The 72,089-nt window shown below is 35.5% G+C and overlaps 6 protein-coding genes and 1 pseudogene across 6 annotated transcripts in view; 3 read left to right on the forward strand and 4 right to left on the reverse strand.

Annotated features, from left to right (window-relative positions):
- Window positions 1-52, reverse strand: part of LOC109814695 (RING-H2 finger protein ATL67) — a 471-nt gene extending 419 nt beyond the window's left edge. Inside the window, exon 1 of the mRNA XM_020379186.1 lies at window positions 1-52. This exon is cut by the window's left edge and continues 419 nt beyond it. Within this exon, the coding sequence (XP_020234775.1) occupies window positions 1-52 (52 nt within the window).
- Window positions 53-13,296: 13,244 nt separating this feature from the next.
- On the forward strand, window positions 13,297-15,757 carry LOC109814715 (subtilisin-like protease SBT3). The gene has a single exon (XM_020379213.2). It carries the CDS (start codon window positions 13,362-13,364, stop codon window positions 15,654-15,656), a length of 2,295 nt encoding a protein of 764 aa, XP_020234802.2. The 5' UTR covers window positions 13,297-13,361; the 3' UTR covers window positions 15,657-15,757.
- Window positions 15,758-20,554: 4,797 nt separating this feature from the next.
- On the forward strand, window positions 20,555-24,179 carry LOC145957505 (uncharacterized). Its single transcript, XM_083073771.1, has 4 exons — window positions 20,555-20,693; window positions 20,842-21,177; window positions 21,358-23,175; window positions 23,305-24,179. The coding sequence occupies exons 1-4, from the start codon at window positions 20,555-20,557 to the stop codon at window positions 24,177-24,179; spliced, it is 3,168 nt and encodes a 1,055-aa protein (XP_082929897.1).
- An 8,766-nt stretch (window positions 24,180-32,945) lies between these two features.
- LOC109814690 (wall-associated receptor kinase-like 1) lies at window positions 32,946-36,141 on the forward strand. Its single transcript, XM_020379180.3, has 2 exons — window positions 32,946-34,126; window positions 34,797-36,141. The coding sequence occupies exons 1-2, from the start codon at window positions 33,268-33,270 to the stop codon at window positions 35,948-35,950; spliced, it is 2,013 nt and encodes a 670-aa protein (XP_020234769.1). The 5' UTR covers window positions 32,946-33,267; the 3' UTR covers window positions 35,951-36,141.
- A 2,232-nt stretch (window positions 36,142-38,373) lies between these two features.
- LOC109799909 (uncharacterized) lies at window positions 38,374-48,836 on the reverse strand (annotated as a pseudogene).
- Window positions 48,837-66,176: 17,340 nt separating this feature from the next.
- Window positions 66,177-66,626, reverse strand: LOC145957506 (uncharacterized). Its single transcript, XM_083073772.1, has one exon. It carries the CDS (start codon window positions 66,624-66,626, stop codon window positions 66,177-66,179), a length of 450 nt encoding a protein of 149 aa, XP_082929898.1.
- A 4,504-nt stretch (window positions 66,627-71,130) lies between these two features.
- Window positions 71,131-71,661, reverse strand: LOC109814697 (ethylene-responsive transcription factor ERF023). Its single transcript, XM_020379189.2, has one exon. The coding sequence runs from the start codon at window positions 71,659-71,661 to the stop codon at window positions 71,131-71,133; it is 531 nt and encodes a 176-aa protein (XP_020234778.2).
- Window positions 71,662-72,089: the final 428 nt, after the last annotated feature.

The following is a 72,089-nucleotide window of genomic DNA, read 5'->3' on the forward strand; positions in this document are numbered from 1 at the left end:
TGGCCAGGCTTGAGGGTGGCACGGTGGAAACGGAGGGAGAGAGATTGGGCATGGGGTTATGCATGTTCTTTTCTTCTTGTGATCAAAATTTATGTCACGAGAGAGAAAGTTGGTGGTGATGGTGATGTTGTTGTATAGGGTACGTGCTAGGGTTGGTGTAGGGAAGTTTTTTGGAGTTATTTTTCCAAGAGGGATTAGTTATGAGTGTGTTGGGTTTGAGCAAATTAAGTTATATACCAACGGAATTCTAAAAATTAATCTAAAGGCTGGTTCTTAATTAGCTGTTGTAGTTGTGCAAATTAACCTTCAAATGTTTATTACTCAATTGGTGGTGTATTTGCTTTATTTTACTTTTTTGGTTGCGTGTCATCAGCTTCTACAAGCTTTGTGTTGTGCTAATTAATTAATTAATTAATTTTATCTATTTACTTATTTTGTTTGTTAATAAATAGAACTAGCTGTCAATCAACCCTTTCCTAGTGCATGCAAATTTAGAAGTATTAGAATTCGAGCTGGTGTTGATAAATAAAACCAAAATATAAAATATGTAAACTTTAATTAAATTTTGTGAAATTTACTGTAACTAATTAATAAATTATTATAAAAAGTTTAAAGTGTAGTGTCTTTATATTAATATAATAAAGTTATAACAGAACATAATTGGATATGCAACAATTGCACAAATCTTACGTATATGTAGAACATTTTTCTTCTCATGTAGAGTGGCTTATTTACTATGGAAGGAATGTTACAATCGGATAAATGCATTCACTGTCCTATCAACACCAACATTTCAACCAAATACCTTACAAGATTTCATCAAAAATTGAGCTGCAATGGTAGAAAGCAACGACGAATCCAAGTTAAAGACTAAGGGGCAAGAGCCCCACTAACATTTTACAATCTTTCAGATAACATACATACTATATATTATAGATAGAAATAATATAATATTTTAAAATTTAAAAATCAATTTTTTTCTATGAAGATAAACTTGTAAATACTTAAACCATATACTTAACTTTTTAAAGTGTTTTATAATATAATATAATATAATGATCTTATATATAATGTAATATATTTTTAAAAATAAAAGTCATGTATTTTTTAATTTAATTAGAAGGTATAATTTCTTCTTATTAGACTAGCTCTAGTAAAACTAAAGTGATAGCTCCAATTGCAATTCCATATCTAAGCCGATGATTGAATCTTGGTCCTTAATTAAGAAATGAGTGATGAACTATTTCATATTAAGTTCAAAAAGACGATTTTGGATCTCATAAACTTTAGAATTTTAATATTAACAAATGAAACATTTTCTATGAGAGAAAAGGTTTTCAAAAATGTCTTTGAAAATATCTTTAAAAAAATGCTCATCAAACGAAGTGTAAGATGTAAATTGTTCATAAGATAATGTAAATCAGATTAAACATACAATTTTTCTTATACACATTACATGTTTAATTATTATTTATTGAGACTAACGACAAAACTTGTATTGAATGCTTCATTCCTTAACAGATTGAATCAAAAAGTCATCTTAGAACTCATTAATTTCTTAAAAAGAAAAATCATGCTTTCCATCAAAATTAAGATACCTAAAATCATAGAGAAAAATATATAAAGTCACTGTTATAGCTGCTTCGCACTAACATTGCTTTTACAAGCTCCGTTTAGTATGAAAAGTTGATAAGTAGTCTCCTTGATTAGATAAAAGATATTATTTAGTGAAATACATTTTGTGCTCAAAGTAAACTTGTGAGTTAAACTCAAAGTATTGCAACAATCATCTTCTCCAAGTTACTATATAAGAAGGTTTGAGGCTCAGAAAGAAGAATATATGAAATATATTAAAAAGATAAGAGGCATATTCAAAAGAGATACACTATAAATCATACGTGTATATGTACTTTATTCTCTCTCGTAAAAATCTTATTGCACTATATTGATTGTATAACGTCTAAGTGAGATAAAACAATATGTCTTAATAGATTGAGTCTGAAGAAGTTCTTCTATAAAAGAATACTTGTTTTGAGCCATAAGAGGTTTGACCGTAAAAAAAATATTTGGTTGTTAAGCTTAGAGAGACTTATTGTGGAAAAAAAATACTTGGGTTGTTGCTTGAAGAGACTAGTTAAAGAATACTTAGTATTGAACCATAACTGACTTGTTGAATGAGTACTTCATTTCAATAAGTCACTACTTGTTTGAAAATAGTGAAACTCAATTTGTTTGGATTAAGAACTGAACGTAATTTTAGTTATTGAAATGAAATAGTATAAAAATACTTAGTGTTTCATCTAACTATTCCTTACATCTCATCTAATTGTTCCTTACATCTCATTTGACTAGCGTTACTACTATACTACGGAAAACTTATGAGTTTTTTATATACATTATTCAAACCTCCTCTAGTATTTATCTTTTTTCCACACTTGACATAATGACTTTTAATATAAAATTTAAATTTTGATAAAAATGAAATTTTCAGCATATACATTTACCTTTTTTGTTTTCAATTTATTGTATACATTGATATAAAAAAAATCTAAACAGTAAAGGGTATTAAATTTATGTTTAATTTAGAGATATTATTATAAAATATGTTTTTAAATTAGTTATTATCATAAATTTTATATTAGACATTAAAATTAAGTTTATGTTGTATAAATAAATTGGACTCAATTATGTAAAATCTAGTATAAATTATTATATTTCTTAATACTAAATTATTACAAAGTAAGATTTTAAATATGTTTTTAAGTCAGACCAGATTTTCATATAAGTTAGACTTTACCTTTAGAAAAACATATGATAGATAAAGAAGTTATAATCAAACCATATATATTTTCAATGAAAGTTAAGATTAAGCCTATTTTCACTACTACCTCCTAATTGTAGTAGATATGGAAAACCAAAGAAAATAATTATGAAGCATATTTATATTTTTAAAAGATATATGTAATATTTTTAATGTTACAATTATATGTATGAGTCCCTATTATTACCTGTGGAGAGTGGTGTAATGTGCAATCATTTAAAATATTTAAAGATACAAAAATAATCAATGTATTTGACTTCTAAAAGCTTAAACAAGATGTTACATTTCACTACATGATCATGGATCAAAAGAGCTTAAATATGTTTTTAGTTCATCAAATTTAAGATAAATTTATTTTTTATTTTTCAAATTTAAAATTTATTTTTTAATCTTATAATTTTAAAAAATCTTATTTTAATTCTTATATTTAAACTTTGTTAAAATGTTAAATAGTATCATATAAAATCTACTTGAGAAATTAAAAATAAATATATTCTAAATTAAAAAAATTTAAAACATATTTAAATCTTAAAAAATTCAAGTTTTGGATACAGCTTTGAGTAATGAAACGCCAATCATGAGATGTGCACTTATGACCTTATAATGATTTTTATTTTGTGGTGACAACAACTGTTCACATGCTAGTGTATATGTGCTAATTGGGTATATTAATCCAGGTTTGCATAAATGTATATAATGGTACCACAAACATCTGGCTACAGGGCTCAGCTCTGATGAATTAAAAAAATAATAATATAAGATTAATTTATATATATATATATATATATATATATATATATATATATATATATATATATATATATATAAGATAATTTTATTGTTATCAATTGAATTAACTATTTTTCATTTTAATTTTAATATTTGAGTTTATACAAGAATATATAATATTTTCAAAAGAAATCAACTAGTTGGAAAGGCATCATAATAAGCCCAATACATCAACCATTAACTTGCTTAATTGAAATTTTAAGGGCATGTAATGTACACGTTTAAGAAAAAGAAAACTCTTATGACCCATTTTTTAATTTGATTTGTTTTGTTTTTTAAGTTATCCTGAATCAGCGACTCAATTAATTCTTTAATCAACTGATAGAGAGAGATTTAAAAAGTAAGAAAATTAGAATTAGTTTAGGGAATAGCATAAACCGTGGAATGTGGTGAGGAAACTTGAGAAACAAGAAACGCGAAAATAAAAGAAGACCGAACTGCAACATATCAAATATAAATGAGAAATCAGAGGGTAGAGGTGTCACAAATTAGAACAAAACAATGCTTCTAAGAGAAAGTATCCAACAGTGATAGAAGAAGAGGTTGGCAGCACAACATGGACCCAAAACTCACTGATTTTGGCCACATTATATATATGTCAAAGCCAAAACCGATGAAAGTAGATCGTATTGAGGTTAACTTTTCAACATTTCATTGCTTTATCTTCTGAACTTGTAGTCAAATACATTTTTAATCTTTATATTTTAGTCCTTTAATTTATACATATATATTATTTAACTCATTTTATTCCTTACACATATCTTAATTTATTTTATTTTATATAATTTTGAACTACATGAGTTATATCGAAGCATTTAAAACTATTTAAAACTTAAGATCTTATTCATGAATCAAAGCCTCAAGAGTTATTAGAAAAATGTGGCATAATATATGGTGATAAAGATTTGTTTGGATAAAATTCTCAAAAATCACTTACAGGAGAGAAAAATTAATTTTTTTTGTAAATATAATTAAAAAATAAGATTTTAGAGAAGTTAATAAAAGAAAACTTCTACAAATTAACTTATATTTATACTAACTTTAACTTATAAAAAACTTTCTTTCATTTTTTTATTTTTAATTTTCTCTTTTAAAAGTGTTTTTTTAGAAATTTATGCAAATAGATGTTAAATCAATTAAATACCGTATATTTAAGACATGATTAACATATGATTGGGTCCAAAATTGAGAGAGTACACCATCTTTCAGCCTCGAACTAAAACGACAAACCAGGCTTGAAAAAGAGAATGTAATTGACATGTTGCTCGACTAAAATCCAAGAGGGCACAAGAACTAAAGCGGATTAAAGAAATGCATATGTTGGGTCTAAAACGAATAGTTTTCAGAAGTCGAGAATGAACTTAAAAACCTGATGAATATTTAAACCTTTTTCATTTTATGAGCTTACTATGGACCATGGGCCAAAGGTTCAATCACTCGAACTATGACTATGAGCATACAAGAAGGAATGACTAACTTGGAGGTTAGTGAGCTCTCTAAGTCCAAACTATTCTTCACATGGACCACCATATCTTGAAGAAAAGGCCTAGCTCATTTGTACATAGTAATTCTTGTATAGGTTCATTTCTATCACTTACTACAATGAATTTTTGTCCGTTAAACTGAGCTAATGCTTTTATTTATAGGTACTTGGGGCTACATGGCAAGGGAGTAGGACATCACGGACGGTACCATCACAGATATATGTGATGTTTTCTCATTTGGTGTGGTTCTAGTAGAAGTTGTATATGTGGAGGGTTCAAGCAAGGAATCCATTTGGGGTGACCCACCCTCGTGGAGGAGGAAATTGATCCGAATATCAAAGGAAAGATTGCACCAGAATGTTGGCAAGTTTTTATAGATATCACTAAAAGATGTGTGAAGTACGAACCAAACGAGCGACCAACAATAGGTGAAGTAGAGGTGCAACTTGAGCATGCTTTGTCCTTGCAGGAACAAGCAGATATTACAAACACCAATGCTGATTATATCTTATTGTCCAAAACCATTATTAAACAGGGACCCAAATCGTAATTTCAGCATGCTTTGTCATTACAGTTACAAGAAACTCATATAGAAGACAATGGAATAGGATATGTTCTGCTTCAATTTTCTCTGACCAATCTAAAAAAAGTAACTGAAGTTTAATCATGACAGATCCATAGAATATGGAAGTTTGGCAAATTGTATGGTACTTTTGAACTTAAAAGGGGTACCACCGTACCAATACCTTTCTGTTGTGATCGGATGAATAATTAATATACGTTCTAATATAATCAAATTATTTTTTACTTGAAAGTGACAGTATAATTTTTTGTTTAGAATGTCCTTTGTTTTTAATTTTTAAGTGATCCTGTGTGAATTATACACACATAATTTTTAAAAACATCATATTTTTCTAAGTTCTAACTCTATTGTTTTCATCTTTTCACCACATTGACATTACGACTATCGTTGATTTTCTGTCTTTTGCAACAGAGATAATACATCATTAACCTTTGAATGTCAATATTCACCTACAAAGACTGGTTTTGATTATGACATGATAAGGATTAAAAGTTGAAACCTACAACTATAAGGGTGAGCAAATTAACCTTAAAATGTTTATTAGACAATCTTTGTATTTGCAATTTATTTTACTTTTTTTTTGGTTGCATATAGCGATTACAATTCGTTGATTTTGACTTCTGAGTCTGGCCTCGTTGCATTGGTTATCAACTTCTCCAAGCTACGGAAACTACCTACAACCCATGGCTTCTACACTAACATAAAAGTAACTGTTAACTAATAACTAATAACTTGTCTTCCCGCATAACTCTTAATTTTCAAGTTTTGAAATTCATGCCTTGCTTGTACCACACTTTTGCTTCCATCTGAAGTCTTTCTGCTTCCAAATGATATCAAAAGTTGGTTAGTATTCCTGATATTGGTTCATATATCAAGACATAAATTAAACTAATATAATTAGATCCACTGACTCATTTTTTTTTACAAGATCCACTGTATATATCAAGTTAACTGTAATTAAAATGATTGGTTGGTTTTTCTACTCTTCTATTACATGACATCTCAATTTGCTAACTCGGGGTATTTTATTTTAGCAAATTTTGTAGTTCTTGTAAAGCAAAGAGAATTAGATTGGTTAAGATGCTACAAGATTATAGTTGGCATTCGCTCAAGGATTTATTTTTTATTTTTTTTTATTTTTCTTATTTACATGAAGATTCCCAACTTAGAATTATAAATCATAATCTAAAAGTTAGCTATGTTCTATTAGATAAAAATATGAATCCAAAGATTTCATATCTTGATATAGCAAAAGTGTTTTAGGCAGATTAGCCTTGAAATTTATTTAGATACAAGTTAGAAGTATTTTTTAGAATTTTTTTACCAAAAATAAAAAATATTTTTTAGTAGAAAAATTTTCAAAAACACTTTTAAGGTTGTATTTAAACATGCTCTTGCATGAAGGATAATTAAGCCTTAAGTTTGATACCTTTATGCCATCTCCTATCACATATACGAGTAATTTACAGCATATAATTAGTGAAGTTCTATATATAGAAAAAGTGTATGCTCTTCGGTTCTTCTTTCCAAAAATATTATTGTTCTTTTGTTACTTTTTCCTCCCTCCCATCTCTATGATGATAGAAGATGGAGGGATTGCTTCCCTTTAATTGTTGTAGTAACGAGTTTTTAGCTGTAGAAATTAAGATTGCTCCCTGAAATTCATGTATGTGTTTCCCCAACTAATAGAATTTATTTATAGCACTGCAAACAACATTAAGATTGAAAGCCCGTGCCTGTTGGTGAAACCAATCTTAATATATGAATTTCAAAGGGATCTGCATCATTTGCATGAAAAAAAGATGCATTAATATGGAAAATTATATCCTTCCTTAGAAAAAGGTATGAGTTCATGTGAAATGACATTGAATTCTTGAATAACACCTACCTTGATACCTCGTTTTGATCATGAATTCATGATTTGTTGGATCTGGGTTCTCCTTTTTGTTACTTTCAAGTATATGTTAGGAGCAGAGTTTCGTCTTCCTAGTATAAACTGTTGAATATGGTGTGGCAAATTTAGTCCCACATCGAATAAGTTTTTTTTGATGTGGCCAAATTAGTCCCACATTGGATAGGTTTGGGAATGTGTAGTGCCTTAGGTTCTATATATAGAAACCCTTCCCTTCACTTTGAAATCATCCCAACTACAAGTTCATTTGTAACTTCTAAGGCTTGTAGTTTTCTCTTCTCTCTCTATTGTAATATTTCTTAGTGAAATATATTTGGTAGTGTCCGAGGAAGTAGGCATAATTGGCTGAACCTCGTTAAATTCTTGGTGTTCTTTCTTTCTTGTTTTGCTTTTGGTTTAAAATTTGCTAGACGTTTCCGCAACAATTGGTATCAAGAGCCAGGTTATTTTAAGGAAAAAACACTATGCTCTGTGCGCTGTAGGTATTCTATAGTCGGCACATCAGAAAATTTTTCCTTAATCCTGGATTTTTTTATTATTTGACATTTAGCAAATTTTAAACCTCTGTTCAAATTGAGCTGAGATGGCAAACGAAGAAAATCCACTTAGAATTACATCATCAACTTTGAATGCTTCTTCAAGCATTTTGCAAAGAGCTGTTGGTGGGAATCCAAGGTTGATGGTAGAGATTTTCGATGGCAGCGGTCATTTCGGCATGTGGCAAAGTGAGGTTCTAGATGCTCTTTTTCAGCAAGGTCTAGACATTACAATTGAAGGAAAGAAACCAGAAAGTATGGGAGAGGAAGATTGGAAGACCCTCAATCGATTGGCATGTGGTACAATAAGGTCATGCTTATCAAGAGAGCAGAAGTATGCATTCTGCAAAGAGACCTCTGCTAGTAAGTTGATGACGGAGTTGGAGGAAAAGTTCTTGAAGAAAAGCAGTCAGAATAAACTTCACATGAAGAAAAGGCTATTTCGGTTCACTTACATTCCTGGTGCCACAATGAATGATCACATCACTAGTTTTAATCAGCTTGTTGCTGATTTGTTAAACCTGGACGTGACTTTTGAAGATGAGGATCTTGCCCTAATGTTGTTGGGATCACTTCCTGAAGAGTTTGAGTTTCTGGAAACAACTCTACTCCATGGGAAGGTTGCTGTGTCTCTAAATGAAGTTTGTGGAGCCCTATACAGCTATGAACTGAGGAGAAAAGACAAAAAAGATAGCTCAGAGAAGGCTAATGAAGCTTTGGTTGCAAGAGGACGTCCGGTGATCCAGGCGAAAGGAAAGAAGAAGCGATCGAAGTCGAAGGCTAAAGTTGGGAAAGATGAGTGTGCCTTTTGTCGAGAAAAGGGGCATTGGAAGAAAGATTGTCCTAAACTAAAAAACAAAGGTCAATCTAAGACTGTTGCAGATTCAAATGTAGCTGAGTATGTTGATGACTCAGATTATTCACTTGCTGTTTCTGGTTCAACCAGCTCTTCTAGTGCTTGGATTCTTGATTCGGGATGCAGCAATCATATGTGTCCTAATCGAGAATGGTTCTATGATTTCAGAGAACTAGAAGAAGGAGTTGTTTATACAGCAAATGATGTTCCTCTTACCACACATGGGATTGGTTCTATTCGATTGAAGAATCGTGATGGAGCAATCAGAACTTTGAAGGATGTTCGTTTTGTCCCGAGTTTATCAAGAAATCTCATTTCTGTGGGAGCCTTAGAAGAGAAGGGTTTCATGGTGCACGCAGAAGGTGGAGTAATGAAGATAATCTCTGGAGCTCTGGTGGTAATGAAAGGAGTTCGGAAAAATAATAGGTTGTACTATTACCAAGGTACTACTATTATTGGAACTGCAGCAGTGGCATCCAGTGACGAGAAGGAGTTGGAGTCGGCCAAGTTATGGCATATGCGGCTGGGACACGCTGGTGAAAGATCCTTGAATTTACTCATGAAACAAGGATTGTTGAAAAATATTCAGGCTTGCAAATTGGACTTTTGTGAGCATTGTGTCAAAGGGAAGAAGACAAGGGTGAAATTTGGAACAGCTATCCATGATACTAAAGGTATTTTGGATTATGTTCATTCTGATGTGTGGGGACCTTCAAAAACAGCATCATTGGCAGGAAACCACTACTATGTCACCTTTGTTGATGATTTTTCCCGGAGAATTTGGGTGTATGCAATAAAGACTAAGGATGAGGTGCTTGGAATTTTCCTTAAATGGAAAAAGAGGATGGAAACCCAAACTGGGCGAAAGATCAAGCATTTTCGAACAGACAATGGTGGGGAGTACACGAGTGATCCATTTAAGAAGGCTTGCGAAGAAAGCGGCATTGTCAGACACTTCACAGTCAAGCACACACCACAACAAAATGGAGTGGCAGAACGCATGAATCGAACATTGCTGGAGAAAGTTCGGTGTATGTTGTCCAATGCTGGATTGGGCAAACAGTTTTGGGCTGAAGCTGTTGTATATGCGAGTCATCTTATCAATCGCCTACCATCAAGTGCAATTGGTGGCAAAACACCACTAGAGAAATGGTTCGGAAAACCTGCTACAGATTATGATTCCTTACATGTATTTGGCTGCACTGCTTATTATCATGTTAAGGAGTCAAAATTGGATCCTCGTGCAAAGAAAGCAATTTTCATGGGGATTGCATCTGGTGTAAAAGGATATCGTCTTTGGTGCCTAGAGACCAAGAAGACAATCATTAGCAGGGATGTCACCTTTGATGAATCTACCATGTTGGGAAAGGTGACAACAGAACAAAAGAAGAATGGTACTCCAAAACAGGTGGAGTTTGAAAGGAAGATTGTTTTTCCAGCAAATGATGAAGAAAAAACTCCTATGGTAGATGAGGAGTCAGATGAAGAAGAGGTTCATATCCAAGAACCTCCACAGCAACTTGAATCAATTGCATTAAGAAAGCCAAAGAGGACAACCATAATGCCTGCTCGTTATGTTGATATGGTGTCCTATGCATCTCCAGTTGCAAGTGATGATATTCCTACCACTTATATTGAAGCAGTCAAAGGTTCAGAAGAAGATAAGTGGAGAAGTGCCATGTCTGAAGAAATGGAGTCCCTTAGAAGGAACCAAACTTGGAAGTTAGCAAATCTTCCAAAGGGAAAGAAAGCAATTGGGTGCAAATGGGTATATGCAAAGAAAGATGGATTTTCTGACAAGTCAGAAGTGCGCTACAAAGCAAGGTTAGTAGCCAAAGGTTATGCTCAGAAGGAAGGAATTGACTACAATGAGGTGTTTTCTCCAGTTGTAAAACACTCTTCCATCCGTGTTCTGTTGGCTTTGGTGGCACAATTGGATATGGAACTGGTTCAAATGGATGTAAAGACGGCATTTTTACATGGAGACTTGGAGGAGGAAATCTATATGACTCAGCCTGAAGGGTTCAAGGTTGCTGGAAAAGAAAATATGTTTTGTAAACTTGAAAAATCGTTGTACGGATTGAAGCAATCACCAAGACAATGGTACAAACGATTTGACAAGTTTATGTTGAGGCAAAAGTACACAAGGAGCAAGTACGATCACTGTGTGTATTTGCGCAAGCTGCATGATGGATCTTTTATATATCTTCTTCTTTATGTTGATGATATGTTGATTGCTTCCAAGAACAAAGAGGAAATTGAGAAGTTAAAAACTCAATTAAATGGTGAATTTGAAATGAAGGATCTTGGTGAAGCAAAGAAGATTCTTGGCATGGAGATAAGTAGAGACAGAAAATTGGGAAGACTTTGTTTAACTCAGAAAGAGTATTTGAAAAGGGTACTAAAACGTTTTGGCATATCTGATGAATCCAAACCTGTTAGTACACCACTTGCTTCTCATTTTAAACTCAGTGCAAATTTATCTCCAAGAGATGCAGCAGAGAAAGCCTACATGTCTAAAGTTCCATATGCTAGCGCTGTTGGAAGCTTAATGTATGCTATGGTGTGTACAAGGCCTGACATTTCTTATGCAGTAGGGGTTGTGAGCAGGTACATGCATAATCCAGGAAAAGAGCATTGGCAAGCTGTGAAATGGATTCTACGGTACATTCTGAACACTGTAGATGTTGGTTTGGTATTTCAGCAGGAACAAGATGGTCAAAATGTGGTTGGATATTGTGATTCCAACTATGCTGGAGATCTGGATAATCGTCGATCAACTACTGGCTATGTTTTTACTTTGGCAAAAGCACCGGTATGTTGGAGGTCTACTTTACAGTCAACTGTAGCTTTGTCTACAACAGAGGCAGAGTATATGGCTTTGACAGAGGCTGTGAAGGAAGCAATTTGGCTTCAAGGGTTGCTTGGTGAATTAGGAATTCTACAAAAGCATGTGAAGGTGCATTGTGATAGTCAAAGTGCAATCATGTTGGCAAAGAATCAAACTTACCATGCAAGGACGAAGCATATTGATGTTCGTTACCACTTCATAAGAGAGATTATCGAAGAAGGTGGAGTGGCTATCCAGAAGATAAGGACCACAGAGAATCCAGCTGATATATTGACAAAGGTAGTAGATTCAATCAAGTTCCAACACTGTTTGGACTTGATTAATATTATCAAAATTTGAAGACTGCATTGGTAGACATTATCAAAGATGAGAGATTTGAAAATATGAAATTTGCCAAGGTGGAGATTTGTTGAATATGGTGTGGCAAATTTAGTCCCACATCGAATAAGTTTTTTTTGATGTGGCCAAATTAGTCCCACATTGGATAGGTTTGGGAATGTGTAGTGCCTTAGGTTCTATATATAGAAACCCTTCCCTTCACTTTGAAATCATCCCAACTACAAGTTCATTTGTAACTTCTAAGGCTTGTAGTTTTCTCTTCTCTCTCTATTGTAATATTTCTTAGTGAAATATATTTGGTAGTGTCCGAGGAAGTAGGCATAATTGGCTGAACCTCGTTAAATTCTTGGTGTTCTTTCTTTCTTGTTTTGCTTTTGGTTTAAAATTTGCTAGACGTTTCCGCAACATAAACTGAGGAAGCAACTCGTGGAGTAAAGATCTAACATGAAAGAAGATAATAATATAATCAAATTCGTTGCCAGTTACGTTCAAATCAATACTGGAAATAACATTTTTCATCGTTTATGCACACGGCATAATATCATACGGTTGATTTTATTATTAAGGAGTTTCACATAAGTATTAGTAAATATTGGGTAGGTTAAACTACTTAACACGACTCCGAAAAAATTCATTCAATAATAAGAAATATGCATTAAAAAAATGTTACAAGTATCTTATCAGTGGTTTTATATATTTAATATTTTCCTTTGTTAGTTTCGTACCCACGTGAATCTTTATCATTACTCTTGTTCCTTTCGATAATACTTCTATATGTAACCACCAGTCACCACACAACAATATTGTATTGTTGCCCAAATAAAATTATGCGTGTACAATGGAATCTTGTTGACCTGTCCATGCATTTACGGTAAGCTAGCATCAGTATCTGATTGGTGCAACACAGAAATATCTTACTTGAGATTTATTGCGTTACATCAAAAAGAAAAATAAGTGTCTACAGCTCTACATTTTTCTCATTAAAAGGCACCTTCTATGAAAGGAAATTTTCTCTCCAATTATTTTGCAATGATATTATCTTCAATTTCGTAATAATTACATGTTTTAACATCATTGATGTTATCCTATATATATATATATATATATATATATATATATATATATATATATTTTGCATCTGATCAACATCTTCAAACCAAGAAATTTTCATTTAAGTTGCATAAACATTGATGGAGCCTAAGCCTAACTTTCTGTTTCCATTTCCATTCATGTTCTTCATTACTCACTGGTTTCTATTGGCTCTTCATGGAAGGGCTGAGAGTTCCACATATATAGTCCACATGGATGAATCCCTCTTTCCTCGTGTCTTCAAAACCCATCATGATTGGTTTGAGTCTACCATTGATTCCATAAAATCCGCAACACTTGGTGACTCATCCAAGCAATCACCAAAACTATTGTACACCTATAACCATGCCATGTATGGCTTTAGTGCAGTCTTATCTTCAAAAGAGTTGGAGGCTGTTAAGAATTATCATGGCTTTGTTGCAGCATATGCAGACAGAAGTGCCACCATAGACACCACTCACACTTTTGAATTTCTCTCCCTAGACTCTTCCAGTGGTCTATGGCATGCATCAAATTTTGGGGAGGATGTCATTGTGGGTGTTATTGACTCAGGTGTGTGGCCTGAGAGTGAGAGCTTTAAAGATGATGGCATGACCAAAACAACTCCAAACAAATGGAAAGGGACATGTGAAGAAGGTCAAGATTTCAACACTTCCATGTGCAACTTCAAGCTGATTGGAGCTAGATATTTCAACAAGGGAGTGATTGCTGCAAATCCCAATGTTACACTCAGCATGAACTCAGCTAGAGACACTGAGGGTCATGGAACTCACACATCATCAACAGTTGCTGGCAACTATGTTAGTGGAGCCTCTTTCTTTGGGTATGCTAAAGGGGTGGCTAGAGGCATTGCACCAAAAGCTAGGCTTGCCATGTACAAGGTTGTTTGGGAAGAGGGTCGTGTAGCCGCTGATGTTTTGGCTGGCATGGACCAAGCCATTGCTGATGGGGTTGATGTGATTTCCATCTCTATGGGGTTTGATGATGTTCCTCTTTATGAGGACCCTATAGCAATTGCTTCTTTTGCAGCAATGGAAAAAGGGGTGTTGGTTTCATCTTCTGCAGGTAACTATGGTCCTGATTTTGGTTCCTTGCACAATGGAATCCCCTGGCTTCTCACTGTGGCTGCAGGCACCATAGACCGCACATTTGGTGCTCTAGTTCTTGGAAATGGCCAAACCATCGCTGGTTGGACCTTGTTTCCAGCAAATGCCATAGTGGAAAATCTTCCACTTATCTACAACAAGAATATATCAGCATGTAACTCAGTCAAGGTGTTATCCAAAGTGGCCACACATGGGATCATTCTCTGTGACACTAAGTTAGACACAGTGTTCATGTCTAAGCAAATGTGGTTTGCTGATAAAGCCAGTTTGTTAGGGGCAGTGTTTATCTCCGATTCCCCTTTATTAGATGACACAGGTATTGGCAGATCTCCAAGCATTGTAATCAGTGCACAGGATGCACAATCCGTGATCAAGTATGCAAAAAGCCAAAAGAAGCCAACAGCCAGCATCAAATTTCAACAAACATTTGTTGGAATAAAGCCAGCACCAGCTGCTGCCTCTTACTCTTCAAGAGGTCCTTCACCTAGCTATCCTGGGGTCTTAAAGCCAGACATAATGGCACCAGGCTCAAATGTTCTTGCTGCTTTCAATCCTCATTTGGAAACAGCCACCATTAGCACCAATGTGATCTTACCTAGTGACTACAATTTGTTGTCTGGAACATCCATGGCCTGCCCTCATGCTTCCGGTGTTGTTGCTCTTTTGAAAGCTGCACACCCTCAATGGAGTGCTGCTGCTATAAGGTCTGCACTAGTAACCACAGCTAGTCCTCTAGATAATACTCAAAATCCAATTAGAGACTATGGTTACCCTTCTCAATATGCTTCCCCTCTTGCCATTGGAGCTGGTCAAATTGATCCTAACAAAGCACTTGATCCAGGTTTGATATATGATGCCACCCCACAGGACTATGTTAATCTCCTTTGTGCTTTGAACTACACAAAAAAACAAATCTTAACCATCACAAGATCAACCTCCTACAACTGTTTCAAACCATCCTTTGATCTTAACTACCCTTCCTTCATAGCTTTCTACAACAACAAAACAAGGTCAGTTTTCCACCAGTTTAGGAGGACAGTGACCAATGTTGGAAATGGTCCTGCCACATACAGAGCCAAGGTGACACAACCTAAGAGCTTTGTGGTGACAGTATCACCTGAGACATTATCATTCAGATATAAAAATGAGAAGCTGAGCTACAATGTTATAATAAAGTATAAGAAGTACAAGAAGGAAAATATCTCATTTGGGGATCTTGTTTGGATTGAAGATAGTGGTGCACACAGTGTTAGGAGCCCCATTGTAGTGGCACCAAGTGGACTTGTGTGAGGACTTAGTTCTAGTTTGAGTTTTTCTTGTTATGGACATAAAATTCTGATTCCTTCATCGGATCATGAAAATAATAAATTTGATTGAAAGTACTATTTCCATTTTGAGCGTCCTCTCAGTATCTATCTAGTATTCTAGTCTCATAGGATACTTTTGTGGAAGTGTGATTCAGAAGGATTTGGACTACTTGTTTAATAATGAATGGTGCCAGAAATGCATCATCAGAATAAAAACATTGCAATGAATTATCTTCACTTTAATTAAGTGATAGTTCACGGGATTAATAAAACAGCTGGAGGCACGTAGAAAAGACTAGCATGCAGGGTTAACTCACTCATGCACTGCAATAATCAATTGGGAAGGTTTCTTGCAAGTTTTTGCAACAAAGTTTGATGTAACGTTTATACATTGTACCGATTATAATTATAACGAATTTAATATATTTTTTTTTGAAGAAATAATGATTTTAATATTTGAATTTATTTGCTTATAAAAAAATAACGAACATGATATTACTTTTGCTTGCTAAATGATATTCCATGGGATAAAAAATAAAAGTAAAATCAGCTAGAAGCCTAGAATAGAATAACCATTCACAGTTGAATAGCTTTCGTAATAGAATTACTTTCTCATCTATTTAATATTTGGAACAAGAAAATAATATAAATGAAATTAAAGTTGATCAGGGTCGGCCCAACTTGGACACTAAGCAAATATTAAAATATATATATATATATATATATATATATATATATATATATATATATATATATATATATAACATGAGTTATTGAATATAATAATTTTAGATAAATTTATTTTTGAAATAAAATATGTATATATATATTGAATGAAAAGGTTATATATGTTTTTTTTATTGGTAGACTTAAAATATTGAGTTTTAGAGTAACTTTATCTTTGAAATGTTCCTGAAATTGTGAAACTTATTTTTCAAAAAAAGAAATAATAATAATAATATTTTACTATTAATAGAAGGATATCATATCGCAAACATGCACTGCACACACTAAATAATCATAAATACTCCAATTCGTACCCTTTTTTTTAATGATGTAAAAATCTAACTGTATACCCTAGCAATCACATATACCCGTTATATTAATACTAGTCCATTCTAGGACTAATATGTCCCGTACACTTGAAAACTAATATAATCAACATATATATTTTTTATGAACTTAATTTATTTTCTCGACCTAGAATTTTTAATGACAAATTTGGAATCTCAAATAAAGCAGAAGTTGATAAATACGATTTACCATGAAAAAAGAAAAAATTCTTTTTATATGCTAACGCTAACAATAGAAAAGAAATTAACATGTATGGAATGATTTAAAAAAAAAAATTATGAGTAGGAATAAATTTAATACTAAAGAGTTATATATAACAACTCGTGTATCCTGCTTAGCCAATCGAATTAAACTCTCTTATTTTATAGAATGAAATTAAATCTACCAACTAATATTCATCGAATAGAATTATGATTATATAATAGATTAATAGAGAAAAAATTACACTAACTTCTAACTAGTTTTTATCAAATTCCTTCGAAAACTTTTTTTTTCTTTATCTCTATATTAACTATTTAAATTGTTTAAAAAAATATGACATTGACAATTTTTATATATTATATTAATCTTTTAAAAATATTTCATTTTGTACTCATTAAAAGAAGTTTGTAAACATTAAAAAGACATAATAATGTGCCATCTCAATAAACCCTAGATATTAATATTTTGCTCACGCTGATCTCTATGCACATGCTAGTGGGGCAATGATGATCTAGTTCATAAAAAAATTTTAATTGAGTTAACTAAGTAGATTTTATAATTATTCTAAGATTTTCATGAATAAAACAATTTAATCCAGTTCAATCTTCATTTCATAGTTTAGTAATTAGCAACGAAAAACATAAATCTAACTACTTAGGGTTAACATATAAATTGTACTTATAAATACATGTAATAATATATACGTGTAAAAATTGTCAACAACTAAAATAATATAATAAATTCCTCAGTGGAACTACAACTGTAACTACACACGCACACTCACACACATATATAATAATCCAGTACTAGAAGTATACACATAGGTTGTCGATCAAATAATACTACAAAATAAATGCTACACCAAGGATAACTCAAGACAACACTACCATCCACCAACATGACTCTCAAAAAACTCCTTCTCTAACCTATTCCTGCCTTCTCTCATATCAAGTATGATCATCATAGTCTAATAACAAGAAAGTGTGCAAGGGTAAGCTTTCATGAAAACAACATATCAAGTATAGGAGAAAACTACAACTATACAATTTTTACAACACAACACCACCACCACCACTTAGTATATGAATACTATCATTTATCAACACAATCAACTTAAGAGTCTACAACCATTATTTCACAACACATTAACTTCACTAATATCATAACATGTTCAACTTTCAACACAACTAGGCAATCCAACAACATGTCAACATAGCTTGTGAACAACACCACGCATCACATGTACAACACAACAACTATATGTATCATCAGACATTCAACTAAGAGATCTCTTACAACACAGGTGAACATTATAAGTGGTTTGATCCTATTGAACCAATTAACAACATGATCTTTTTAATTTAGCTAGATTAACAACTAATTTGGTTAGCATTCTTGTTAAGGTACAACAATTTGGACGTGAGTCTACCACATGCTTAGTTTGCATAACTAAGTCTCCTATGAGATTAGTTTTTTGTCTACCCTTCAAATACTATGCCTCTTCCAAAACGTAGTTAGAGATTTTGTCATTGATCTTATATCTTACTCGATTTAGTCACTTTGTACACATATGGATCAAACTTGCTCCATACAAATTTATATTGGTCACTTCATGATCAATATAGCTTGACCTAGCCCCTTTGTTATAATCACTTATAGATAATATGACTCAACCTAACCCTCATATCACATCAACTAAGGTCCTAGAGGAGACTCTACACTTCACTTCAAGATTCAACTTCTCAAGAAGAGTTTTTAACAACTCGACTCATAAAGCACCACAACACTATATCCTTATAATGGGGTATTCAACTTTTCAACACAACCTCTCCTTTAGTCCTATGTCAATTAACACAACTCAACGTCATGTCTTAAACATTCTTAACATAGTTACTCAACGCTACATTGTATACAACTCTCTCTACATTTCAACTTACAACTTTAAACAACTTAAGAAACCATATATATCATTCTAACTCTATATACAAGGAATTAAAATCATATAGCAACATACAACATGTGAGGAATCTAACTATCACACACATACTTATTACTAAGTCAATAAAATAAGAAGTCTTTCATTGGGAATTTCACGCTTTGTATTATTCTTCTTGTGCTTAGTATCATTGAGGTAGAAAGTTTCTAGCTCACCCACTCTCAGCGTCAAACTACTCGTGTCTAATATGAATGAGGTCGAGAGCCCATGTGTTAATCACGCCTGGTGTAGCAAAACTTATGTCCAATCCCATTTCAAGCAAAGAGCCTTAGCTTGACTCACACTTAGCATCAGAACACTGGCTCCCAACGTTGTCTAAGTTAAGAGTTTTTGTCTTGATCAAGCCTAACGCCACTCAATTGGAGTATGATGTCACCAAGTCAGAAAGCTCCAAAGGGTATTCATGCTCAATGTCATTCAATCCACATTTGGCGTGACCAGGTGAGAGAACTCTCCTCTAACTCATGTTCAACGCTATCAATCTCGTGCCTAGCAATGAGGAAGAGAGTCTTTGGCCAGCATTACGCTTGGCACCTTGAAGTTGTGTTTGGCACTATAATGAATTTTACACTTGACATATTTGTGAATTTGGCTTATCCAACCTGAAAAATAATCTAAAGCGACACATAACACCAAAAAAATGCAACTATATAACATAATCAACTCATAAGCAACATAAATTCCAATGTACAACTTGTCAATATCTCAAATCATTCACTTATTCGCAACTTCTCCAAAAATCATCTAAAAACTCAAAGTAAGCATATTTCAATCTCAAAATCAATTGACACAACCACGATATTTCATTATTCAAGCAATGAATTCAATAGGTAATTCAACAAAGAAAAATCCAAGAATTTCCCTTACATCTAGATCAACTAAAATAAAGGAAGAAGCAGAAAGTTGAGACCCTTCAAAGAACTCTGCACTAATCCTCCAAGGTCTTTGATTTTTGGCTATAGAGCTTTTAATCACCTATACAACTACTTAAATACGATCAGAGAAGACTCTCAACACTCTCAAGAAGGCTAAGAAGAAGAAAGACAAATTTCAGTTTTCAGGGCTCATCTCTCTAACTTTTTTCTAAATTTTCTAAAAAAAATAAATTTATGAGATTCACTTTTTTAAAAAGACCTTATATATCCTTTTTTATTGGTCAATTTTTCAAAATAACTCTTCTAACAACATAATTTATTAAGATTCATAAATCTTTAAAATTCTATGACAATTAATCAACTAAGCACAACAATATATATATATATATATATTAATAAAATCAACAATAATTCAAAAAACTACGAAGTTTGAAGTCCATTTATAATTGATTGGTGGCAGGTTGAGCTAACAAAGACGGGATGCAAGTAAGTTTGGAAAAACCAAATCCACTCTCACTAATCCATTGTTTTGGATGTTGTGAATTAGGCATAGGCAAGATAAGTAAAATATTTTCATTGTTTGAATGCGTTCACAAGAAGAAGGAATAAATTTTTTAATTAGTGGGTCCACCGCCAGCTCGTGTGCCAACACATAATGGAAAAAAACACTTCCGTTTGGAGGTGCAACACCCGTCGGGCAGCCCACAACCCCTCCCCGATGAGATCCCTAAGACTATGCCTGACCCTACACAGGTTGCCACTGAATCAGCTAGCTTACGAGACATGGGTGAGGGTGGACTCTTGATTCATAACCTCCACCATGTACAGGGTATTCGCTACACCATGCTAAATGACGACGAGTCCTTCGAACCAGGCATGGATAATTATGTGAGAAAGGAAAATAATTTGGAGGGGGTGGCACATCCTCCAACAACCACCATGGAGGAATAATCAGTCTGAATCTTTGTCGTGCCAGATCCACGTTTTTGTTATCATGTTATTTAAAGATATGAATATCCTAGCTTGGAACATTCGTGGTGCGGTCAACGCCAAAGGCAAACGACGTACTAGGGAACTTGTATCCTGCTACAAACCTAGTATTATTTTTCTCTTGGAAACACACTGTCCCTTTCAAGTTGTTGCTCCATTCTGGCATAATCTTGGCTACGACATTCATGGCCTCTCTGAGGCACGAGGGCATGCAGGAGGTATCTGGGTTCTTATTCGGAAGGATCGCAACTTCCGTACTGATATTTTTGATATTTCCAATCAAGCGGTCACCATTAAACTGAGCAAAGGAAACACTGTGTGGTTTTGTTCTGCCATATATGCTAGCCCGCATGCAAAACAACGAGATGGTCTCTAGCAATATCTAAAAGAGCTGCGCCGGAGAATTCCCTAACCTTGGCTCCTTTTAGGTGACTTTAATGAAATTTTATCTCCCACTGAGGTAAGAGGGGGACTCTTCTCCCTTGGTCGGACCTCTAAATTCCTTGACATGATTAATGCTTGTGACTTAATTGACCTGGGAACTTCAGGTTATAAGTACACGTGGTATCGAGGCAGCGAACATGGTCGTGTGGCAAAGAAGCTAGATAGAGGGTTGGGTGATCACTCTTGGCGCCGAAATTTCCCAGAAGCGTATGTGGAAGTCTTAAGTCGTGTGTACTCTGATCATTGCCCATTACTGTTACGATGTGGTGGTTTACAGGAACGTCAAGGGGTTAGGCCGTTTCGTTTCCTTGCCTCTTGGGCAACACACAAAGACTTCCCTCAGGTGGTGTCAACAGCGTGGAACAAAGGGGCCCCTAGAATATGTGAGGGACTGGAATTCGTCCAAGAGGATGCTCTACATTTTAACAAACAGGTATTTGGTAATATCAAGGCCAGAATGCACCAAACCGAGGCTCGTCTGCAAGGCATCCAGAAGTATTTGGAATTCCTCCCGTCTGAAAGCTTATTAAGGCTGGAAGAGAAGCTACAATCAGAATATGACAATATTCTTATTCAAGAGGAATTTCTTTGGTTCCAGAAATCGCGTGAGAAATGGGTAAAGTTTGGTGATCGGAACACACGTTTCTTCCATACCCAGACATTGATTCGTAGGAAGAGAAACAAAATTCACGGACTCTTCATAGAGGATGGCTCTTGGTGCTCTAATCCGGATGTGCTACGCGAAACAACGCAAAGGTATTATATGAACCTTTTCTCCTCAGATATTCCCACTCAACCTAACCCTTTTCAGGTCGAGGCGTTCCCGTGTCTGAACAAAGAAGGTATCCAGAGTCTTCTTGCCCCAGTGTCCATGGAGGAAGTGAGGAAAGTTGTCATGGGTATGAAAACCTTCACAGCACCTGACCCTGATGGCTTCCCGCCGTTCTTATTCAAGCAATACTGGCACTTGATTGGCAACGATCTTTGGGGCATGGTGCGAGATGCATTCAGCAATGGTAGAGCTGATCCAAGGCTATTAGACACTCTGATCACTTTAATCCCTAAAGTTGACAACCCAACCACGTTGAAGGAGTTTCGCCCCATCAGCTTATGCAATGTTGCTTATAAAGTGATTTCGAAAGTCCTCGTGAATAGAATGAGACCGCTTCTACAAGATATCATCAGCCCATTCCAAGGTAGCTTCCTACCTGGCCGAGGTACGAGAGGCAACTCCATTCTGGCTCAGGAAGTACTTCATCATGTCAACCGCAACACCAGTAAGGCGGGGTTGGTCGCAATTAAAGTGGACCTAGAAAAAGCATACGATCGTGTCAATTGGGAATTCCTACGTCAAACCCTGCTAGATTTTGGATTTCCTGTAAGAATCATCAATCTGATTATGTGGGGAGTCCGTGAGACTTCTCTAACTATCCTTTGGAATGGTTCAAAGCTCGACCACTTTCACCCATCTCGAGGTCTTCGTCAAGGCGATCCTCTGTCACCATATTTGTTTGTGCTATGCATGGAAAAGCTGAGTTTACAAATTAGCCATAGGGTCACAAAGGAGGAGTGGCTCCCGATCACTCTTTCACGCGGTGGTCCTCCCCTCTCTCATCTACTATTTGCTGACGATGTCCTTTTATTTGGAAGAGCATCCACTGACCAAATGCAATTAATAGCAGCTACTCTACAGGCGTTTTGCATGGAATCGGGCCTCAAGATCAATTTGGGTAAGTCTAGGTTCCTTTGCTTGAAGGGAGTCAGCCATGCACGAAAGGAGGATCTAAAGGCGAGCTTAGGTATATGCCACACCAACAACCTTGGCTTGTACCTAGGGTTTCGAACACCGCGGGGGAGAGTGACATTCACGGAATTCAACCACTTGGTGACACAAATACAGGGTAGGCTAGCATCTTGGAAAGGTAAGCTTCTAAACAAAGCTGGTCGCCTCTGCTTAGCGAAATCCGTATTAGTTGCTATCCCGACGTACACAATGCAACTCTTCTAGTTGCCACAAAATATATGTGATACCATTGATAGATTGTGTAAAGCCTTGCTTTGGTCAACGTCGGGATCTACCAGGGTGTGGAACATCGTTAGTTGGAAGGATATTGTAAAACCAAAATCCGAGGGTGGCCTAGGCATGAGAGATACTAGAGTTGCGAATATAGACTTACTGGGAAGCCTTGTTTGGGATCTTTTACAGACTACTGATAAGCCTTGGGTGCAGGTTCTTACACATAAATATCTCCAACAAGGCTCCATCTTGAATCACTCCCCTCCTCTTGGAGCCTCCTATGTGTGGCGCAGCATTAACAAAGCTGCTTTGGCATTACAGGCAGTTTTTGGGCCTCGCCTAGGCACGGGAAAATCACATTTTTGGTACACAAATTGGCTTGGGACCGGCCCTCTATGCCAACAGGTGTCTTTTGTGGATATTCACGATTCCCAGCTACGGTTATTCGAGCTTTGGGACACAGATGGTTGGCAACTACACCGTCTACACACATGCCTGCCTCAACAACTGGTGGAGCGAATTCAACAAGTGACAATCCCTCAGAATCAGGTGGGCGACGATAGAATTGCTTGGTTTGGAAGAAACAATGGAGTGTTTTCTGCATCGTCAGGTTACCATTATATCCTAGGCCATGGAAGTCCTACAGATAGGATTTGGAGGAAGCTTTGGAAGTTACCAATCCCTGAAAAACTAAAGCTTTTTCTCTGGCAAGTTTTGCATGATGCTCTTCCCACGAACTACAAAAGATTTACGTGCCATCTGGCTCCGTCTCCAGCTTGCACGCATTGCTCTGCGATTGAGGAGACCACCCTTCATGTGCTCCGCGATTGCCCATATTCGAGGGAACTATGGTATAGGATGGGCATTGCTTCTACGACGATGATGTCGACTCCCAACCTACATCATTGACTTTGGCATATTTTCAATCATGAAAAGCGAACTTTGATCCTATCTACACTTTGGTGTAACTGGAAATGGCGAAATACCCATGTAATCGCAAACACCTCCTGGAGTGTCACGTATGTTTGTCAACTAGTTCGACGACAGAAGCTTGAGTGTCATCTTTATTGCTCAAAAGCACCTCAGGAGCAAGATGGTCACTGGGCCCCTCCTGACCAGGGAGACGTGAAACTGAATGTAGATGGCTCTTGCTCTAGCCAAAAGTCGATGGGTGGCGGAGGTGTTCTCCGGGGTGGCCGTGGAGATTGGCAATTTGGATTCTCCACATGCTATGGCCAAGGCAGTCCTCTTCTCGCATAAATTTGGCAATAACGGATGGACTGATGCATGCTTGGAGGTTGGGGTATAGAAATATAACCTGTGAAACTAACTGTATGGAAGCAGTAGATGCAATCAATATCTCTGATATGAGGGAGCTGTCACTGCATGTGCATAAGGATAAGCTTTTGCAAATACATAATATTTTAAGGAAGAACTGGAGAGTGAAGATCGTGCATATCCCTCGAGAGTGGAACACAGTGGCGGATTGCTTGGCTCATGAGGGAGCCAATGGTTTGATTAAAGAGTTCATTACCCCTCCACCCCTAGCCCTTGAAGCTTTCCTTCAAGATCTAGTGAATGTAGGCTAGTTAGTTTCATACTGTTCTTGTTTTCTTTCTCTTATTTTCCTTTCTCTACAAAAAAAAAAAACTATTATTTTTCTAGAGGCATGCAACTAGGTGAAAATGATTGTGGTGTTTTTTTATATATATTTTTGTTTCAAGTTTTTAAAAATCAAGTAATTATTTTATAACAAAAAAAATTAAAAAGTATTTTGTTAAAACAAATAAGGAGATAAAAAGTTCAGAATTTTTATACCGGGGGTACATCTTTTTTTTTTTTTTACGATTTATTTCTTTCCCTTAATTTTTTTCACCCTCATTTCTACCCATCTAAATACGTGGAAATAAATTCTTCAACTTTTTTCCTGTTTCTATCCATTCTAACATGTATTTTTCATTTATTTTTAATATCTCTATTTTTTCCTTTTAATTTAATTCCTAATCCAAATAGAGGGCAAGTTCTTAATATTTGCATAAAAATAAAGTAGAAGTACAAAGGATGAAGATAAGATAAAAATATTAAGTTTTATTATTTGTTTGAGAGAATATATAAAATGGGAGAAAATGATTCACGTCCTTCATTTTCTTTAATTTCTCAAAAGTTTAAATAATTTTCAAATGACGCATTTTTTTAAATAATAAATAATTTATGTAAATTAAAATTAAAATTTTAATTAGTATGAAAATATTTTATTATTATTTTCTTTTTCACTCATCCAAAAAATAATAATTTTTTTAAAAAACTTCTTTTTATTCATCCAAACAACACATTAATTCTTTTTCTCACTATATTTATCTTTTATTTCTATCTTTTCTTATTTTTTCCTATTTTATTCTTAATCTAAACAAAACAAAAAATATTCAACGAGCTTTGATCCTTTAATGAGTTCATCAAATTTGAATCAAATTATATTATGAATAGAGAAAAAATATCCATACCTTTAACTAAAAAATATCACGGAACACATGTGATTAATTTAAATGAATATATTTATACTCATTAATATCAACGATTCAAGAGTGGATATAAGATATTATTCATTAAAGTAAATTTAATTAAAATTTAAGTTAACGTATTTTGATTAGTATAATTGTGTAAAAATTTAAATAATTTTAGTTTTTGGCCTTTAAATTATTTTATTTATAAATTGTTAGGATAATTACAAATTATGATTAATTAAAGTATTTTTAATATATTTTTTTAGTTAATATCTACAAATATTAAAAAAAAAATCCACGAGGTGTCTCCATGAGTATAGATATTTTGGCTTATATGATACCTGCAGATAAATCAAAATCAAGATATAAAGTCTGTTTAAATAAGTTAGAAGCTCTCAAAATGCTATCTAAACTTATATTAAAACAGATTTATAATCTAGCACTGAATTATTTCATTAAAATTCTTCATCTCAAATTCTTGAATCCATTGTATGAATCATCTAGTGTGGCTACATACAATATATCAAGCAACAATCACAATAAACTTTCTTGCAACAAGTTGGGTTCGAGATGAATATTACTCGGTCTGATATTTTTCATTCATCCACTTTATCTATGCAAGATCATGAAGATTGAGACAAAAAATTCACAAATGAATTTTATTGAAAACTTATATACATAATTTTATCCCGTTCCAAACAGACCAAACATGTCACCAATTCAATAGTACCATGTTTCTACATATATATATATAACTTCCTATTTAGTCAGAGACATGCATTTATTATTTATTACGACGAAGGTATTTAACTTTTGTTTTAACTTCATCATGACATTTGGTTTGTTGTGAAGAACAAGGCAGCAAGAGGACGTAACTTGATTTGAGACCTTAATTTGCCCGTGAACATTGAATTGATCAACCAAACCATTATTATTTCTTCAATAATAGGCAGTAAAGTCCTGCATCATGCATTTATTTTTTGTCCAACATACATATTTGCCTCGTTGCAAATGACATAAAACAATTACTATGAATGCATCTGATTATGCAAATTGCTGTCTTATTCGACACTGAAGATTCATATCATATTTGATAGTGATGTTCTACTTTCTTAATTATACCACTTTTATGGTATTAAATATAATTTATATATACCCTTTTAATATAAAAATAACTAATTAGATATACACAATCACCCAATCATGATTTATTATATAAATAACTAATTATTTAAAATTTATACGAAGTATATTTTTATTGTTGGTTTTGTTATATCACCGTTAAACTCAATTGATAAACAGATAAAAATTTCATATATATGGTTGTTTTCAATGGCCAACTCAACTTAAGTTGATTAAAAAAAAAAATTACATCATGTCGATGCTAGATTGTACCAAAATGATACTTTAAATTTTTTCTTAAAATAGTAAAGTGACGAATACGTTATTTGTTTTACATTTTTTAGACTCTGCCACGTCAGAGTGAAAGGCCTTAGAGAAATATTACAAGAAGTATTTTTTTTTATTGGTATATATAAGCCTGTAAGTTGTACTTCTTCATTTACTGTATAGAATTTCGTCCATTTACATTTAAAATTGGGAAAGCATATATATAACAAACATTAAAATTTCTATTAATTTTCCAATTTATAGTTGAGATAACATGATGCGTTGCACTTCATATTTACATAACAATATTTGTAGTTAACATTTAATTATTATATTTAACACTTATATTTTACATAGCCTAATAGCAATATACATAATGATGAAAATGATACATCAAAAGTAGAATTCGAAATGAACTGAACTAACCTGAGTCTAATTGAGAAAAATTATTATGAGTCTCTCAATTATTATTAGCTAGAAAATCATTATATAAGCATCTTCCCATCTTTGTAATCATCATCATTTTTAATTTTAATTTATGACTTTAAATACTCACAAATCTATTTATTTCATGATGATTTTAATCATTCCACTTCCTTTTTAAAACAAAAACTAATGATTAGAAATATAATTAAAAATATTTATTATTATTAAGATATCATTTACTAAATTTGTAAGTATTTTTATGAAAAACAATCTTATTTTTAAGTTATAAACATTTAGATTATAAAATGAGATTATTTTTCTCAATTATTTTTTCGCTGGCAAAATTCAAATTCAAAAGTAACAATCATATATGGACACATCAAATGTATAAATACATACTAACACTTCTCTTATATATATATATATATATATATATTTTTTTTTTTTTCTTTTTTTTTTTCTTTTCTAATCACTTCTTCCTTTCTTTAATATCGTTATCTCTCATGGTGTAGATCAACTTTTAGTGTTTTTTTATATTCGTATAAATCAAACTCAATATTAAAGGAGTTATATATTTACATATATAAAAATATGTATTATATACTATACATATAAGGAAAAAATAATTACATAAATATGTGTAATATAAATACAATAATTTTGTAAATATAAACTATATAATCCAAGTTGTCAATCAAACAACAAATATTATTTATACAACAAATATTATCTATATAAGAACCATCCTAAAAGGTAGTCATCAAAAAGAACATTCAGCTTTAGTACTATTGAATGACCTCCACTAGATAACTCTATATCTATCTCTAGTTACTCTCACATTATGTATGATCATCACAGCATGAAAATATGCAAGGGTAAGTTAATGTTTTAATGAAATAACATATATGCAACATGCAACATAAAACATCAACAACTTTAATGCATCAACACATCTTAATCTCATCTCCATCACTATCAACATGCATCATCCCCATACAATTAACATATATCAACATAAACAATATAGTTTACTACAATACAATATCAACTCAAACATCATATATTAATAAGTCAATTTGTTTATTATAACAACACAATATTTACAACATAGAAACTATATGTGTTGTCATGTATTTTAATTAGAAGATCTCTTATAACACAAAGTGAGCAGTTTAAGTAGCCTGACCTACCGAATCAACAACACAAGGTGATCTTTTTGGATTTGTTAGATCAACAACAAATTGAATATAAATTCACAACACAACAACTTGGTTTCTTGGATGTTATCACTTAAATAAGGAAGTCTAGGCCTATTGTCAGGGTAAAACAATTAGGTATGAGCCTACACGACATTAGCTAGCTTAACTAAGTTTCCTATGAAATTAGTCCATGGACTACCCTCTAAATACTACGCCCTTTGATACTCGATTAGAATTTAAGTTCTTGATTTTGTATTCTATTCGATTGGTCACTTATAATTAGTATAACTCGACTTGCTCTATATACTGTAATCGCTTTATACATGTGTGTCTCAACATTATCCACACATAGTACCAACTAAGTCCTAGAGAAGATTCAACACCAGTCTTAGAGGAGATTCAACATAATTATCCCCTTCAAGAGTTAATTTCTCAAGAAAGATTTTCAACAAATTTGGACTCTTAGAACACCACAACACAATATCCACACAATGAGATATGCAACTTTTTAAAAACCTCCCCTCTAGTTCTAAGTTGGTCATCAGAGCTCAACAACATAGTAACTCCTTACATATTTAAACCAATTACATAACCAGCGCACAACTCTACAACTCACAACACACATATCAACTTACATTCAACTTCTCAATCATCATTCATCTCCAAAACATCATCATATATAGAATAACAACACCTAATTATAGCTTTAAAGAAAGCAACATATACTCACATTTATCTTATGTTCAACAATTCATCAAATAAATCAACACTTTCTCTTCAACATCCAATGCTTGGTACTACTCACATAACGCCTAACATCATTTAGGCAGGGAGCTCTTTGTCTCATCAATGCTCGATGTTATACAACCCATGTCTAGTGTGGCCAAGTCAGAAGGCCCTAAGACCTTGTGCCTAGCGTGACAAGGTACCACACCCAATCTTATTTCAAGTAGAGAGTCCCTACTTAACTCACGCTCAGCTTCACCATACTAGCACTCAAAATCATCGAAGCAAAGAGCTTTGGCTTGGTCACATTGGGCGCCACTCAACCTTGGGCTCGACATCACCAAGCCAGAGACCTTTCAAGGTTCTCACGTCCGACACCACTAAACTATGCTCAGTGCCATGCAATCTAAGATGAGTCTTTTTTCTCACGTGCAATGCCACTGATCTTGCTATGGGCGTGTTCGAGACATATCCTCAAGTTAGAACAATACTCGATGCCTCGAAGGCTCACTTAGCACATATGTAAAACCCGATCTTGAGCTAAAACTTGAAACCCAACAAAGATCTAACACATGCAACATCAAAAACACAATTATACACATCACAATTAACACATGTATGCACTTAGAATCAACATGCAACCACAAATCATAACAAATCATCACATTTCTCATCATGAACCCAAAACCCCAACTCTCACCACAAAACCATTGCGATTATATCAACACAACTCTAAATTTCATAAGAATTCATGCAACATACAACTCATACATCATTTAACAACTTAATAACTCCATTAAGAGCAAGAATCTAGCTTCAATTACCTCAGGATTGGAGAGAACCAGGGAAGGAGAATAAGAAAACTAAAAAATCCACAACTCACCCAACTGATTTTAGCAACTTTTAGACATGAATCCAACAATAACACAACACTAATAATGATCAAGAAAGAAAGAGAAAAGGATTCAAAGTTAAAAGGAACTCACGGACCAGAGCATCTATCTCTAGAATTCTCTCTCTAGAACTTTAAGGAAAAGAGTTTATGAAGTTCTATTTAAAACATAAAAATCTTATATACCGTTCCTTTTAAGGTCTACCCAACGAAATCCTAACACAACTGAAACTCTTAAGGGATTCTTCTAGCCCTGAAACCTCTCAATATTGAATAATAACTCAATTTAACAATATAAAATAAATAAAAGAATTATAACACTCTACAGCTTATAATATTACAATTACAATAACTCACTTTCTTCAACCAATTGAGTTAAATTTCATTGCTTAACTTTTGCAGTTCAAAAAAATATATTCAACTTTTTATTTTTCTCCAAATAGTGAAAAATGAGAAATAATGTGTTTTAAAAACAAAAACTAATCGATTAAAAAAATTGTGTTATCAATTGTTTCTCAGTTTTTCCGCGAGAAACAAATGTACTGTTAGTTAAAATCATTTAAATAAAATTTTAATTAATTGTTTAATTTAATTTTTTTCTCACACTTCTCCCTTTCTTTTTGTTTTTCACCAAACACCGTTATTTTTAAGTTCTTGCTAAAGATATTTTCAAGTGTTAACAAAACTTATGATTGTCATTATTAGTAATAGTATTAAATATTTATTATATGTAACTAAAACTTATATAATATATATATATATATATATATATAATATATATAAGTTATATTTAAAATTTATATAAATAGATATTTTAAAAATATATATTATATTTTAAATTTATAAAAATAATCTATATAGTATAATATTAATTTTATTAATCGATAATTTATTTAAAATATTAAAATTTAAGTTATAAATAATTATAATAAATTAAATTAAATTATTAAAAAATTGAAAAAACTTCTAAAATTCTTGTGTTAAAAAAATCTATCAAAACACTCTTATGTAATATAGAGATTTCTATTTAATATATAGAAATCGAGTAAAAATTAGTTCATATCTTCATTAAAAGTAAAATAAGTAGATAGTTAATAATAATGAAGTGAACAATTAATCCATTTTTATACACAATATTTTTATTTTATTCTTAAAAAATATATTAATTGCAAATATTAAAATAATAAAAACATAAATATCTTAAAAAGATAAACACCGATATCCTTTATAAATTGTTGTATACTATTATTATTGATCAGTGATGTTCTGTCATATCCGTTGAATGTGTGACCATTTCTTGCTGGGTTTACGGGTTTGACCTTCATCAATCATCAACAGTGCTTTGTCTGTAACCTAACTAACATTAACATTAGATAAACAGAAGAAAAATAGACTAGCAACGTTATTCATCTAGTTTTTCTACGTTTTTTAAGCGATCCCTGAATCATGCATCTAACTGTAAAGAATTATTAAATGAATAATCATCGATGTCTAACCGCGTTTTAGGTGGGCATGTGATAGAGGATAGACAGATAGAAAGAAAGAAAAAAATGATATGTGATTTGATAAAAAATATAAAAAAAATAAAAAGAAATAGAATGAGATTAAGTTGTAAGAGAGTGGAGTTTATGATAAAATATACTTATTACAGTACTAAATACTTTTTTTATTTTTTTAAGTGTCGTGTAAAGTTATTAAATTCTAATTTTGGAAAAAGTTGTAATTTATCTTGATCTAAATTTTATTTTATAAAAAAAGTCATCAAATACTTTTAATAGTATAATTTTAGGAAATTATTATGTTGCATAGTTTTCAAAAAAAAAATATTAATAATAAACTTCCTTTTTAATGAGATGGAAGAAATAAGATTATAAGCAATTTTTTTTTATAAAAAAATATTTGATTATCATGTAATTAACTTGAAAGCTAGAAATAGAAGGTAGTTACAATTTTTAATTCTCATTCTACGGGAAGAAGAAGTCAAAGTTTTGAACTTCATCGGAGTAAGGGCTTGTCTTTCAGCAACCAGCACGTTGCCTTTTCGGACTATGACATGACATGTGTTTGGTGTATTTTCAATTGCCTACATAGTAGTAAACTTGTCCCTATCTTTTAATGGATCTCTGATGCACCCATTAACAAACTAACAAAACAAAACTAGATCTTTAAACTAAAAATTATTTCCACTCATATATCATGTTTGGTTCCTCATTCATATTTAAATAAGAATCATATTAAAATGCATGTAAAATTAATTAATTATTAATTTTATTAATTCATATGTAATTAAAATTGATGCGCGTATTATTTTTAATTTAAAAAATAAAATTTAGATGTAATTTTTTAAGTATAATTAATATTTTTCGATTAAAATTAAAGTTTTATATTCATAATATTTATTTTTATTTAATAAAATTAAGTAATATACATTTATATATATTATGATGATAAAATTCTAATTCTATTCTAATAACAAAAACTATTCATACTCATAAAAGTGTTTTGTCCCTTGTCAAATCTCGAACATCCTACCTCATCCTAGGTATCATTTGATGTTGGAAACTCTTTTTTGTTAAACTTTGCAGTGATTTATGATTGGATCCCCCTAGAGTATTTCCGGATAGTATAAGTAACATAATTTTCTTCACGTTGAATTCCTTAGCATTTCAATATGAAATAGATGTCCTTGTAATCCATATTTGAAAATCGTGTTGAGAGTTAACCGACTTTCGTAAGCTGAATATTCTGCGCACATCTAGACAAAGGATAAAACGAGCCATACCGCGTGACAAGAATCAAACGTGAAACAAAGAAAACCAAAATTGAAGTGCAGCTCATCTGGTGTCTTCTCTGAAGATTTGTTCATGGAGCTTCTTCACAACCTCAACAACATTCTCAGCACAATCCTGCTCCTAATCTTATGCATGTTCCCTCACTCACTCAAGTGCCAACAAACATACCTCAATGGCACTGTCTATGATTGTTCTGACAACCCTTCAGCACCAAAAGGGTACCTTTGCAATGCTCATCAAAAGTCATGCACTTCCTTTCTACTTTTCAGGTCAAAACCTCCCTATGATAGCCCTGTAAGAATTGCATACCTTCTTGGCTCTGAGGCATCCAGCATAGCCTCAATCAACAAGATCTCAAGCAGTGACAAGATTGCTTCCAACAAGTCAATAATTGTTCCTGTGTCATGTTCATGTTCTGGAAACATCTACCAGCACAACACACCCTACACTGCCAGCAAGAATGACACATACTATAAGTTGGTGAAAGAAACCTTCCAAGGCCTCACCACATGTCAAGCAATGATGGGGCAGAATTACTATGCTGCTAGAGACATTGCAATTGGTGCTCAGCTCACAGTTCCGATGTTGTGTGCTTGTCCAACTGAAAATCAAACAGCAAGAGGGGTCACTTCTTTGCTGGTTTACTTGGTGAATTATGGTGACACTATTAAGTCCATAGGAGAGGCTTATGGTGTGGATGAACAAAGTATGCTAGAGGCCAATGAGTTGCCAGTGGCACAAAGTAAAAGCAGCAGCATGGTCCTCCTTGCCTTGACACCTATTTTAGTTCCTCTATTAGGGAAGAACTGCAAAGAGAATCCAGATAAATTCTATTGTAAATGTTACCGGGCACCAGATGGAAGCTCCCAGGGGTTATTCTGTGATGAATCTGATGGTCAGAAATTTCCTGCCAGATTGGTTGCTGGTTTAGGTATCCTTTTTTCCTAAACCCTCTTCATGAAGAAGCAAAATTAATATACTTGTATTGAAATTTTGGTTTTTGTTTTTTAACTTACACGTCCCTAATGAGATAAAAGGTTTGGTGGTTGTTGTGCATCACCCTAGCTGAGTGGAGGCAATAGAGTAGTATAAGGTCTTGTTTGTTTACTTTCAAACACAATTTTCTGTTTTCTGATATTTATTTGTCCCTTGAGGACATTTGAATGTGTCCCTAAACACATTTCTGTTTCTAAAAGTTTGTCCTCTAAACACTTGAAGAAAACAGAAGACGGTGACAAACATCTCCCAGCTGTTTTTAGATTTTGTTTTTCTAAAACAATTTTCAGAACTTATTTTGAATGTGAAATTGTCTGCTGAAGTGTGGAACTGTTTTGGAAAAAAAAATGATAAGGAAATCTAATAGGCCCTAAAAGATCAGAGCAGTAACATGATGCCAAGATTTAATTTTCACTTGAATAAACGGAGTACTTTAAACTTGAAAATTGTTATATTTTTTATAATCATATGGTACGAAGTATTTATGAGTTTCACCGATAATGTTCAAATTACTTCACCTAAATTTACTAATGGCTATAAAACATGAAGATCTTTATTGCAAGTTTAAGCTTCCACATGAATTTGAATATATTTTGAATTTGCAGGTGTTGGACTTGGTGTAGCCTTTCTATGTTTGTTTCTTTTGGGGTACAAGTTATATCGATACATACAGAAGAAGAGAGAAAGTAATCGCAAGGAAAAGCTGTTCAAGCAAAACGGTGGCTACTTGTTACAAGAGAAGCTCTCATCTTATGGAAATGGAGAAATGGCAAAGCTTTTTACAGCTGAGGAGCTAAAAAGAGCAACAGACAACTACAACAGAAGCAGGTTTCTTGGTCAAGGAGGCTATGGCACAGTGTACAAAGGAATGTTACCAGATGGAACCATAGTTGCAGTTAAAAAGTCCAAAGAGATTGAAAGGAACCAAATAGAGACTTTTGTCAATGAAGTGGTCATTCTATCTCAGATCAACCACAGGAACATTGTCAAACTCTTTGGTTGTTGTCTTGAGACAGAATCTCCCTTACTAGTCTATGAATTCATTCCAAATGGAACACTTTCTCATCATATCCATAGGAGAGACAATGAGCCATCTCTTCCATGGGATACTCGCCTTAGAATTGCATGTGAGGTTGCTGGAGCAGTGGCATATATGCATTTTTCAGCTTCTATTCCCATTTTCCATAGAGACATCAAACCCACCAACATACTTTTAGATAGTAACTACAATGCCAAAATGTCTGATTTTGGAACATCAAGGTCAGTGCCAGTAGATAAGACTCACTTGACCACAGCTGTAGGAGGAACTTTTGGGTACATAGACCCTGAATATTTTCAGTCTAGTCAATTTTCAGATAAAAGTGATGTGTATAGTTTTGGGGTTGTGCTTGTGGAGCTCATAACTGGGAAAAAGCCTATTTCATTCTTGCATGAAGATGAGGGTCAGAACCTGATTGCACAGTTCATTTCTTTGATGAAGGAGAACCAAGTTTTTGAAATTTTAGATGCCAGGGTGCTTAAGGAAGCAAGGAAAGATGACATTCTTGCCATTGCAAATCTTGCAATGAGATGCTTGAGACTTAATGGGAAGAAAAGACCAACAATGAAAGAGGTTTCAGCAGAGTTAGAAGCATTGAGAAAGGTGCAAAGTTCCTTACAGATCAACCATGATCATGAGCACACCACTAGTGACATAGTTCAAGAATGCACAGAGGAAAGCATGTCACTGTCCTTACATTTAGAGTACACATCCTTTTAGGAAGCCAGATTTTGTTTTATAATCTTTTAGGAAGCCAGAATTAATTATACCCGATTTTTTGTTAACTATATGCTTTAGTGTTTCATGTTTAGTTTTTTCAGCACATGGATGAAAGTATCCCCTTGGGTAAATGACAATGTTTATATTTCTCAACAAGAATATCAGTTTAAACATACAAATACTCAAGCTTACTAGAGCATTGTCCACTCTCATGTTGTCTCGTTGAAGTGACCTCTTGGAATGGGTTAAATTATATTTGTCCCTTTTTGTGACATATATACATATACATATATATATATATATATATATATATATATATTTCATCTCGCTGTATAAAAGAGTTTCAAATTAATTATTGTTCATACAATCATCTTCAACTTCATCCTTATGGAAGGTTGCTGTTGTACTGCTATGGGATTGTTTTGTTATTATAAAGTAAGGGGATAAAAAAAGCACTTACAAGGTTAAATTGAAAATGACTATGATAATAAGAACAACATAGTATTTTTTATTCTTATATATGAAATTCATTTTTATAGTTATATTATTGATGTAAGGTATATACAAATTTTGTCAATAACTTATCCTTGTTAGAGAATTTGACTCTTTTTAATAGTTATATTATTGATGTAAAGTATATACAAATTTCCGTGCTTTAGTTTTTGATTCATATTAGGATTTCTTTACATTATGCACTTTGTCTTGGTAACCTTTTGGGATGTGTTTTGCAGTGTTGTCCTTATATAAGATAAGGTACTTAATATTAAGCAATTCAACATGCCACATAGATTCTCTCTAATGGGAAAAAGTTAAAGATAGAGTTGCTAAAGTTAAAGATAGTCTTAAGATGCAATAATTGTGGATACAGTCTCAGGGCTCCATGTAGAATCCAATGAGTCCTTATAAGAGTTCTTATTCTCAAACGAATGCCAAGTGTCTGTTGTAATATTTTAGTATTTCAAAAGTTGTAAACTATTATTTTGGTCCTAAAGGTATGAGGCTTAGTCTTTGAAGAATCGAAATCTCAAATTAGTCCCCAAAATTGCATTCCGTCCATCAATTTGATCCAAACATGCTTCCTATAATAAGCAAGCAAACTCATCCACTCTCCCAAAATTGCCCATATGATGTTTGAAGAAAATCCTGACCCAAAGCTGGGTTTTTTTGTTTTTAATCCTGGTGGCCTATAGATCATGCCCTATAAATTTTGTTTTAGGATGTATGGTTTTGGGGTTGTAATTGTGGAGCTCATAACTGGGAGAAAGCCTATTTCATTCTTGGATGAAGATGAGAGTCAGAATCTGACTGCACAGTTCATTTCTTTGATGAAGGAGGACCAAGTTTTGAAATTTTAGAGGCCAGGCCCGCCAGGGTGCTTAAGGAAGCGAGGAAAGATGACATTCTTGCCATTGCAAATCTTGCAATGAGATGCTTGATACTTAATGGGAAGAAAAGACCAACAATGAAAGAGGTTTCAGTGGAATTAGAAGCATTGACAAACGTAAAAAAGTTCCTTACAGATCAAACATGATTATGAGCACACCACTAGTGACAGTTCAAGAATGCACAGAGGAAAGCATCTCAGTATCCTTACAACTAGGGTCCACATCCTTCTAGGAAGCCAGATTGATATAACCCAATTAGTCTTTAACTATGCTTTAGTGTAACTTACAGATCAAACATGATCAAGAACACACCATAACAGTTCAAGAATGCAGAGAGGAAAATAAAACAGAGCAGCAAGTAACAATCAATCAAGCGCAAAATGCAAATTAAAAATAAAGAAGATGCGTGTAAAGTAGCTAAAGTTAAAAAGCACACAGTTCCATGGAGAGAAAAGGCCTCACTGCACTTTAACTTTAAATATGAAGCTCTCTTTTCTTAAGATATTTCAACTCGCATGATCAATCTTATGCACCGAATCAATGAACACCATGCTCCAAATTAATTTTAGGAGAATCCCTTTTTTGAATTATGTACGTTCACACCTTTCTCTCTCGAGATAACAATATATACAGAGATTAATAAAAGCTAGTGCTGCACCAACTCCCGCAAGTTTTGCAATCAAAAAGTATAAACTGAATCTTAAAAGAAAACTCCAACATTTAGCAACTAAAGTACAATTGGTAAATAAGACTCGGTCAAATAAAAGCCAAAAGATAGTGACCAACTAAAACAAAAACTTTTTACTTAAATTTTAAATAAAGGATGGAAATATTTACGAACATCACTTAATTCCAGAGAAGAAAATTCAATTGCAATGTGTTGGAAAAGATACCTGTTTTAGTCTAATGATGCATTTTAGTCACCATTCATTACTAAAACACTTTAGTCCAAGTCCTCATGAGTCACTTTAACAAAATTAAATTATTGTACGCAACTAGGCAGATAATTAGATCTTGACAGGACACTGAAAATGGAAGTTTATACGAAATTACCTACATCAAATTATTTATTATGTTGGGGGGTCCATTAAGGAGTCATTATAGTCAAAAGGAAAACATAAACTAGAACTCATACAATTCCACTTGGTGCCACTACAATGGGGCTCCTAACACTCTCTGCACCACCATCTTCAATCCAAACGAGATCCCCAAATAAGATATTTTCCTTCTCGTATTTGCTATACTTTATGATAACATCGTAGCTCAGCTTCTCATTTTTATATCTGAAAGCTAATGTCTCAGGTGACACTGTCACCACAAAGCCCTTAGGTAGTGTCACCTTGGCTCTGTATGTGGCAGGGCCATCTCCAACATTGGTCACGGTCCTCCTAAACTTGTGGAAAACTGACCTTGTTTTGTTGTTGTAGAAAGCTATGAATGAAGGGTAATTAAGATCAAAGGATGGTTTTGAACAGTTGTAGGAGGTTGATCTTGTAATGGTTAAGATTTGTTTTTGTGTGTACTTCAAAGCACAAAGGAGATTAACATAGTCCTGTGGGGTGGCATCATATATCAAACCTGGATCAAGTGCTTTGTTAGGGTCAATTTGACCAGCTCCAATGGCAAGAGGGGAAGCATATTGAGAAGGGTAATAACCATAGTCCGTAATTGGATTTTGGGTGTTATCTAGAGGACTAGCTGTGGTTACCAGTGCAGACCTTATAGCAGCAGCACTCCATTGAGGGTGTGAAGCTTTCAAAAGAGAAGCAACACCGGAAGCATGAGGGCAGGCCATGGATGTTCCAGACAACAAATTGTAGTCACTAGGTAAGATCACATTGGTTCCAATTGTTGCTGCTCTCCCATTAGGAATGAAAGCAGCAAGAACGTTTGAGCCTGGCGCCATTATGTCGGGCTTTAAGACCCCAGGATGGCTAGGTGAAGGACCTCTTGAAGTGTAATAGGCAGCAGCTGGTGCTGGCTTTATTCCAACAAATGTTTGTTGAAATTTGATGCTGGCTGTTGGCTTCTTATGGCTTTTCGCATACTTGATCACAGATGGTGCATCCTGTGCACTGATTACAATACTTGGAGATCTGAAATTACGTGATTCATTTAATAAAGGAGAATCGGAGATAAACACTGCCCCTAACAAACTGGCTTCATTAACCAACCTCCTTTGCTTTAACATTAACTCATGGTCAGACACTGAGTCACACAAAATGATCCCTTCTGTGGCCACCTTGGATAACAGCTTCAGTGAGTTGCATGCTGATGTATTCTTATAGTAGATAAGAGGAAGATTTTCCACCAAAGCATTTGCCGGAAACATGGTCCAACCGGTGATGGTTTGACCATTTCCAAGAACTAGAGTACCAAATGTGCGGTCTATGGTGCCTGCAGCCACAGTGAGAAGCCAGGGGATTCCATTGTGCAAGGTGCCAAGATCAGGACCAGCGTTACCTGCAGAAGATGAAACCAGCATCCCTTTTTCCATTGCTGCAAAAGAAGCTATTGCTATAGGGTCCTCATAAAGTGGAACACCATCAAACCCCATAGAGATGGAAATCACATCAACCCCATCAGCAATGGCTTGGTCCATTCCAGCCAAAACATCAGAAGCTACACGACCCTCTTCCCAAATGACCTTGTACATGGCAAGCTTAGCTCTTGGTGCAATGCCTCTAGCCACCCCTTTAGCATACCCAAAGAAAGAGGCTCCAGTAACATAGTTGCCAGCAACTGTTGATGATGTGTGAGTTCCATGGCCCCGAGTGTCTCTAGCTGAGTTCATGCTGAGTGTAACATTGGGATTTGCAGCAATCACACCCTTGTTGAAATATCTAGCTCCAATCAGCTTGAAGTTGCACATGGAAATGTTGAAATCTTGCCCTTCTTCACATGTCCCTTTCCATTTTTTTGGAATTGTTTTGGTCATGCCATCATCTTTGAAGCTGTCACTCTCAGGCCACACACCTGAGTCAATGACACCCACAATGACATCCTCCCCAAAATTTGAGGCATGCCATAGGCCACTGGAAGAGTCTAGGGAGAGAAATTCAAAAGTGTGAGTGGTGTCTATGGTGGCAGTTCTGTCTGTATATGCTGCAACAAAGCCACGAGAGTTCTTAACAGCCTCCAACTCTTCGGAAGATAGTACTGCACTAAAGCCGTACATGGCATGGTTATATGAGTACACTAGTTTTGGTGATTGCTTGGATGAGTGACCAAGTGTTGTTGATTTTATGGAATCAATGGTGGACTCAAACCAATCATGATGGGTTGTGAAGACATTGGGAAAGAGGGATTTGTCCATGTGGACTATATACGTGGAAGTCTCAGCACTTCCATGAGGAGCCAATAGAAACCAGTGACTAATGAAGAACATGAATGGAAGTGGAAAAACAGAGTTAGGCTTAGGCTTAGGCTTCATCATTTGCTTATTATGCAACTGAAGATGAATTTTTCTTGGTTTGAACAAGATCATCAGTTGCAGTATATATAGGAAATTACTATCTGTGGAGCGTCAATGATGCTGACATATGAAATTACTAGGACATTGCATTAAAGGTGCTTTACAATGAGAAAAAAATAAAAGCATATTTTTCTTTTTGATATAACATAATAAATCTCATGTGAGATTTCTGTATTTCACCAATCAGATACAAATGCTTACGTTATATACATGGTCAGTCAACTAGATGCCATTGTACACGCATTAATTTTGTTTCGGAAATAATACGTTAATATTGAGTGAGACAGAAGTGCATGTGAAACAAAGAACGGAAAATAACTATAAAACCACTAATAAATTTGTAACGTTGTTTTAATGTTACTCTCTTTGGTTAAATTTGTCATTATTAGGGGCCTTATGTGGCCACAATATGATAAGATAATATTATCTTATTATTATTGGTCTAGTGTATTTTTTATCACTAGAGAGAAGTTGAGTTAAGAAGGAGTCGAATAAGATAAGTTATTCTCTCTGTCATATGTATACATTATTTTATATATTATATAATGTAATATATACTTTAATGAAAGAAAATGAATCCGATTACTCTAAAATTAAATTTATTTAAAATTATTTCATTCAATAACTTATGTTCTACATCAAATTTCAATAATTCAAATGTTGAATTTAAAGTTCTTAATCCATAAATTAATTCTGTAAAATTTTTTAAAAATTTAAAAATTATTTAGTACTTCATTTCATTAATTCAAATTAACAAATAATCGTAAAAATATTTTATACATTGATTTAAATTAATGAAACAAAGTATTAAATAGTTTTTAAATTTTTAAAAAATTTGCAAACTTGATCCCAGTATTAAGAACTTTTTAATTAATAGTTGAGTCGTTAAAATTTGATGTATAACATGAGTTATTGAACGAATTAAGTCTATCAAGACTTACTCCTAGAGTAGTGGATCCCTCTATTAAAAAGATATCTGTTTACTCTAAAAGTAAGTTTACCTAAACTTTCACCACTTATATTATTTTAACATAATTTATATCATATGTGCTTATGGAGCTCAAAACCAGGAGAAAGCCTGTTTCATTCTTGGATGAAGATGAGGGTTAGAACCTGATTGCACAATTCATTTAATTAATGAAGGAGAACCAAGTTTTTGAACGTGTTTGATATGAAACTCTCCGGTGTGGACTTTAAATCTTCACAGATCCAAAAAGATCAGGTTAACATATGTGCTAGCTAGTCATTTTCTTTCACTTTTATTAGGTAATGAGATTTTTTTATGGCTATAATTAAATATTTTAAAGTTTATGTAATTTTCTATTTTTTTTACTTGAAAATTTAATTAAAGGTAATGTTAAAAAAAAAAAAGTAAATTGTTGTGTTGTTATTAATCATAATTTATTATTTGCTTTACCTAATCAAGTGTTAGTTAATTTTAGTATTTAAACATTTATTATAAACACTTTCAAGTGTGAAAAATTAAGTTTATAACTCAAATATATTATATCAATTTTTTTTTATTTTTGTGCGTGAAGTTGTAGAATATAATCTCAACCTTTTATATTTTTTTTAGTCACACAACCTTATTCTTTCAGGTTCTATTTTCAACATGGTATAAAGAGTTTCATTGATCTTTAAGAGCCTATGAGACAAAAAAAAAAATAGAGAGAAAAAATTAGCAAGAAAACTCAATGAAAACCTTCAAACACAAAAATGGCTTCCAATAGTAGTTCTTTACCTCCATGCACCTCCTATATTTGTAAGTGAAAACAATCACTTGAGGACTACAAAAATGAGGACATATCTTAGAGCTTAAAGTTTGTGGGTTATAGTGAAAAATGGAAGTAATCCACCTTCATACCAGAAAACCCAATAGTAGCTCAAATGAGGAGTTACGATGATGAAATGACAAAAGAAGAGGGAGATCTTACCATACAAGTAGCATAACATAATGATGTATTTATTAAGAGTTTGACTCATGAAACTACAAAAGAAGCGTGAGATAAATTGAAGGAGGAGTTACAGGGGAGTGAAAGAACAAAAAGAATACATGTGTTGAACTTAAGGAGTTTAAAGTGGTAAAGAAAAAAGTGAATCTATCAAATATTTTATTGACATACTTTTGAAGTGTGTTACACAATTAGATTACTAGGGGAAACGCTTAATGATCAAAGAGTTGTGAAAAAAATCTTGGTGAGTCTTTTACGGATAGGTTTGAATTTAAAATCTCCTTTTTAGAAGAAAATAAGGATCTTTCTCAAATTTCAATTGTAGAACTTGTGAATGATTTGCAAGCTACTAAATAGAGAAGATCTTTGAGGATGGAAGAAAACACTTAAGGTGCTTTTCCGGCATACAAAAGAGGCAAAAACAAGAAGAAGAAAACAAAAGAAAAGGTTGGAAAAACAAATTTTCACTATGCTCCCACTCTAAGAAGAACAACCATACTGAAAATTTTTATTGGTTTAGACCAAGTATTAAATGTAGGGCCTACAATCAGTTTGGTCATGTGGAGAAGATTTGTAAAAATAAAAGCAAACTCATAAGAACATCATGCCCAAATTATGAAGCATGAAGAACAACACGAGGAACATTTATTTCTACTACTTGTTATTCAACGAGTAATAGTCAAGAAGCATGAATCATAGACAGCAGATGCATAAATCATATGACTCATGATGCTACAATTTTCAAGGAATTAAATTAGTTCCACATCTCCAAAGTTAGCATAGGCAATGGAGAAAGTGTTGATGTCAAAGGTTAAGAATTTGTTGCTATTGAAACTCCTTCAAGTATCAAATATATTTCAAATGTTTTATTTGTGCTTGAATTAAATCAAAACCTTTTGAGTGAAATAAATGCTAGAAAAGAATTATTCTTTGTGTTTCAAAAATATGGAATACACCATTTTTTACCCTTTTGGTGAGCTTATGTCTATTAAAATGAGAGATAAAAGATTTTTAATAGAGTGGAAGAATAAAGTCATAAATGTTATTTTAAAGAAAAATGAAGATTTGAAAAATGGATTACTTAAGGAGAGATTTTAGTCTCTAAAATGTGATTCAAATGAACTTACAGCAGAAGTTACTCAAGAAAATGAGACCTTTGGACACAACAAAATTAAAGAAAATAAAGAAAATAAGGTTTTAAAGTTTTTGAAATTTATGGAGAATCCTTTTTTATAGGTCATGGAAGTTGCAATAGTTATGGTCATATCTCTAGCTAATTGAGGAGAGAAAAAATTGATTGACAAAATTTAGTTGGAATTATTATACTTCATATTAATTCAACAAGTTTTGTGAAGGAGAACAATGTTGATAATGTTATTGCACCTCTCATAGCAAAGGTCTTTCAAAAATGGATTAAGACGATTACAAATATATTTTTAGATGATATAATTGATGTTAAACTTGGAGTTATTATGTCTTTTGATGTTTTCCTACTTGAAGGTAATCCGACAAAGAAGTGTAAAGGATAACATAGATCAAAACTTGTAATAATGAAAAATCTCAAGGAAGAGTGTTGACAATTGAGATTTTTTTACTGTCATAATTAAATATTTTAAAGTCTCTACAATTTTTTATTTTCCTTATAAATTTGGTTAAAAATTACTTATGTTCTAAAAAAGTAAACTATTGTATAGACAAGTGATGTTTGTTTGTTAACTTAATCACAATTTGTTGTTTATTTTACCAAATCAAGTGCTAACTATTTTTAGTATTTGTTATAAACATTTTCAAGTATAAAAAATTGAATTCATAATTCAAATATATCATTTTAGTTTTTCCCTTCTTTTATGTGTGAAATTGCAAATTACAATCTCAACCTTTTATATTTTTCTTAGTTATACATCTCTATTTTTCATGTTTTGTTTTCAACAACTTTATTCATAAATCTTTCTAAATTTTCTTTTAATCATTACTCAAAGAGACTGGTATCACTAGAGACATTTATATGCTAATAAACTTATACTCCTTTGCTAGAATCTTGTTTAAACCTCAAACACTTAAATCAAATGCAATGTGTTGAAAAAGATACTTATTTTAGTCTAACGATACATTTTAGTGGCCATTCATTACTGAACACTCTTTAGTCCAAGTCCTTGTGAGTCACACACTTCCATAATTAAATTATCCTATGCGACGAGATAGATTATGAGAGGACACGTATGAAATTACATCATTACATTATCAAATATATTTATAATATAAAACTTAAATGAAATGTTATTAGAATATATATAATCATAAAATCAATTTTATATGTTGTCATGTTAACATATTTATTTATGTGTCAATTATTCAATATTTTCATTTTTTATTATATACTTTTATGTGTTTTATTCTATCTACGTCTAACTCCTTTATATATTGTCTCTACATTTTTATCTTTTATTATATTTTTTTATCCTTTATATTATATATTTTATATATTTTTTATTCTATCCACCCCTCACTCTTCTTTTATCTAACTCTCATCTCATTGCAACCATCAACAAAATTAAAAGATACTATTTTTCTTTTATTGTCAATTTCTCTACAATCGACAATTCTATTTACTATTACATCTCCTTTCTAGTCTTTATATTACATATTCATAGTCTATATAATTCACCTTTCATTTTCTATTGTTTAATTCTCATTTCATAATGTAATCTTCATCGAAAATACAACATACTACATTTTTTTTTCTACATTCCTATATTGTATTATATTCTCTTTATCTTTTATATTACATCTTTTTTATGCATTCTATTCAATTCACCTCCCTCTCTCTTCTATTTTCTAACTCATATCCCATTGCAATTATAAAAAATATAAATAAAAAAAACTTAAAATGTACTATTGTTTCTTCTATTGTCAATTTCTTTGCAATTCTATTAATATTACATCTTCATACTTTATCTAATTTACCTTTCATCCTCTATATTACATCTTCACACTCTACCTAATCCACGTTTTACTTTCTATTGTTTAATTATCATCACACTGCAAACTTCATATAAAATACAAAGTACTATTTTTCTATATTAATATTCAATAATTTGAATTATTGAAAATAATTAAAATTTCAAGAATTTTTAAATTCTTTGAATTTTAAAAAATTTTATTTAAACACATTGAAAATATCTTTGTCTACAATTTAATTTATTTATTCACTATTAATAAAGAATATAAGATGCTAAAAGATAAGCTTTTAAAATATTAATGCTAAGACAAATAATGTTAATTTAGAATACTTGAGAGTATAATTTTCACAAACATTATGAATTTCTAATTTAGAATTTTGTATATATAAATTACTTCAATTTTCTACCATAAACATAGTTAAATAAAATTATATTTAAAACTAACACATTAATTAATTAATAAAATACTATCAGTTATTTATTATCCTTGGGAATCCATTAAGGGGTCAGAATTTTATAGCAAACAGGAAAACATAAACTAGAACTCATACAATTCCACTTGGTCCCACAACAATGGGGCTCTTAACACTCTGCACCACCATCTTCAATTCAAACGAGATCCCCAAATAAGATATTTTCCTTCTCGTACTTGCTATACTTTATGATAACATCGTAGCTCTGCTTCTCATTTTTATATCTGAAAGCTAATGTCTCAGGTGATACTGTCATCACAAAGTCCTTAGGTAGTGTCACCTTGGCCCTGTATGCGGCAGGACCATCTCTAACATAGGTCACGGTCCTCCTAAACTTGTGGAAAACTGACCTTGTTCTGTTGTTGTAGAAAGCTATGAATGAAGGGTAGTTAAAATCAAAGGATGGTTTGAAACAGTTGTAGGAGGTTGATCTTGTAATGGTTAAGATTTGTTTTATTGTGTAGTTCAAAGCACAAAGGAGATTAACATAGTCCTGTGGGGTGGCATCATATACCAAACCTGGATCAAGTGCTTTGTTAGGATCAATTTGACCAGCTCCAATGGCAAGAGGGGAAGCATATTGAGAAGGGTAACCATAGTCTCTATTTGGATTTTGAGTATTATTTAGAGGACTAGCTGTGGTTACTAGTGCTGACCTTATAGCAGTAGCACTCCATTGAGGGTGTACAGCTTTCAAAAGAGCAACAACACCGGAAGCATGAGCGCAGGCCATGGATGTTCCAGACAACAAATTGTAGTCACTAGGTAAGATCACATTGGTGCTAATGGTGGCTGTTTCCAAATGAGGATTGAAAGCAGCAAGAACATTTGAGCCTGCTGCCATTATGTCTGGCTTTAAGACCCCAGGATAGCTAGGTGAAGGACCTCTTGAAGAGTAAGAGGCAGCAGCTGGTGCTGGCTTTATTCCAACAAATGTTTGTTGAAATTTGATGCTGGCTGTTGGCTTCTTATGGCATTTTGCATACTTGATCACAGATTGTGCATCCTGTGCACTGATTTCGATGCTTGGAGATCTGCCAATACCTGTGTCATCTAATGAAGGGGAATCATAGATAAACACTGCCCCTGACAAACTGGCTTTATTAGCAAACCACATTTGCGTAGATATGAACACTGTGTCAAACTTAGTGTCACAGAGGATGATCCCTTGTGTGGCCACTTTGGATAACACCTTAACTGAGTTACATGCTGATATATTCTTGTTGTAGATAAGTGGAAGATTTTCCACTATGGCATTTGCCGGAAACAAGGTCCAACCAGCGATGGGTTGGCCATTTCCAAGAACAAGAGCACCAAATGTGCGGTCTATGTGCCTGCAGCCACAGTGAGAAGCCAGGGGATTCCATTGTGCAACGAACCAAAATCAGGACCATAGTTACCTGCAGAAGATGAAACCAACACCCCTTTTGCCAATGCTGCAAAAGAAGCTATTGCAATAGGGTCCTCATAAAGTGGAACATAATCAAACCCCATAGAGATGGAAATCACATCAACCCCATGAGCAATGGCTTGGTCCATTCCAGCCAAAACATCAGAGGTTACAGCACCCTCTTCCCAAAGGACCTTGTACATGGCAAGCCTAGCTCTTGGTGCAATGCCTCTATCCACCCCTTTAGCATAGCCAAAGAAAGAGGCTCCACTAACATAGTTGCCAGCAACTGTTGATGATGTGTGAGTTCCATGGCCCTCAGTGTCTCTAGCTGAGTTCATGCTGAATGTAACATTGGGATTTTAAGCAATCAAACCCTTGTTGAAATATTTAGCTCCAATCAGCTTGAAGTTGCACATGGAAGAGTTGAAGAAATCTTGCCGTTCCTCACATATCCCTTTCCATTTGTTTGGAATTTTCTTGGTCATGCCATAATCTTTAAAGCTTTCACTCTCAGGCGACACACCTGAGTCAATGACACCCACGATGACATCCTCCCCAAAATTTGAGGCATGCCATAGGCCACTAGAAAGAGTCTAGGGAGAGAAATTAAAAAGTGTGAGTGGTGTCTATGGTGGCAGTTCTGTCTGGATATGCTGCAACAAAGCCATGAGAGTTCTTAACAGCCTCCAACTCTTCTGAAGATGGTACTGCTCTAAAGCCATACATGGCATAGGAGTACACTAGTTTTGTTTATGTTGATTGGTATATGGCAGACACTCATATGGGTAACCTGAAACACTTAAAAATGCTTTAGATACATGTCATTTTTTGCACGTGCAAGGGGGAATTCAGTATATTTGCACTAAAACAGACTCACAAGATCATTCTTATGTGTACGAGTCTAACACATATTACTTGTCTCTTTGAAAATGTAGAGAACACTTTAATATATAAAATCTTAAATCTTACAAGGATCAAGTAATATGAAATTTCTTTTGAAATAGGCACATATATATGTCACACACTCACACACATGCAACAATTTATGGAATCAATGGTGGATTGAAACCATTCATGATGGGTTGTGAAGACATTGGGAAAGAGGGATTTGTCCATGTGGACTATATACGTGGAAGTGGAACTCTCAGCAGTTCCATGAAGAGCCAATAGAAACCAGTGAGTAATGAAGAACACGAATGGAAGTGGAAACACAAAGTTAGTCTTAGGCTCCATCACTTGCTTATGCAACCCAATGAAATTTCTGGGTTTGAACATCATATGCTGATCAGATTGAGTATATATACGAATGTTAGGCCTATGGAACATCAATTATATGAAATTACTACCAAATAAATATAAATGACAATCAGAAAAAAGTAGAAGACTATTTTTCTTATTTTTTTTTGGTGCACAACTATTTTTCTTATTGGTGAAACGTAATAAATCTCATGTAATATTTCTGTATTGCACCAATTGTATTTGATTTCATTGCATTGATGGAAAAGTGTATGCACGGTCAGTCAACAAGATCTCATTGTACACGCATTAATTTTGTTTGGGAAGTTGTGTTGTGTGGTTACCTAGAATCTATCTATTTATAATATAAAGATTGAGTTGTGCACTATAAAGGGGTGTATTGGATTAAGATTTTAAATGATTTTTTTAATTAAAAAAATTCTGCGGATTTTAAATGATTTTGCAGGATTTTCATGACTTTTAAGATTTTGTAGGATTTTACAAGACTTAAAATCAGGATTTTAATGGATTCTGCAAGACTTTTAAATCAAGATTTTAATGAATTTTGTGGGATTTTGTAGAAGTTTTGTAGATTTTTGACATTTATTAAGATTTCAAAAAAAAATTTCATACATTCAAATTTAAAAAGAGTTAAAGACAAAAATAATATAAAAAAAAACAACAATGTCCATAGCTATACTAGTCTTCCAAGCATTAGCGTCTTCTCTCTCTTGCTCTTGTATTTGAATAATAGGATCAAAAGTATGATCTTCATTAACTGGTGATGTTGAAGATGAAGGTTTATCCACTACTTCAATTGGAAATTCATTAGAACGACATTCTTTATGTAGAAAGTTATGTAGTGTTGACTTAAAAATTGTGAACCTTTATTTAAAAATACCAAATATTCTCTCGATCACATTCCTTAAAGACGCATGATGAAGATTGCACAATTCTTTCTCATTTTCAGGGTCATTACCTTAACCTGCAAAATCTTGTAGATGATATTTTAACAATATTTCCTTTATAAAAAAATAAGTTAATGAACGCATAAACCCTAAACCCTAAAAAATTAGATACTGCAATGTCTTATGTTAATTTTTTTTAAATATAAAAAAAAATTCTAATTTCACAATATAAAAATAAAAAGAAAAATTCATAGAAAAAAATAAAATATTTGTTGAGTCATAAAAGGAGGAGGGATAAGAATAAAAAACTTAAGGGAAGGAGAGATTGCAGTTTTTATGCTGAGAGGGTTCTTCCCCCAACTAAGATCCATTTTCATCTCATTCTACTTACAGAAACCCTTACTCAAATTCATCTTATATATATATATATATATATATATATATATATATATATATATATATATATATATATATATATATATATATATATATTGTAGGGATCATGATATCAATTTCATCTTTCACCTTTTCCTTTTCTTGACATGTGTTATAAAAAAATTATCACTTAAAAGTTAAAATTTCAAGCAATTATTTATGTTATATAAAGGAACAAATTCAACTAAATAGAATAAAATAAAGTAAGTCAACTAAAGAGAACGAACAGAAAAATAGAGCAAGTCAACGACATTATCATTTACATATCAGAGTTTCACAAAATAGGGGAATGGAATGAGAACAATACTACAATATTATATATGAGCAATGAACAATAGTGCAGTATTATTAGCAGAGAAAAAATAGAGAAGACAGAGAAGCATAGAAAAAAAAAGATGAAAAACTCACTTAAAATTCTAAACCAATACACCCCCCTAAGATTTGCATCTCACATTGATAGACCATGGGCCAAGGGCCTAGTCACTAGAGCTATGGCTAGAAGAATTCAAGAAGAGTTGGACCTCTTGAAGACTAGTCGGTTTTTCAAGCCCAAGGTATTCTTCACTTGGACCACTCAATCATAAAGAGAAGACCTAGTTCTACTTGTGTATATTGTATAGTTTATACATAGTCTCTTGTATAGGTTATTTTTGCCTTTGTATTTGTGAGGCACTTTACTTACTTTTTCTAGTGTTTGTATATTGATTTGAGGGTAGGCTACTTGGAGAGTTTAACTCCATTTAACCTCCCTAGTTGATACATTCATTTTGTATTTTTTTCAATAGGGAAAAAGGGGTAGCATTTAGCAATACTTGAGGGTGTGACTAGTAATTGGGCCAGAACTGGGCCTAGGCAAAATTTTGCATATTGGACTCATTTTGCTTCTAATTTTTCATAGATTTGATTTAGCTAGGTCTCATCATCATATGATGAACCTAACTAAACCAAATCAAGGATCTTCAAAATAATTCATGGAGCAAATTGGAACCAAGGCCGCCTAGCCTCCTTCTTTAGTTTTGGCCGAAATTTACTTGTCTCTTCTTCAAGGATTGAAGCTTGCCTTCCAAGTTTCTAAACCTTGGTAGGTTAGGCTTACCTTACCATGATTCTTAAGTGAACCATGGTCAAGGTTAGCTTCTCCTACAAGCTTTCTAAACCGTGGAAGGTTAGCTAAACCTTACCATGGTTCCTAGTGAACCATGGTTAAGGTTAGCTTCTCCTAGAAGCTACCTCTCCCTATATATTTGTAAACACCTCTCATGTAATCACTTTTGAGTATTTTGAGAAATAAACTTCAGATTTCTCTCCAAAAGTCTCTCCTCAAAACCGTAGAGAACTCTCTCTCTAAGGTTTCTCACCAAAGGTTTTCAACCTTTGCTTGGTTCCTCAAGCTTCCTACACAAGCTAAGGAGAACCGAATCTCTTCAAGACTTCTACTCCATGAAGAACACTTTGTGGAGCTTCAAGTGTCATTGAAGGTTACATCAAGAGAACTCACGGTCCTTGCATGGAATACTTGAAGAATATCAACCTTCTCCAAGTAGTTCCATAATTTTTGGTATCTAGAGCCTAGTGCTCTTGAGGTTTTGTTTCTAACTTGTTTTACTTGAATCCGTGTTGTCTAATCTTCCTTCTCCTATGTCTAAACTTGTGTTTGCTGCATGGATCTAGTTCTAATACAATGTTTGATGGATCCTATATGTCAAGTATGAATTAATTGATTCATTTTTGCTTGTTTCCTATTCTTGTGAATCAATTTTGGTTTTGTGCTTCTAGGACTCTTGAACTTGTGCGTTTTTGTATTTGCTTGAGTCTTCTCCATTCATTCACATGTGTCCGTGATTGGATAACATTCATTGAGCATAGATTTTGTTTTTGAATCACTTGTTTTGTCTTAGAAAGTCATGTGTAGTCCTTTTACATGTTGAAACTTCCTAGACTAGCTTGTTTGACCTAATTTTCTTTGTGTTGTTTGTGTCCGAAATTCTTGAGTCTTTTGCTTATTAAATTTGAACCTTACTACATGTGCTTTTGCTTTACATGTTTGAGTTCTTAATTTGCTATTAGTTCTAGCAAATTTCTTAGAGTTAGGTTTCTATTGTGTCTTGTTAAAAGTTTTGTCAAAAAAATTAATAAACACTAATTCCTATTAGGTTTTCCTTGAGTCTTTTGTGTGGCTGAAACCTATTGCAATTTTTGAACATTAAAACAGAGACAAAACAGAGGTGTAAGTGTTTTAAATGCATGAGAAAAAAAAAAGAATGAGTGCTTAAAAAATTGACCTAAAAACACTACAAAATTGTGAAGCACTAGTTACAAAATGCATGTGAACACCTCTTGTTTTGTGTGAAATTTTTGTTGCAGTTTTTAGTAGCCTAAAACCGAGACTTATATGTGTTAAAAAGGCATTTGAACTCTTGATCATTAAAAGAAAAATAAGTGAAAAATATTTTGCCAAAAAGAAAAGAAAGAAATAGCAAAAGAAAAAGCCAAAAAGGAGTGAAAAAAAATTGGTATATGTAGCTCTCGGTTTTGGTAACATTTTTTGCCTATAAATTTTATTTCCAGCCACATAATTTGTGTCATATTTTGTTTCTAATCTTAGCTTTGATTTTGTAGTCCATTCTAGTGCCTTTGATAGGATATCTTTTGTGTACTAGCTTTCAAAATTTACCTTAATTGTTGCTTGTCATTTTTTTGTGGAACTCTTTCTAGTTTGTCTCATTTTCATTCCACCAATTGGTGTAGCTATTCTAAATTGTGCCTTTTCAATTTTTACACTAATACTCCAGTCTTGAAGGTGATTGAGTGCTTCTTAAAAGGTGTAGAAGGCCAAGTCAAAGGAAGTCAACTTGAAGGCTTTGGTGGTTGCTTAGGGAGTTTGTTCTTTCTTGAAGGAAAAACTCTTGAAAACACCTAGAAGTGACCAAGTCAAGGTTGCTTCTAAAAGAGGAGTGAAACACCTTGTGAGATTGCAGTTTGGTGGCTGGATTGGAGCAAGACGGAGCCAAAATATTTGTGAAAATTTTTGTGAAAATTTAGGAACTAATTTTAGTGACGGAATTTTTAGTTTCTAAAACTTGTTTTTCCTTACAAAATTCGTCTCTAAAATTTGTCTCTAATTAGTGGCTAATTTGTTTTCTTTGAAATTAAGTGCAGCCACTAATTTCATTTGATTGTGAATTTACATTTCATTTAGAGTGTAAATTTGCATTTTATTTGAAGAAAATTTGAATTTCATTCTTTCTTGTAATTTTTGATTCTTCATTTTTGTACAAGGCCTTTATTAAGGAGTGTCTTGGAGTGCCTTTGGTGTATCTCCATCTCTCCTTAAGAGTTCTCATAGTAATTTCATTTAGTACTTGTGAGAGGGTCCTTGAAGGTCTTTGGTGTCTTTCAAGCTCTCACCTAGGTTTAATTGCTTTCCACGTCTAGTTTATGTTTTCTTGTCTTTAAGTTTTTCAAGCAATTTATGTTTTCAGCAATTTATGTTTTTAAGCAATTTATGTTTTCTTGTCATTTATGTTTTCAAGCATCATATAATTGTACACTTTAAGCATTTGTTTGTTATTTTTCTTTGAGAAAAGATCTTTGTGAAATTGCTTTGTGCAAGACAAAAGTACAAAGGGGTTTAGAGATTTTTACTTGAAGAGACTTGGTTATTAAGTGGCTCTTTAGTAGTTCACCTCCCTCCAAAGTTTAATTTGTACTACCTCCAAGTGCCAAGTCTAAAGCACTTCAAAATTTTATTTTCATAAAAACTATTTTTGTGTGGAAAAATCTTTTGTGTTAAAATGTCTCAAAATTCCTCCAATAGTGAAAGTGATGGCTCTCCAAAAAGTCTTTCATATATCACTAAAGAGCTCAAATTACTTAAACTATGGAAAAAGCAAGAGTCCATTCAAAGAGAAAAAGAAAAAATTGAAAGAGAAGGACAACTTGCTTACCTTGAGGAAGAATTGAGAATTTTAAGACAAGAGGAAGAAAAATTAAAAGAAGACATGAGAAAACATAGAAAAAATAGTAGGAGCTCATATTCCCAATATACATCCCCTAATGAAAGCATGAATCAAGGGGATCACTACCAACATACTCCTAGGAGGACCACAAGGCCAAGGGAAGTCAAAGTTGACCTCCCATAATTCTTTGGCAAAGATGATGTGGAGTTATATTTAGATTGGGAAATGAAGGTTGAGCAACTCTTTGCTTGCCACAGGGTAAGTGAAGAGAGAAAAGTCCCTCTGGCTACCCTTAGCTTCCAAGGGCATGCCATGTATTGGTGGACAGCTCTAGAAAGAGAGAGACGCCTCCACAATGATCCTCCAATTCAATATTGGAATGATCTCAAAAGTTCTTTGAGAAGGAGGCACATTCCCACCTACTATGGGAGGGAGCTTATGAATAAGCTCCAAAGGCTCCAACAAAGGGATATGTCTGTAGAACACTACAGGCAACAAATGGAGCTTTTAATGATGAAGGCATGCATAAAGGAAGAGGAAGCTACAACTGTAGCTAGATTCTTAAGTGGTCTTAATTTAGAAATAAGAGACCAAGTGGAGCTACTACCCTACAGGGACCTAAATGACTTGGTTCAACTTTGTGTAAGGGTAGAACAACAAAAAATGAGAAAATCTTATAAAAAAGATAGCTCCCACTCTTCATTTCTAAAGAAAGATTCCAAGACGGAGGGAAAAACTTTTGAGAAAAAAAAAACTTTTGAACCCTCCAAGAGTCTAGCAACAGAAAAAGATAAGGGAAAGGGAAAAGACACTACACACACTAGTTCTAGGACTAGTGATATTAAATGCTTTAAATGTTTAGGGAGAGGCCACATTGCCTCCCAATGCCCCACAAAGAAGGTAATGATCATGAGGGGGCATGACATTTATAGTAGCCAAGATGAGGCTACTACTTCCTCTAGTAATAGTGAGGAAGAAGCAAGTGAACAAGAGGAAGGTGTAGAGTCTACTTTTCCTTATAAAGGGGAGCTCTTAATGCTTAGGAGACTCCTCAACAACCAACCTAGTGATACTCTATCACAAAGGGAGAACATTTTTCATACTAGATGCAAAGTTTTAAACAGTGCATGTTCTCTCATTGTTGATAGTGGTTCATGGTGCAACTGTTGTAGCACTAGGCTGGTTGAGAAGTTGGGCTTAACTACTAGTCCTCATCCTAAACCTTATCAACTTCATTGGATTAATGAGGATGGTGACTTAGCAGTTGACCAATATGTAAAGGTCAAGCTTTCCATTGGGAATTATGAAGATGAGGTGCTATGTGATGTAGTACCAATGGAAGCTTGTCATATCTTATTAGGAAGGCCATGACAATTTGATAAGAAAACCAAGCATAATAGCCTTACTAACGAGATTACCTTTACTCATAAAGAAAAGAAATTTGTGCTTCATCCTCTTTCTCCTCAACAGGTGGCTGAGGATCAAGCACAAATGAAACTCAAAAGAGAAAGTGAGAAACGATTTCAAAATATATGAGCAATACTACAATATTATATATGAGCAATGAACAATAGTGCAGTATTATTAGCAGAGAAAAAATAGAGAAGACAGAGAAGCATAGAAAAAAAAAAGATGAAAAACTCACTTGAAATTCTAAACCAATACACCCCCCTAAGATTTGCATCTCACATTGATAGACCATGGGCCAAGGGCCCAGTCACTAGAGCTATGGCTAGAAGAATTCAAGAAGAGTTGGACCTCTTGAAGACTAGTGGGCTTTTCAAGCCCAAGGTATTCTTCACTTGGACCACTCAATCATAAAGAGAAGGCCTAGTTCTACTTGTGTATATTGTATAGTTTATACATAGTCTCTTGTATAGGTTATTTTTGCCTTTGTATTTGTGAGGCACTTTACTTGCTTTTTCTAGTGTTTATATATTGATTTGATGGTAGGCTACTTGGAGAGTTTAACTCTATTTAACCTCCCTAGTTGATACATTCATTTTGTATTTTTTTTCAGTAGGGAAAAAGGGGTAGCATTTAGCAATACTTGAGAGTGTGACTGGTAATTGGGCTAGAACTGGGCCTAGGCAAAATTTTGCATATTGGACTCATTTTGCTCCTAATTTTTCATAGATTTGATTTAGCTAGGTCTCATCATCATATGATGAACCTAACTAAACCAAATCAAGGATCTTCAAAATAATTCATGGAGCAAATTGGAACCAAGGCCGCCTAGCCTCCTTCTTTAGTTTTGGCCGAAATTTACTTGTCTCTTCTTCAAGGATTGAAGCTTGCCTTCCAAGTTTCTAAACCTTGGTAGGTTAGGCTTACCTTACCATGGCTCTTAAGTGAACCATGGTCAAGGTTAGCTTCTCCTACAAGCTTTCTAAACTGTGGAAGGTTAGCTAAACCTTACCATGGTTCCTAGTGAACCATGGTTAAGGTTAGCTTCTCCTAGAAGCTACCTCTCCCTATATATTTGTAAACACCTCTCATGTAATCACTTTTGAGTATTTTGAGAAATAAACTTCAGATTTCTCTCCAAAAGTCTCTCCTCAAAATCGTAGAGAACTCTCTCTCTAAGGTTTCTCACCAAAGGTTTTCAACCTTTGCTTGGTTCCTCAAGCTTCCTACACAAGCTAAGGAGAACCGAATCACTTCAAGACTTCTACTCCATGAAGAACACTTTGTGGAGCTTCAAGTGTCATTGAAGGTTACGTCAAGAGAACTCACAGTCCTTGCATGGAATACTTGAAGAATATCAACCTTCTCCAAGTAGTTCCATCACACATTTTCAGATATTTTAGAGTTTTCTATATCAGCATTTTTTCATATTTCTAGAGATTATAGGTTCTTCCACATCAACATTTTTTCTTACCAATCCTCAAGATGATCAACAAATTTTGCATCAGTTTCACTTGTTTCCTTGGTTGACTGTTTGATATCGCCAGTGACGACACACCAAAGCTTGCAGCCAATCAAGAAATTTTTCATTACTTGAGCAGTTGAGCCCAAAGATTGTAATTTAATCCCGTCAAAACAATTGTGATGGGTTTTGAAAATTCATATTTTTCCTTGATGAATGTGGTAGAGAGATAAACAAAGTCAGAACAAATTATTATGGTGCATAATAAGACAGAACTCACTATTAGACAGAAAATGACAAGACAGAATTTGTCAAGTTGCAAAACACCAAAATGATTTGATGGCAGAAGAGTATGATGGTGTGGCTGGAAAAAAAATAAAGGAGACTAGGGTTCGTAACTCGAACTCTTAATACCATATTAGTTTTCATCAGAAATGTTGGATTTAAGATTGTATATTCTAATCAATATCAATATACAAGAATACCATTTAAATATATATAAGTTAAGCTAAGCTAAAATGGAAAATAAGACTATAATCAAGGTATTTCTATAATAACATAATTAAATCATTCTTAACAAAATTAGAAGGCTATACATAATGACATAATCAAATCATTCCTAACATAATCAGAATATTCCTCCTAATATTCTGCTGAAAGAAAGAAAGTAGTAACAATTTTTAATTTGTCATCCCACGAGGAAAAGCAGTCAAACTAAAACTATTAATTCTGAAAGCCATTTTACACTTGGATGTCTAGTGTCCGCTTGTTTCAACTTTTCTAGTCCTCAACTTTGACTCTTCATAGTCATTTGTCTTTTGCTGAAATTTCGGGGAAAAAATCAAATCTATTGCAAAGACAACGGTACATAGAAGGAAATTATAGATTGAGGGAGGACTTCCAATATTTCTTTGGCACAAGAGATAATTTTAAACATCCTTAAATGCAGGGCTCATCATTATAACCACATTTCTACACTTGGAAAGAAAGTCGTGGTACAATGTCATATAGAGACTGATAATTATAAATCAAATTAGTTTTGGCGCATAATTATAAGAATTTAATTGGGATACATTGATAGTATAAAGACTTATTTAAAATGTTAAGGATTTTTACACTCTCATCTAATAATCAAGTTGGACAATCTTTAATTTGTAAGAAAAGAAAAAACTGTCTGGTGATTATGATAAGAGGTAAATAGTATTAGAAGGTATAAATTATTGTTTATTTGGATTTACAATATTATATTATTTATCTATTAATAATAAATATACGTGTATTTTTAGTTTCTTATGCATTTAAGTTATATATACTATATTTTTCATGTATATGCATTTCAAACCCCATTTTTCGAACGTCACATTAACATATTAGTGTCGCATCCTCACCAATTGATTGTGATTTGATTTGAGTAATTAAAAGTAGAGGTAGTTAAGTCACCTATATGATAAATTATAGAGGAAAAAAAAACACAATTAAGTCAAAGAAAAAACTGTCTTGATTCATGATTGGGCCTTTAAGAAACATAATTTTCTTCTTGTTGAACTGATTAACATTTCAATCATAGTTTTAAAAATTGGACCGGTCATCGAACCGGTTAAGGTACAGAGTCAGTGGGTTAAAGGTTGAACCAGTGGGTCACTAGTTGAACCGCATGACTCGTTTTTATTTATTTTTATTAAAAAAATATTCATATTAAATATATTTTATACTTATAAATTTTAATAAATTCATATCTTATTTTAAATTTCAATTTTTTTATCTTATTTAAAATTATTTTTATTTTTATTTTGTAAAAAAGAATATAAAAAATTACATGTTAAACTGTATATTAATACAAATTAAAAATATAAATAATATGTACATATATAATATGCTTGCAATTGATATCACAAAATAATATATGTAATATTTACATATATATTATATTATTAAATATATAATATAAAATTAATAATATACTATAAAAGTTATTTAAGTTGTATATTATATAAACAAATATATTAGAACAAGTAGTCTTTGTTATATTTAATAAGAATCTTTGTTCTTCCATTAAGAGATTCAATTTTCATTATTATTTTTGTGGTTTATGGTCCTTTAAAAAAATTTAAAAAAAAAGAAGAAAAAAAAGTGGTTGAACTGGTTTGACCCACCGGTTCACCGGTTGAACCGAAAAATTGACCGGTTCAATCCGGTTTGAAACGGGTCGACTGCATAACCGATCCAACTTAAGGTTCAGACCGGCTGGACCACCGGTTCCCGGTCCAACCGGTTCGACCGGTCAGTTCGGTTCGGTTTTTTAAACACTGATTTCAATATCAACCAATTGTTTTATCTGTATAATGGTATATTTAATAATTATTTATAAATTTAAATAAAATTAGATTGTCCTCTCACTCTCATTTGACATCTATACAATTTTTTCTTATAATTTTAGGTAAGAAAGTCATATAGTTTTAAATAAAAAGTTAAATAGTGAAATCAAAATAATACCATATTTAAATGCTTATTTTGATTTAAAAAAATAATTTGTTATTTTATTTTTTTAATTGACCTAATTCAAAATACTGAAAATCCAATATTAAGTTAATCGGATATAAAATTATTTGTAACTTTAATGTATTAACAATAGACCTTAAAATATATGACGTGTGAAAGTTATATTAATCACATTTAAAAGATTTTACTTAAGAAATTGTAATATAAATACTCAAATCAAAAGAAATCAAATTACTTCAACATAAAATTTTTAATATCTAAAAATTGAAACATTTTAACATAAAATTGTTAACATCTAAAAACAAATATCAATTTAATAAGAATGTCCATCATGTGAAATTAAAATTTAAGGAAAGTGTTTTCAAAATTATAAATTTCATATATTAATGTAAATTACCATAACTACATGAAATGAGGGTAAATATTATACCGTATGTTAGCCGACCTGACCGAACATTCGAGTCCTCGATCCGACCGACCCGGTTGACCTAGCTGAGACTGCCGATCACCTTATGCTTGATCCGAACGTGTCGGCAGACTCGGCCAAGTTATGAATTTATGTCAGGATGATTATTGAGAGGTTAATTTGCATAATGCCTCGGATTAGCTCCCTAATTTCTCGGGACCCAGTCCCTAATCATGGCCCAACAAGAAACACTATAAATAGGACTCCTGCGAGGTACGTAACCAACTTTCACCTACCACATTTATTACGTCGAGCACTTACTTGAGCGTTGGAGTGTCTTTGCAGGCACCCCCCACTTCGGATTACTCGAAGAAGGACGAGAAGACCTATACCTAAGACCAGACCCACGACAACAAGGATAATTGAAGTGTGTATCCTAACACAGAAACAAATACAATAATAGTTATCTTTCATCACATCAAGTAGGAAGTTAGTTCCTTTCTTGATATTGTTGGATTTGTTCATCTTCCACTTAAACAGGTGCAAAAAGGAATTTCATTTCTCAAATAAGATGCATTGAAATATGTTGCTTGGAGAATCCACTAAATTTATATAATTTTCATTTTTCAATAAAGCGATATCACAAAATCTAGTAGGCAATTGTTGTCAAATAAAAAAGCTAACTTGTATATTATTATTTATTTTACATACAATAAATTTGTATACAAAAAATATTAAAAAAATTAAAAAATTACTTACCAGAACTGATGAAGCAATGTCCATCTCAATATAAATATAACACATCTTTTAAAAGAATTTTTTTATGTTCACAATATAAGTATAACATAAAAAAAAAACTAATATTAAAATGTAACAATTTTGCGAATGATAATATAAAATAAAATTAAAGACATAATTTAAAATCTTTGTTTTACAATATTGATTATAAAAATAACAAATCAACTTGAAAAAATAAAAATAAAATTTGTCAAAACATAAATTTCAACTCAATATGAGAAAAATAAAACTTGTCGGTAATGACCACAATCGAAACATGTACCTTTAATTTTTACTTAATTTTTTGAGGTATAATATTACATATTAAACACATAGAAGAGGTGATATAAATAAAAAAGATAGTGAAATTTAAAAAGGTGAAAAGGAAAATAAATTAAAAAGATAAATAATAATTATTGTTCTTACCGGAGATCGGTCGTAAGGGACGATCTGCTGGGCAAGATCGGTGAGCCTCCTTCACTGGGTATGCTTGCTGTTCCAAGTCGGGGGTGATACCTGTAAAAGAGACTCCGATGCTAAAGTTAGTGTTTGTGGGTGTATGAGTCTCGTATAAGTAATGCACGTACCTTTGTGTGAATTAGGGTTTTATTGGGCCTTGGGCTTGAGATTAGTTATGACCTATTTGGATGTCGGGCTGACGTCGCCTAGCGCATCTCCAAGGTCGGTTTATGCTGTAAAGTCGAGCTAGAGCTCGACTTATCGGTACGGATAGTACACTAGCCCCCCGAGCTCCGAAGACCGTGGGTCAAGGAGTTACCAAGAGGCTGTGACTCTTCGCGTGTGCTTCTTGTATCCAGAAGCCATGTGTCATAACCGTCACTTCGTGTTTCGAAACGTGCGGACAACATGTTGATGGAGGTGACGGTTATGTAATGATGGTCGTGTTTCATCATAATGGGCCTCAATAAATGCATCGTCAAACGTGCCTCCCTTCCGACACGTGTCATATCCGTTTGAATCTTTGGAAGCCCATTTTCTCTCTCTCGCGCCCTTTCCCCTTTCACTTTACTCTTTTCGTTCTCTTTCTTCTTTGGCTTCTTGTGCACGCCGATTTATGCGTTTCTCCTTCCTCCATCTCCGTTTGTCTTTTTCATTGCCATTTCCGACAACTCTGTCGTTGTTAAGGTCCGTACCAGAGGAGTACCAGGTACTTCATTCTCTCTGTCCTCTCTTCTCGTTCTTCTTCTCTATCGGTCTTCCTTCCTCTTCTTCATCTTTTCCGTTTCTCGGGTCTTTCTATTTTCGATGGCAGGTGATAGCAGCGCCACCCCCTCTACTCCGGCCAAGGGCAAGGGTAAGGCGCGCGGCAAGGCAGTGGCCATTGAGACGGCTGCTGCTGAAAAGAAAAAGGGGGGAAACCAACCCAGGGAACCCTTCCCCGTCATCTCTGGCTACGAGTGGGTCAGGGGTGACGTCGGAGAGTTTCAGAACGTCTTTAAGTTGTTTTTGGAGATCAATGCGATGTAGAAATCGCATAGGATCTGTGAGCCATCCATTTCTAAGTTCATCCAGCTTGAACCTTGTTAGCCCGGTGAGCGTGTATATATGGGGGTACCTCCAATCCCCATTTTTTCTATATGTACCAGTGCTTCTTTAGGGATTTAGGCATGTGCCTTCCCTTTCCCAATTTGAGTGCGATTTTTTGAATTTTGTCAACTCGGCTCCTTGCCAGTTGCACCCCAATAGTTGGGGTTTTTTTAAGGCTTTTCAAGTCCTGTGTTCCACCTAGGGATAGGGTTATCTCTTCCTATTTTTCTCCATTTTTACCAACTGAAACTAGGCGTGTCGCCCTATGGTTGGGTGTCTCTGAACGATAGTAAGGCTGGGGGGCTATTTTCTCTTTACTCCCAGTCTTACAAGAATTTCAAACAAGAGTTCTTCCGGGTTCTGCCCAAGGAGGTCGACCCACTGGAAGATGAGGTCTTCCACTTCGGCAGGTTGCCGAGATTCCCCCTCTACTAGTAGCAGGCTCCGGTTAGGTTTAACGGGTCGGCCAACCTTCAACTAACGACCTCGGATGCTACTACCATTACCAACCTAGAGGCGCTCCCTCGTACCTTGGATTGCAAGCTCATTTTGTCGCTTGCTAACTCGGCGTACAAGGAGAAGGGCCAAGAGAGTGAGTATCTCATCTTTTTTGGTTGTTAGGGTTCGTAAAATTTTCTTTTACTGGCGTATCTGACTCTTGTATTTGCAGGCATAATAGGTAGAAACAAGTGGCGCGAGCTAAAGTCTCGGTATAATGTGGTCGAGATTGAGGTCCCTGAGCCTCGAGAGGAGGAGATTTCCCCCTTGGAGACTCGCCGAAAAGGAAAGAGGGGAGAAAAAGAGGTTGGGGGGACCTCGGCACCTCAAGACACCAAAGAGGTTACGTCGAAGGCTGCTGACGCTAATGTCGTTGACCTGACTGGAAGTCTGCCTCCCGAGGGATCCTCCCGAGCTGCCGTGGAGGAGGTCGCCCATGAGGCACGAGTCGGTGTCCTCGTTTTAACTTGTTGTCATTTTTTTCGTGTTGTGCAGTTTTCTTGTTTTTTAACTTAGGAAAATTTTCATGTTTTGTAGGTGGAGCCCGAGAACGCTGCCGCCGAGGTCCGAGTTGGGTATTTCTCGGAAGCGCCAGGGCTGAATGCCTCCATTGATGCGCGGGCGGTGCCTGCCTCAACTCCTGCCGAGGTTTGTGTAGGGGCCTGAGCTTTGGGGCTCCATCATCAGCTTCTGCTACAATTGCGCAGCCACCTCCTCCTCTGACCGGGGCTCCCAAGCGGCAGTTCATTGCCCAACAGTTCGACAAGGAGCGTCCATTGATAAGGTTGGACCACGTTAGCGAATCAGCGGATATAGACTCCTTGTGGAGTTTAGGGATGACTGTTGAGACCTTCTACCCTAAGGGTTCGCTGCGCGCGACTGATCAGGCTATGATCGAGAAGGTCAGGCCAGTGGAGGGCCTTGACTCCGCTGAGGTCTTCCTGCAGAGGGCGATGGCTATTATGGACCACTAGAAACATAAGTGGTCCAAGCAGAAGGGGGACCTTGAGAAGATGAAGGGACAAGTCCAGCCGCTGGAGGAGGAAAATCGGGCGTTGGGGGCCGCCCTAGGCGAGGCCAAGAGGTAGATCGAAGCCGAGCTTCAAGCGACATGGAGAGATCTTGCAAGGGTGCAGAAGTCTTTAGAGATCGCCTTGAGGGCTAATGAGGTCTATGCTACTCAAGTTGGCGAGCTTCAAGAGCTCTCCACCTTCTCTCGGAATCAAGCACGGAACCTTGAAGATGAAGTCTCGGCGCTGAAGGTCAAGTTGGGGCAAGCTGCTTAGAAGCGTCTTTGTGACGAGGTGCTTCTTAGCGGCAATGAAGAGGAGGTCGTGGCTCTGAAGGCAAACCTTGATCAGATGGTTGATGCCAAGGCAAAGCTGGAGAAGAAGCTTGCCGAGACCGAGCGAGCTGTCTTGTTTGAGCATAAGAAAGGCTTCATCAAGGCAGCTCGTCAGGCGAGGTTGCTTGCACCTGAAGTTGACCTCTATGCTATGCATGTGGAGAAAGAGGTGTGCTTCGGGAGGCTGGTAAAGGAAGATGACCTCCCAGACAGCTCGAGCGACAACGCCTCCGGCTAGGCTGATTTTGTAATAACTTGGCTTGTTTTGTTTTTTTTTCTTTTCGGGATTCATCTTTTGAACTTGCAAACTTTCGTTGTGTATATATCATTTTGCTGAGCTTTTGTCTTGTGTTTTTGCTTTTGCTCGTATTTTAGGCTTGTTTTGTGCCCATTTTTTGTGGTTAGGAAACACGTTTAAACTTTGGCTTAGTTTAAAGTGAATCGCACCAGGGTTCGAATTCGACCTTAGCATAGGATAGGATAACTCGTACTAAGGTTCGAACCTGTCCTTAGCGTAAGATGAAATAATTAATATCAAGGTTCGAACTCGACCTCAGCATAGGATAGAATAGTTCGTACTAAGGTTCGAACTCGACGTTGGGTACGATAGAACAGTTCGTACTGAGGTTCGAACTTGACCTCGGGTTGAAATAACGTGTACCGAGGTTCAAACTTGACCTCGGGTTGAAATTTTGTTCTTAAGGTTCGAATTCGACCTCAGCGTGAAGTGAAATAATTCGTACTAAGGTTCGAACTCGACCTTAGCGTGAGATGAGATAATTCGTATTAAGGTTCGAACTCGACCTTAGCGTAAGATGAGATGATTCGTACTAAGGTTCGAACTCGACCTTAACGTAAGATAAGATAATTCGTACTAAGGTTCGAACTCGACCTTAGCGTAAGATGAGACAATTCATTCTAAAGTTCGAACTCGACCTTACCGTAAGATAAAATAATTCATACTAAGACATTGTGAAATTAAAAGGCTATGAACAGAATGAGTCATTTTATTAATGTTGTTGGTGTGCCTCGTTAAAAACCCTCTCAACCAAAACCTTTTTTTTTTGCTTTTGGGAAAAAAGGCTGAGTCAGGAAAAGAGTGCATAGCTCATTCGTACAAATTTACTGAAATAGAACTTGAGATGCATGGCATTCCAAGTTCTCGGGATGGCTTTGCCGCTGAGCTCTTCTAGTCGGTATGCCCCATTTTCTAAGTTTTCTGTGACTCGGAATGGGTCATCCCAATTAGGCGCGAGCTTCCCTTCTGACGAATCTCTGCGGGCGTCTTCCAAAAGTCGCCACACCAAGTCGCCAACCCTGAAGGAGCGAGGTCGGACTCGTGTGTTGTACCTTCTGGAGGCTCGGAGCTTAAAAGCTTCTTCATGGATCCGAGCTTCTTCTCTGAGCTCATCAATCAGGTCGAGGTTGGCCACCATCTCTTGATCGTTTTACTCACTGTCAAAAACCTAGCGTCGATGAGACGTCTCTCCAACTTCCACTAGGATCATGGCATCAGCTCCATAGGTTAGCCTATAAGGCGTTTCATGCATCGTTGATTGGGGGGTGCAATGGTACGCCCAGAGGATGTTGGGCAGCTCGTCGGCCCATTGTCCTTTGGCGCTTCCCAGCTGTTTCTTGACTTCTCGGAGTATCACTTTGTTCGTGACTTCGGCCTGACGATTGGTTTGGGGATGCTCTACCGAGGTCGGGAGGTGTTTGACACCGAGCTCACGGAGGAAGTCCTCGAAGCTTTAAGCGATGAACTGCCTGCCGTTATCGGTAACAAGGGAATGATGGATGCCAAACTTACATATGATGCTCTTCCAGGTGAACTTCTGTACGTTCTCGGTGGTAATCTTGGCAAGTGGGCATGTCTCGATCCACTTGGTGAAGTAGTCGATTGCCACTAAAAGGAATTTGAGCTGACCCTTTTGCGGGGGAAATGGTTCGAGAATGTCCATTCCCCACTAGGCGAAAGGCCATGACGACATCATCTGGTAGAGAGTTTCGGGCGATTACCGATGTGTATTGCTGAACTGCTAGCATTCCTTGCACCTTTGTACGTAGGCTTGGTAGTCTGACTTCAATGTGGGCCAGTAATATCCAGCTCAGAGTACCCTGGTCGCCATTGAGCATGCTCTAGAGTGCATACCACATATCCCTCGATGGATCTCCTTGATGACATAAGTGGCTTGAGGCTCTGTCAAGCATTTGAGCAATGGAGTGGAGATGCTGCGTTTGAACAGTTCATCTCTGACAATGATGAACTTAGCCGACTGTACCCTCATCTTCCGAGCTTCATCTTTATTCTCGGGCAAAATTCCCTTCTTTAAGTAATTCCAAATACCTGTCATCCATCCTTGGTCTCTGTTGTCACTGGTGTTGACGACCTTGTCGTCTAAGCTGGGTGAATGCAAGGTCTCCTGGATGATGGTTTGATGTTGCCCTGGGCATTTGGTACTGACGAGCTTCGACAGGAGATCGGCTCTGGCATTTTGCTCTCGTGGTACATGATGTATGGTGAACTCGTCGAAGGACGAGATCTCCTGGGATGCCATATGGAAGTACCTTTGCAGAAGGGTGTCCTTGGTCTAGTATGCCCTGCTGAGCAGCTCCACCATGAGCTTTGAGTCGCTGTTATAACTCACTCTCCGCGCTCCGAGGTCATGAGCCAACCTTAGCCATACGAGAAGCGCTTCATATTTAGCTTGGTTGTTTATCACTTTGAAGCCAAACTTGAGAGATTGCTCCAAAGTGACCTGATTCGGTCCTTCTAAAATAATACCTACACCACCACCCTTAGAGTTGAAGGACCCGTCAACATGTAAAATCCATACATGTTGCTCGTCAGCCGAGGTTGGAGACAGTTCAGCCACAAAATCTGCCAGGCATTGGGCTTTCAGGGGGCCGCGGCTTTCATACTGGATGCCAGACTCTGAAGGATTGGTGGAGTCGTGAGGAAGACTTTGAAGCTCTTGAAAGCCTCTTCGCACTGGTTCGTCCACTCGAAGTTCTTCAGCTTTCGCAGCAGGGTGAAGATGGGCCCTGCCTTCTCCGCCAACCTGAGGGTGAAACGTGAAAGAGAGACCAACCTTCCTGCCAGGCATTGGACGTCCTTCATAGTCTGGGGGCTCTGCATCTGGATGATGACCTTGCATTTCTCTAGGTTGGCCTCAATGCCCCTGCTGGTGATCATGAAGCTGAGAAATTTACCTCCCTAGAATTCGAAGACACACTTCTCTAGGTTGAGGCGCGTGTTGTGTCTTCTAATTTGACTGAATACCTCAGCCAGGTTGACAACATGTCGTCAACGTAGACCTCCATATTTCGCCCAATCTGTTGGTGGAAAACCTTATCCATCAGGCGTTGGTAAGTGGCCCATGCGTTTTTGAGACCAAATGGCATTACTCGGTAGCAAAAATTGGCGTGGTTAGTGATGAACGACGTGTGCACTTCGTTCGGTGGGTACATCATGATCTGGTTGTACCTAGAGTAAGCATCTAGGAAGCTAAAGAGGGCGTCCCCGGATGCTCCGTCGACCAGTTTGTCGATGCTCGATAAGGGGTACGAGTCCTTGGGGTATGCTTTGTTCAAGTCGGTGTAGTCGACGCACATGTGGTGTATCTAACCTCACGGATGAAGCCCGCGTTTAGTAGTTTTTGCGTCTCGATGATGATGGTCTATCGCCTCTCACCGCCGACCTTCCTCTTCCTCTGGGCCACTGGTTTCACCTCCTTGTAAATTTCCAACCTGTGACAGATGAGGTTAGCATCGATACCTGGCATGTCGGCGCTGGACCATGCGAAGAGGTCGGCGTTCTTGGAGATTTCGGTTTCAAGTTGTCGCTGTAACTCCGGGTTTAGCTGCCTGCTTATTTTTGTGCACTATCCAGGGATTTTGCTAACTTAAAGGTCATCAAGCTCGTCAATAGGACTCGGTCGTTCACCATGGGATTCCGACCTCAGATCCAGGTTAGTGATATCAACCTGGGTGATATGAGCTACCGTAGGAGGGTCACGCCTGTGGTGCTCCTCGGATGGCAAGACCTTCAAACTTTCGGTGTAGCATTGTCGAGCTGTCTTCTGGTTTGCTTTGACAGAGATGATCTTGCCATCACTTCCTGGGAATTTCATCGTGAGGTGCGAGGTGGACACCACTGTTCTGAGTTGATTCAACGTCGACCTCCCGATAATTATATTGTAGGATGTATTGGCTTCGACGATGAGGTATCAGACCATGATCCTCCTTGAGTCAGGAGAAGTTCCGAAGGTTGTCAGCAGGTCCACGTACCCCCGAGTGTGAACTTGCTCTCTTGAAAAACTGACTAGAGGTTCCGTGTGAGGTTGGATAAGGGAGTGAAAGATGTCTAACCTGAGGAACGTCGGCCAGTATAGGACGTCAGTTGAGCTCCCTTGGTCGATCAGCATCTTGTGGACCTCCAAATTGGCGACCTCCACGGCGATGACCATTGGATCATCCTGGTTGGGGCAGACGTCAGTGTAGTCATCGTCGGTGAAGGGTATCGGCGATGTGCTTTGGTGCGAGGCTGAGGTAGCGGAGTGAATGTTGTTGATGCTGCGCAAGTATCGTTTTCGCGCCGAGTTGCTAGAGTCTACCCCTGCGAAACCACTTGCAATTGTGTTGATGACTCCCCGCAAGGGGGCTGACCTAGTTTTTTGGCTTACCTCGGCCTGTACCGTGCCACCAACATTTTGTTGGGATCCGGAGGGTTGGTCTGTGCGAGTGCCTGAATCGTGGCCTCGACCTCGTCCTCATCCATTGTAGCCTCCTCTATGACCCTGTTGTCGTTGGACATATTGTCCGAGGTGTCCCTCCTGGACGAGCTCCTCTATGCAATCTCTAAGAGTGCAGCATTCTTCAGTTGTGTGACTGTAGTTCCTATGGAACCGATAGTGCTTGGATTTGTCTGCACTATTGGCACTGTGTCCAGGTGGTGGCAAGGTGAGCAACTTACTGTTACTAGCCTCCTCCAGGATGTGTACTCAGGGCGCATTCAAGGGAGTGTAGAAGTCGTATCTCCCCCCTTTATTTGCCCTAGCAGTCTTCTTGAACTGGTTATCATTGGTGACCTTCATCTTGTCTTTATGGCCATGATTTGGCTTTGCTTGTGATTTGCCGCGAACCTGGTCACGAAAAGCGGAGTGCTCTTCCATCTGGATGTACCCTGTAGCTCGGGCACGGAGTTCGTCCATGTCAAGGGGAGCTCGTCGACACAGGCTGTCCACGAAAGGTTCAGGCTTGAGCACCATGAGCATGGCGTGTAGGGCGACCTCAGGGTTCAGATTCTGAATCTTGACTGAGATGCTAGCGAAGCGCTCCATGAACGCCCTTAGTGATTCGTCGTCGCCTTGCCTGAGACTGTCCAAGGCGACTGATGTGACATGGTGAGGCCGAATCGTGGCATTCTGCGCCGTGAATCTCCTTACCAGAGTGTCAAAGTTGTCAATCGACTCAACCGATAATTGGGCGTACCAATTGAGTGCGGCTCCCTTGAGTGAGGTCGAAAAAACCTACACAGAATAGCATCTAAAATAGTGTAAAGGTTTACCTGCGTAATATACAGGTCGATGTGCTCGTCCGGATCTGTCGTGTCGTCGTAGCAGTCGATGTGGAGGGGTTTCTAGCCAAAAGGTAGAGGCGTCTCCATGATACCGTCCACAAAAGGATGGCGACGAATGCTCGCCCAATTTCCAGGAGCTGGGGCAGGAGCATTGCTGACTTCATGGGCTGACCTATTCGTTGGTGCGTGCGACCAATGTGTGGCAAGCCTCGGAATCGGTGCCCTAGGTGCAGTCGGTGGTTGAGAAACCGAGTGCCCCTCTTTCTCGTGTTGGTTACTCGGTTGAGGGGGTTGATCAGAAGGGCGCCGAGGAAGCTGGGAGTGAATACGCTCATTCTTGGCACGCAGCGCTGCTAGGTTAGTCTCGTTTGCGGCGCGCAGCACTGCCAGGTCAGTTTCGGGCTTGGCACGAATGCTTTGCAGGTCGATGGCGTGCTGCTCCCGCATTTGTTCGACCTGTTCGATCATTCTTCTCAATGCTGCCTCGTTGTCCATGTTTATCGTGCGATCTACGTCGTCTGTTGCTCATCTACTATGGCTTTGGGTGAAAACCATAAGCGTGGCCGATAAGAGTTGTCTTGATCGGCCCCACGATGGGCGCCAAATGTTCTTACCAGAGATCGGTCGTAAGGGACGATCTGCTGGGCAAGATCGGTGAGTCTCCTTCACTGGGTACGCTTGTTGTTCCAAGGCGGGGGTGGTACCTACAAAAGAGACTTCAATGCTAAAGTTAATGTTTGTGGGTGTGTGAGTCTTGTATAAGTAACGCACGTACCTTTGTGTGAATTAGGATTTTATTGGGCCTTGGGCCTGAGATTAGTTATGACCTATTTGGATGTCGGGCTGACGTCGCCTAGCGCGTGTCCGAGGTCGGTTTACGCTGTAAAGCCGAGCTAGAGTTCGGCTTATCGGTACGGATAGTACAATTATTAATTTATAATATTTACACTTAAATGATTTGACATTATATTTGGTTGTGAATATTTAATGTGTCTTAATTTTTGTTAATAACATTAAAGTTTAAATATGTTCAAACTACCTTGAATTAGGTCAATTTTTGAATTATTATTTATTAAAAAAAATTTGTTTAAATTACTTAATTAATATTTTTTTTTAATTTAATATCTGACGTTAGTCTTCGTCCGTTAAATGATGATGTGGCTAACGGACTCTCACCTTATCACCTACCAATATATGTCATATCAGCACACATATCCACCTCATTCTCCACGTAATTTGCCACCTCAGACTTGAAATTTAAAAAAAAATTTGTTTCGCATTAGAAATTTACAAATCGGCCTCCCCTCGATGCCCTACCTGCCTGGTGGCCATCGGAGACCTCCACGGCGACCTCCATAAGTCAAAGCAGGCCTTGTGCCTCACCAGTCTCATCGACATAGCGACCGCTACGCAAGCAGCTCCGCCACCATGGTCTAGGTCGGCGACGTGGTCGACCGTGGCGGTGATGAGCTAAAGATCCTCTACTTCGTAGAGAAGCCTGAAGCGCGATGCAGCGGTGCAATCATCACGATGAACGGGAACCACGAGATCATGAACATGGAGGGCGATTTTCGCTTCACGACAAAAGGCGGCGTGGAGGAGTTTAGGGTTGGTGGGAGTGGTTCCGAATTGGGAACAAAAACCGCATGTGCGCCACCGCCACGTTCGACAGCAGCCCCCTCCAGTAACTCAATATGGCCCCAAAAATTGTCGTCGGAGGCAATGCCGCCCTTCTTGTCGCGTGAGGCTTTGATGGTGCGCGCCGCCTTGGCCGCCGTCACTTGGATGTCCGTGGGCGTGCGCGTCAGCGGAAGCAGCAGGGCCTCAACCTCGTCGGGAAAGTTGAGTTGCGCCTTCCAACCCTTAAGGCAGAAGGCCGCCACGTCGTAGGCTCGCGTTGCCATCTCCGGCACCAGAAACGACCCCAACCATATCCGCGACTTCTTCTCTAGCTCCCGAATTTTGGAGTCCCATTTACCCCAACGACACTTGCGGACACCGCTCTTTGCCATGAGGAAGTCAGGAACTGATTCCTCCTCGGCTGGCGGTTGCTGGCGAGAATTGCCAAAGATGGGCGGAGGGAGAGCTTTGAGTTGAGAGGCTTAAGCGCGAACGTGTCCATCGTTCTGCATCTGCAACTTATCACGTGATGACATGCCATACACACACTGTTGTTGAATGATGACGTGACAGATCGTTAATCACATTATCATTTTATAGATAGAGTACCAAATTGAAAAAAAAAATTAATTAAGTAATTTTAAAAAATTAATAAATAATAATTCAAAAATTAACCTAATTTAAAATAGTTTAAATATATTTAAATCTAACATTAATGTCTATTATTTGAGAAGAGTTTTAGAATGAGTACAATAGTTAATATGAAAAAATTAATGTGTCTAGATATTTTTTTCTTGGAAAAAAATGTCCGAGATTGAAA

This window comes from Cajanus cajan, chromosome 4, assembly GCF_000230855.2.
Source record: "Cajanus cajan strain Asha chromosome 4, NIPB_CcT2T_4, whole genome shotgun sequence".
In the NCBI taxonomy this organism is placed as follows: Eukaryota; Viridiplantae; Streptophyta; class Magnoliopsida; order Fabales; family Fabaceae; genus Cajanus; species Cajanus cajan.

What these genes read in the sequence shown, in the direction of transcription:
- LOC109814715 (XM_020379213.2), top strand. Translation starts at nt 13,362, where the DNA reads ATGGAGCCTAAGCCTAACTTTCTGTTTCCATTTCCATTCATGTTCTTC.
- LOC145957506 (XM_083073772.1), bottom strand. Translation starts at nt 66,626, where the DNA reads ATGGCATCCCAGGAGATCTCGTCCTTCGACGAGTTCACCATACATCAT.
- LOC145957505 (XM_083073771.1), top strand. Translation starts at nt 20,555, where the DNA reads ATGCCTGACCCTACACAGGTTGCCACTGAATCAGCTAGCTTACGAGAC. An exon ending in GCATGCAAAACAACGAGATG is followed by an intron (nt 21,178 to 21,357) that starts GTCTCTAGCAAT and finishes TGGGAACTTCAG; the next exon opens with GTTATAAGTACACGTGGTAT. An exon ending in TAGGCTAGCATCTTGGAAAG is followed by an intron (nt 23,176 to 23,304) that starts GTAAGCTTCTAA and finishes GATTGTGTAAAG; the next exon opens with CCTTGCTTTGGTCAACGTCG.
- LOC109814690 (XM_020379180.3), top strand. Translation starts at nt 33,268, where the DNA reads ATGGAGCTTCTTCACAACCTCAACAACATTCTCAGCACAATCCTGCTC. An exon ending in CAGATTGGTTGCTGGTTTAG is followed by an intron (nt 34,127 to 34,796) that starts GTATCCTTTTTT and finishes TTGAATTTGCAG; the next exon opens with GTGTTGGACTTGGTGTAGCC.
- LOC109814697 (XM_020379189.2), bottom strand. Translation starts at nt 71,661, where the DNA reads ATGGCAAAGAGCGGTGTCCGCAAGTGTCGTTGGGGTAAATGGGACTCC.